This window comes from Clytia hemisphaerica, unplaced genomic scaffold (genome assembly GCF_902728285.1).
Source record: "Clytia hemisphaerica strain Z4C2 unplaced genomic scaffold, Clytia hemisphaerica genome assembly, whole genome shotgun sequence".
Taxonomy (NCBI): domain Eukaryota; kingdom Metazoa; phylum Cnidaria; class Hydrozoa; order Leptothecata; family Clytiidae; genus Clytia; species Clytia hemisphaerica.
Genome location: NW_027103888.1, coordinates 369,855 through 441,943, shown reverse-complemented (window position 1 = coordinate 441,943; position 72,089 = coordinate 369,855). Strand labels below are relative to the sequence as shown.

Genomic DNA, 72,089 nt, shown 5'->3' with positions numbered 1-72,089 from the left:
TATAACCAGAAATTTCGGGTGGATAGATTTTAGCGATCTGTCGGTACGGCTTGTTTTAGCGAGATTTGTTTCAGCGAAAATAGGAAAAACTCGCTAAAACGCTAACATTAGTCTCGCTAAAAGTTCTACGATTAAAGTGAGTACGAACAAAAAAAAGTATGAAAAAGTGAGTACGAACAAAAAAAAAGTAATGAATCAAGACATAAAAAGAGAGCAATCGCTTCTTTCTATTCAAAACATATATAAGTCAAGAACACCTTCAAATTAGCCTATCATAGGCTGATTAGCCTATAGGCTGATTAGCCCATCATAGGCTATTTAGACTATTTTATATAGGCTATTTGGCCGAAAATCGATAAAAACCTCGATTTCTGACGAAATATAAATAGTCGCGTCTATTTTTCACCATTATTTCATTGCCCAAAGCCAAAAGAATCTTTTTAACATTCAATTTTGGAAACAGAATGAAACACAGTGCCGTGTACAAAAACACATGTTTGTTAGAAAAATTTTTTTTTTCAAAAAGCCCGATTTTCTTACCCTGCGCATGCGCACGCATGCGCAGTACCAAAGTGGAATATTTTCCTAAACCAAAATTAACACAGAGTCAAAATTTGTCATGAACATTTCTCTAACAATGAGAAACCATGTATTCCTTAGAGAAGACGCGACTATTTATATTTCGTCAGAAATCGAGGTTTTTATCGATTTTCGGCTAAATAGCCTATATAAAATAGTCTAAATAGCCTATGATAGGCGTGATGGTGGGGCCTCCTTAGATACTAAACATATAGGGCCCCCCCTAAAATATAATTTGTGTCTACGGCACTGCCTACGAGGGACTGATTTTTCTATTTTGGTGTTTTTGCGACCCTACGTGGGACTGGTGGAGGTGAAAAAAGGTACCCTTACCAGCGGTGCATCCCTGTAACGCATTTTGCACTAGTACCCCCTCCCGGGATAGAAAGGAGGATTCCCCCAGTGTATTCTTAAAGTCTGATATAACTTTTTAAGCGGCACGGAAAGAAATTTAGTAATTATTTTTTTGTTTGAAAGATAATGCCGAGTGGAACATTTAGAGTTAGAAAAATATCACGAAAATGAAAAGGAAAAGGTTGAAAAATGAAGATGAAAATGTTTAACTTTTTATCTACGTAGTTTAGGAACAAAGATTTTATATCATGAAAAAGCCCAATCTTAGCCAAATCCAAAAAAATATATTTTGCGTTTTTAAAAATAAATATGTTTTGAAATATTAGCATTCTTATGGACCAGATTGGAAAAAACTCAAATTTTCACTTTTCTCGTGAAACCGGGGGTGATGTATAAATAATATATCATTAATAATGTATCATTGTAATATATTTTTACGATTCATTGATTACACATTATGATAACAAAGAGTCATCTCTAGCTGTAACTGATTGTTAAAAACTTTACAATCATTTTATTTCATTTTTTCCGCGTGCAGTACCGGCGGGTGACCCAAGAAAAAGTATAAGAGTTTGGAGGGTAACTGTGTCCGAAAAAGAATTGAATTTTAACTGAATTCTTTTTTCATGATAAAGAGGAAAGGCAAACTTAAATTTTGATGTGTCATTTTTTAATTTTGGAAAAGTAGTTATCGAGATATGGAGGTATAAAGTCAAAAGTCATTATAAAAAACAGTTGAAAAACGTCATAAAAGACAGTATCAAATTTGAATCAGAACAAACATCTTTCCTTTGATCATTTGCTATTTCTTTGTCTTAAAAGTTTCATTAAGAAAAAAATAAGCGGTTTTTTTCTGTGGGGCCATTTAAAACACACCATTTGGAATGTTCCTGTCAATCAGCAACCCCAAACCATCAATCAGTTGAAAGCAGCAATCGTCAGAGCTTGTAACAACTTAGATCAGCAAATGATCAGAGACGCTTTCGATGGAATTATTTCTAGGTCTCGTCGCTGTATTAATGCTAGGGGTCGTACTTTTCCTTTTTATACCATACAACAAGTAGTTATTAAGCGCTCTTCATAAGGTAAAAATATTACTATACTCAAAGTATTCGAACAGTTATGTTACTAAACGTGTACATTAGTAAAATCACATGTGAAGAGCAGTATCTTCAGATATATACGCTTTTTATTGGAAAAACCAGTAAGTCATATGATTCAGGCTGGGCTGCTTTTTCAGCCTTAAATGTCAATATTAATTAAAATGGAAACATGTATTTCTCAGTAATTTCTGAAATCAGAGGTTCAGATTCTTCTTAATTTGTTCTTAGGTTTTGGCCAAATTGCAGCCTTGTATTCTTATGAAATTGTTCTTATAAAAAACGTGTAAGACAAGGCACGGATGTCACTCTAAGTAGACTGTAAATCACTCCCTTGACAGATTTGTTAGCATTTGAAAGAATTTTGTCTCAGATGAGAGGTCACTCTTAACAAAAATTACTGTAGGGCTAAGATCATTCCTTTTGAACGCAAATTCAACTCTGTGTGTTCGCTTTGCTGCGGTGGCACCTTTAATGAAAGTTATGGCTAGTATAATGAATTTTTTCGTGGGTCACCTGGTAGAATTCCTTTAAAGAGGGATACAGTAAAGTGAAAATTGGTGTGCCATTATTAATTTTTTCACCCAAAAAAGATATCTTTTTTTGGGGGGAAAAATTAATTATGGCCAGTGATCTACACTCCAATAGGCTTCTTTCGATGTATGAAGTGATATGCTATGACAAGTGGAAACGGTGATAAAAAATTAAAAGAAAAATTTGGACGTGCCTTAATTTGCCTGAGCAGACGATTATTCATGTCATCAATATTTCTTGATAAACAACCATATATCTTTCGTTAATTAGCTCTTACAAAGTAAACAAGGGACAGTACACAGTATGAGCATGTTAATTGTTCTTATAAGCATCTAGTTTATAAGAATCAGATCAATAACTCTTATAGACAGCCATATACCTTTCGGTAATTAGTTCCTACGAAGTAAGCAAGTGATATCAAGATGTTTTCTGTGTGTGCTAAGCTGTACACCTCGTTTCTTTTTGTCAGCTAATAAGAGCTGATAATAAGGGCAGAATTTTAATCGCAATTGTGAAACAAAAACAAAGAATTTTAAAACTAAAAGACTCACTTTTGTATTCTATATTCAAATCACCATTACCAGGAAGGGAAGCATTCCAAAAACCTACTTGAATTGTAGGATTGGCCTTATCGGTGTTGGCATGTGCGTCAATTCCAATTATTTGGCCTTGTTTCGCACCAGCATTCTTCAATTCTTTAATGATGTCATTTGCGACACTCGACCAATTACTTGACCTAGATTCTTTCCATCTGATATTTTGTCGTGGGTTCGCCTCAGGACCGTCGTAATAAAAGACAATGCAGACGCTTTTATTTTTTATATTGCCACTACCAGTAATCGAAATAAGGTTTTGTGGTTGTATCTTCGAGGCAAAATCCACAGCATTTTCGTACTCGCTTGCCCAACTTTCGTCATAATTTTGCAAATAAAAGCGAATGTCAAGTGGATCTTCGCTTGCAATGTGGTCATCCCAGTATGCACTAATAATTGCTTGATCATGAATATGTGCGCAATGGGCATCAATCCATACTATCTGACCCTTCTTCACACCAAGATTTTTGAGTTTATCAATGATAGCAGAAGGAGCATCAGACCAATGATCGCTTCTTACCTCAACGTAACGTATTGTCATATTTCCTAATTGTTATTCCGACCCACTGTTTTGTTCTCTTCTAGGTGAGTTGTATAAAACGAATATATATTTTTACGGTATTTATAGCCAGTCAACTATCTAAAGGAGGCTTTTGATGAACGTCTGTTTCTTTTGTTATGGCAACACGTATAATCATCTCTATGTTGAAATGAAATCGCTTTTAAAGTCAATTACTTCAAAAAGTCTTTCTTTTGATAAATCATAGTATAATAAAGCCGCGGCTGGAATATGTACCACATTGTCTTCTCAGTTAATTGCTGTTCTATCTTTGTCTCCGAGCTTTATAAGAACATCAAGATGCTCAGTTTATTATTGGTAGATAGTTTTTGAAACTTTTCTCTTATTTTCATTCACGGAAAGTTTTTAATTTATTGCTAGATATCTTTGAATCTGTACCCAATAGAACACAAATAGTTTTTGAGGAAAAAATAGTTTTTCGCCAAAATTGAAATTATAAGAACTATATTACACCCCTGTGTCACAGACCCACTGGGACCCCACACCCACTAGAAAATATGGCCAAAATTTCGTCCCCGGTAGGAAAAATACCCTACAATTTTAGCCCCACTGGGAAATTGAACTTGGTTTTATCCCCATTCAAAATTCAATCTAAAAAAGTGCATTCCAGAACCATCCCCATTGGATTTTTAAGTTTGGAACAAGAAAACTTCTATCCCCATTGGGATTTCGATATAATTTGTTATTCTCACTGTGGGAAAATGTTCCACCGGGGCTGTAAGACAGGGGTGTTATATTCAAGATGACAACTTTCTTGCCAGTTTGAATGATAAATTTTGAAGGTGCTGGCTTCGGCTGGCTTGAAACTTTCACAGTATTATCTAGATGTACTCTTTCATTGATTTCTAAAAAGATTTCACTGAAATATTGCGAAGGCATTCGAGGCACTTTGTTTATTTTTGAGTTCTTTCAGTCCAGCCATTTTGTGCTTGTTTAAATTTTTTATTGTTGATCTTTCCTATACAATAATTTTATAATGCAAGTGTATTATCAAGGGTATATCATTAATATCTAAAACACACTGAGAAGTAAGTATTAACGACAAACCAATAAAATTTATCATTAAAGATGCTACATTACTGATCTCTTGATCAAAAAATAGTCATCAAATACGACAGAGATAGAACAACAGAAGTTCAGATGTTATCATTCCAGCCGCGGCTTTCTTATACTATGGATAAATTGATAAAAATACAGAGGATGCGGGCGTTCAGTGGGACAAAAGGTCGATTTGCGTACATGTCACTTGGTAACTATGCTTGACAATCGCTCAGCGTGAAACAGACAGTAGTGTATATTTTTTTACGATTACAAATAGAATTATGAAATTAAATGAATACTATAATAGCTATTGTATGCGAATAAGTCACGACAGCAAAAAAAACATCTTGGGGTCGTGACAAAATTACCTTGCAACCAACTGTGACCTTCAAAAGAGTTTCTTAGTTATTATTTTCCTCGAGTTCATAAAAGATCTAATCACCCATTATTCAATCAACGGACGAATTTTGCATGCTAGCATTGCCTCGATAGTATATATAGTATATTTTGAAATTGCTTTGATACTGAAAAACTTTGCAGCCAGCCGAGTAAAATCATATGATTAGTCTAATAAAAACATACCACAGTCCAAAGCTCTAAAAAAAATTTTAAACAATAAATTTCCTCTGTCAAAGCAGATGTTTGTAAAAATGAGCTTGAATGCTAAGCAACCCCAGCCTTGACCTGAAAGTTGGAGTTGCTTATAAAAAAATGAGTAGTTTCAGTTCATGCAAAATCTACGCAGACTTCAGCATTAGCATGCTTAAGCTGCTGCTTTATAAGAAATTTTAAGCCTTTTCATACAAGATAATTCTACTTCTCCATATCTTTGCAACAAGCAAAATATTGCAATCTATCCAAAGTCTTTCACTGTACAATCATAGTCGAAATATTTGAGACAAAAGGGAAATTCCCAGCAAAATTTGAAAACCACAATAATTTTGAAGCGCTCTAATGTTGGAAGGGTAAAGTTTTAACATGAGATTTAAAGGGACATAAAAGTACTGACGAAATTAGTAAACAAACCGTATGCAGCGGGATACAAAATCAAAACAAATGTCACATGTCAAAATCAAATATGGCTGATTTGGATTGTTTCAATTATTTTACAAGTTTGTTTTGAACACGTGATTGTAATTGTTCTCTTTAATGACACGTGGTTGGCGCAATGTCTACATTTTACTACTTTTATGTCCCTTTTAAGACTTAGGAGCTTATGATCTGAGGATCCGAATGCTCAAATATACTCCAGCAAGGCTCCAAATATAGCAAAGAAGCCAATATATAAACCCCTGCCAAATCGAAATGCTCGATTAGATAAAGTGGAAAGCCTGAAATTGCCATTCTCGCCCGAACTTGAAATTCTGAAAAACGTTAAAATACCTAGAAATCACAGATTAAATAGATTATCGGAACAGAAGTTGAAAGAGAATTAAGGTAAGGGGAGCCTAAAACTTTGAGATAATTTCCATTAGGGTAGAGATAATTTAACTCGTCTTAAAAGACGACAACGTTCCACTTTTCTGCGTGAGAAAAGGTTGAAGTTGTTTAAGATACAGTCTTTAAAGAACAGGGTTATTCTAAGGTTTTGTATTTCAATAAGCCCTATGGAAGGTTAATTCCATCCTTTTATATTTTGTGAAAATCAGACTTGAATGGATTAAGGAAATAGGATCAAGCCAGTTTCTAGGTTATATTCTTTTAAGGCTGGATATATCTTAATTGCAAGTAATCCTTTTAAATGTTCAATTAAAATAGAATTTTCTTGATTAACTCATGGATATTCCATGCGAATGCCAATAGATTTATGCACTTTTTCCTCAATTAGATGACGAATTTTTTAATAAGAACAAGAAAGCCTAAGCGGCGTAAAGACCCAGCAGTGTTGGCACTGTCAACATATTTTTCCGTTGCAGAATCGCCGAATTTTTTCCATGTAAAGACTCGAGTCGGGCGAGCAATCTATATATTGATACGCTAAAACGTGTGTGTTTACAACGTTCTTTAAAAAGTTTTCGAAAATCTAACAAACCTCTACAAAGCCTACTCTTCACGGCGTTGAACCATCGTCTTTTCGCACATCATGCAGATTTACTACCACTAGACTAACTTTGAGACGCCAAGACACTACTTTCTATACAGGAACATTGGGGCTGGATGGGTTAGAATTAACCTTCTTCCCAAATATAATTTTTGCTTTCGAAGAATTCTGACTCAGATGCTCTTTAAAACTTTCTGTTTACAATAGCGGCTCCCTATATCTTTCAAAACTTTTTAAAACATCTTTATATTAAATACAAATAGAATATAATAGAATATTACCCAGGAATCGGCCATTCAATTGAGATTCAATTGCGTTTGACAATCAAATAGCAATTATTTGATCGCATTTGCTTACATTCAATTTATATAGCTTGATTGCAACTTTCGTTCGAGTTGTTTGATTGACACCGTCTGGATATCCTGCTGATTTCCGAGCAAAAAGTATTAGGCCTACATCCAGCTACAGCCAATTAGCCAAACTAGGAAAACAAAGGTTTCAGAAATAACAACATCAGTCATCTACAACAGAATCAGTGCTATAGCAATAATTTTTTCAAAAATGGTTATTTTTGCAAAATGCAAAGTTTATCTTGTTTTTTCTTTAAAGCATTTTGTTTTGAGTGCGTTTTCAAGCAATCTATTATCATTATACAGAATACGGTTTCAGACCCGTTCAGGTCCTCTCTAAACCGTTCTTGTTTTACAAAATATCTCTTTTAAATATAGTCCTCCTTGAGGACTTCCTCGCACTCTCCATTTGTAATCGCTCTGCGGCATTACTCGATTTCTCTCGTTTGCTTTACTTCTTCATTCTTTTACTTGGTCTCTTTCCATTATTGTTAAATTGTCTGTGATGCTCAAACTGGCGTACTTATCGTACTGCTTCAATTTACTTAAGTTTCTCATAAATTTGTATTTTACATGCCCGTCATTAAATACAACTTTGATTGGTCGTGTACGATTTGATTCTTCACCAATACGGGAAATGTATACCGTGAATAGCACAGGTCAAAATCATATATTGACGCTGTGCCAACGAATCGAGATTCTATTCAGCGCGCAATCAACGAAGACAAAAGTAACCATGACGACGATCCAAGATTTTGGATGAAGTTCAAAGTTGGTATTTTCATTCCCGTCATTGAAAGCACAACTTAAAAAAGTCATCAATGCTTTGTAAAAAGAGTCAGCGATAGAGAATCATAACATAAAGTCTGTCTATTATTTCGATTCAATTAAAGTGACATTTCCACAATTAAAACTTTAGTAATTACTGTTATACATTTGGGCAGGGCCCACGCCATGAATTTGAAAGTTGAGGGGCTAATAAATATAGAGTCTAAGGAGGCGCAACGATTTTTTTTTACTTTGCAAGAAAGTGGGTGCCTCTTCGATTTTAGTTGTCAGTTCAGTTTCCAGCGCTCTAATCTAGAACTTAAATTTTCAAAATTTCCCCCCTCGGACCAAACCATGGTTGGCCCTCGCGGTGTCACTAAACTTCAGCCCCCCCCCTCAATAAGAAAATGCTTCCTACGGCACTGAAAGGTATTATATGAATTATAAATGAACAATATTGCATAAGTACGGCAATTTTTCTAGGCTTCCTAAATTCCAACTTCAGCATGGAGTCTTTAAGAGTAATCCTCTTAAAAAATAAAAGCTGATCGATGCTCTATGCCAAGTTCAACCTTAATTGTCAACATTCAAATTAGATTCAGTTTAGGACGGTAGTTATTTCTTCTCATTGAAAAACAATATTGCATAAGTACGTTCATTCTTTTCACTTCCTAAATTCCAACTTCAGCATGGAGTCTTTAAGAGTAATCCTCTTAAAAATAATAAAACCTGATCGATGCTCTATGCTAAGTTCAACCTTAAATCGTCAACATTCAAATTAGGTTCAGTTTAGAACGAAATTAAGACTAATCTAAATACATAGGTAAGACATTTCATCCTGTGAAGATCTTTAATGTAACTGCACACAAAAGGCATGGTCTGCCCTCGCGGTGTCACTAAACTTTACCCCCCCCCCCCCAAATAAGAAAATGCTTCCTACGGCACTGAGAATGTATTTGAAACAACAAGGGTGAGAGTTACCTGAATCAAGTTGAAGATCCCAAGACAATTAAGAAAAAAATCGAAAGCTTGAAACAAAACATAATGACCAATTACTAACGTGCAGCATCCAGCTTACAAACCAACCAAAATTTGTTTTTTAATTACCAAAATAGAGCCTTGATTGTAAGGCCTTGATTACACACTAAATTAAAAATAATTCCGCATATGTAAATGGGTCGGTGTATAAGCTCTGGCAAAATTATTTATATTTATTAATTTCGCCTAGCGTGAGTGTGATTTTTTTTGTGCCTTGCGTACTTTCGTGCCCTTCGTGTCTTTCGAAAAAAAGTTCGTGCCTTTTGAAAAAAAGTTCTTGCCTTTGAAAAAAAAGTTCGTGCCTTTCGGAAAAAAGTTTGTGCCCTTCGTCGAAAAAAAGTTCGTGCCTTTTGAAAAAACAGAAGCAGTCACCGACCCCGGGGGGGGGGGGGGGTACTAGGGCAAGATGGGGTACGGGGATGCTCCGCTGGTCAGCGAGGGTATCTTTTTTAACCTCCACGAGTCCCAGGTAGGGTCGCAAAAACACCAAAATAGAAAAAATCAGTCCCTCGTAGGGTGCCTATTTTTGGAAAATTTGGGGAAAAAGTAGAAAATTTGAGAAAATTTTGGAATTTCAGTCCCATTCCATTCAGGATCACTTTTTTCGCAAATTTCGAGTCCCACGTAGGGTCCATTTTTCGAACTTCGGCGGAGCACCCCCGTCGGTCGACAAGGGTAGTACCCCCCCTGGGTCACCGACCTAAAATTTGCATTCTGTTCTAATTTGCCAGCTGGAAGGATTTCCCCGAAGTTAAGAACAGTTCCTCGTTTTCCATTTTTACTTCAGACACTTCAGAACAGTTATATTTTTCCAGCTAGGAGGTAAAAAATCTTTCGGAACAGGTACGAAATTACCAGGTGATTGATTTTATGCGAGTTCACTGTTCTTATCTGCCAGGGCTGACAAAATCTTATAAGAACAGATCTCTAAATTCCAGCTCGACTGAAGGACTTTTAAGAACAGAAACTTAATTTCCAGCTAACAGTTTAAATATCTGTGCGAACAGATCGACAATTTTCAGATGTTCTACACAGATGGAGAATTTTCAGCTGCCACTCCAGGCAACCACATTCAGAAGAAAAAGAACAGATCTCAAAGACTTTTTGACTTTTTTGAAATTCCCTCAGAACAGATAGGAAATTCTTAGACACCTTATTTTTTTGATATCAAACTTTTTTTTCATTAGAACAGATCATATTTTTCCAGCTGGTCCCAGTTTTCAGTAGAACAAAGCATATTTTTTCAACTGGTCCCAATCTTCAGTAGAACAGGCCCCTTTTTATAGCACTTTTTAACCACAAAACGCCCATAACTTTTGATCTGGAAAATTTGAGACTTTGATATAATACATTTTTTTGCTCAGTTTGAAGAGCTCTATCACAAGGTATAGGTCCTTTTTGATTTTGAAGACCCCCCAAAAGTCACGAATTTTCAGGGCTCACAATTTTGCCTAAAAACGCAAAAAATCGCAAATTACGCAAAAACTGCGGGTTTTCAAGCTTGGTAACAATTAAATTTGGAATCAGTACCCTCAAATTGAGTAAGAAACATATCAAAAAGTTGGTCACAGACATTTTGAATTTTTTCTTTATTTTTGTTTACTTTGTAAGGACTAATTACCGAAAGGCATATTGCCTTCAATCAAGAGTTATTGATTTGATTCTTATAAAGTAGGTGCTTATAATAAAAATAAATATGCTCATCTTTTTCGCCATCCTTTGTTTACTTGTAAGAACTAATTACCGAAAGGCATATTGCCTTCAATCAAGAGATATTGATTTGATTCTTATAAAGTAGACTTTCTTTAGGCGCTAAAACGGGCGTCAGTCAGGGCGTACGGAAGGCGTTTTGACATCTGAGAATGGAGAAGAAAGCCCGTTTTAACAAATATTTCCCTTTTGGAAAACGGGAAATATCTAATAAAGCAAATCATTTGGTAATACTTTAGTAACTCTTCTTTTTTTATATTATGTTACGTCTTATGTTCAAACCCTACAATAATGATAATGTGTACATCCTGTCGTAACCAGTGGTAGATGTAAAAAGGGCTAGCTGTGAAGTATCTAGTGTTTGGAAGCGGTCTTTTACAGAAAGGATTTGTTGGCATGGTTTGGGTTTTTTTAAACCTAGTTCATAGGTTGGTGTTAAGATTTGATGCATCTTCCCCTCATCCAAGACACTAAAAATTGAGGATTTTCCACAGAAACCTTTCCAAGGTGAATAGGCAATGGCGATGTTTGCTGTCACACTTTTCGAAATAAATCAAAATTATTGCAGGCCTCGTTTTCATATTGGATACTCACTTCAAACGATATTTACAAATGTAGTATGTTTCCCCAAAAGACCGTTATCAATTCTGATAAAAACACGCAAACGCGTAAAAACAAACCCTGGAAACACTAACCATGTCTAGTTATGCCTCCTGACAACAAAACTTCAATACTTAAGCGTATTGATTTTCACTGCTAAGCCCTTTCTCCATATCCACTTGTAGTGTTATAAATATCTACAGCGCATGCGCTTAAAATGAAAATAATACAGAAAATACTGTCAAAATAATGAAAAAAGCTAAAATATGTCCTTGAAAATTAACAAAACTATAAAAATAACCAAAAAGAATCCTAATTCTACTGTTCTTATTCTGATGAAACTTTGCTTCGGACAAAGTAAGACCCGTCCCAAAAAATACACTTTTTCGACCATAGTCACGCGGTCAGGCACGTGCCACTCGATCCAATCCTTTTTTACACTTTTTTCTAGTGTCTTTAGGTGCGAAAAAAAAGACTGCGACGGTTTTAGGCGCGGTAATTGGCGGCTACGGTCGAAAAGGTGTATTATACATACAGTATATTTGTAGAGAAATCTTTTAAACTTGGAGAATTTCATAGTGTAATCTTATCTTTCGGGCACCAGGAGAGCAATCAAGATTATTTTATCTACGCATGTAAAAATGAAAACAAAATAACGTCAAAATATATCTAAATAAAAAACACAAAAAATTGTGATAAAATAATTTGGATTAAATAATAAATCTAGTAAAAACTTAACATTAAAGTTGTTGATAAAGTAAAATTTGTTTTTATATCTTCTACTCTGTAATTTACAAACATAAATTCTTAAAAAAAAACTACTAAGTTAAAACCCCGGGGGGGGTACTTAGGCAAATGGAGGGTACGGTATGTGCCGCCCTTAAGGGTACCTTTTTTGGACTTCCAAAGTCCCGCTAAGGGTCGGAAAAATCAGAAAATCAAATTTCAGTCCCACTAAGGGTCGAAAAATTGGAAAATTTCAACTTTTTACCCCCTGAAAGATCGAAATTTGGTCAAAATTGGTCAAATTTGTCCCGCTAAGGGTCGCAAAATTCCCAAAATTTTCCTTTGTTTTCTCCTTTTTAGTCCCGGTAAGGGTCCAAAGTTCGAAAGTCGGGCGGCACCCCCCCGTCAGCTCGCAACCCTAGTACCCCCCCCGGGGTTAAAACCTCAAGTTCTTGCGAGTTTGGGTCTATAGGTTCGGCAGCCCCTGAAGTGATAGAATAAACTGTATAACTCTCGCTATTCGTCTGCGAGAGCACGCACTACGAGGATATAAAAACTGAGAAAAAAGAAGCATTTTGGGAGAAAGTTGACAAAATCTGAACATATCTGACAAAAAAATTTGAGAAACGACTTTTTACTTCAGCCAAATCTGCTCAAATTTGGTTATATTTTCTCTGACCGTAAGGTTCCAATTTTGTGATCCTAATGTTTGTCCGCGCATACGGTAGTTAGTATTTTAATTTTCTAACGTTATGTTTTTGTTTTGGACGTTAAGCAAACATCGTTTTGACGTTTTATACCGGTTATAATGATTTTATACATCACCGGCAATGCACTTCTTACCAGCAAACGCGTGTCTATTTTGATAAACACCAATAAAAAATACACGAGCAGTATTTCCATCATGGATTTCTTATAGTTTACATCAGGTTTTAAGTTGAAATCCGATGATTTGTGTTAAAAAGTCGCCAAAAGTTGCTCTTTATTTTACACCGTCTTTATACCTTCGATATTAGCATTAAGCGTGTAAGTTCTATAATCATGAACATATCAGCAACCACGTAACTAATCCTTTCTCCCGTTAACCAATCTACCTGATTTATGAGTATATCATAGACCAACGTTGTAATTCAAATTTGAACCTCCCGTCACATTTTTCTGTGCTTGTACTTCGAATGCCGGTCGTTTAGCAAGGAGTTGCACCTCGGACGGACATGCACGCAATAATGCGATGACTTCTTTAGCTTGAAGGTGAGACACTGGTTTTCCATTGACCTGAGAAAAACAAATAGGCCAAAATACTCACTAAATGTTGAAAATAAACTAATATTCACAGAACTAGCATGATTAATCTAACCCAGATTCACAAGGACAAGATGCATTACAGTAGTATTCTTGAGTTATCCGCGTTTTAAAGGCGTTTTTAATAGATCTTAACGGAGTTTAAGATTATTCTAAAAAAAGCGATGCATTGAGGGATTCCCGCGAGGAATTCCTAAGAGATTTCTATTGTAATACTTCCGAAACATTCCCACAATGCATCGCTTTTTTAGAAAAATAAAAAAACTCCGATAAGATCTATTCAGCTCCAACGTTCCAACCAACTATTTATCTACAATCTTACTCGAGATCTCTAGACTAGGAAGGAACTATCATAAAAATGAAGATTAGGTGGTGATAAAAAATACCTCTAGTAGAATATCACCGACGCGAAGTTGTCCAGATTCGTCAGCAGCAGTTCCTACCGCTATCTTCTTTATCACCACAGGGTCTGCAGAAGAAAGAAGCAAAAGTAGAACATACCTTATTACATGAATATTAGTATGGACCGTCAACTGCTCTAACTTGGGACTATCTGACAAAACATGGGACGGCAATTCGGCCACCATTTCACCGAACCTCCAAAGTCATTTGATTTGAGTTAATAAACGGCGTATTAAAAAATACACGATTTCTCTTTCGCACCGAGTAGGCTTTTAAATCGAAATTTGAAAAAAATCCGTAGTGGGACACACGCAAGTGTTTGTGCACTCTAAGAGGAACGAAGAAGTATGATTGATAAACTTGGTGGAGTTATCAAAACAAATTTGTTGTTAAAGAGATTTAACAGTAAGTGAAAACACAGACCAGATATCAACCAGTCCCATGTTTCGACCATTCGTCCCAAGTTAGAGCAGTTGACGGGAAGTAATTAATGTCAAATCAACACGAACGAGAAGGTTTGAAATTTAAAGCGAGCCTTCAAGAATTAGCGGGCAGTAATGTAGACAATAAGGGGGGGGCAAAGTTTGTGAAGGAAAGCAGATTTTTTATGGCACAGTAATTATACAAAAATCATTTTCCATTCGTGTTAATTACATGTCTCATAATATTTATTTAATAGGGTAATAACGTATTTCGGCGCTGAAGTAGAATTTTTGACCCATTGTTGAAAAACTAATGTTTTCATTGATATAGACCCATGTCATGTCTTATTCAAGCTTAACTGGAGGCCCAAAAACCTCATTTCAACTTATGATATTCCTTTGCACACCCCAGATACTGTCCTACTGATTTCCAATGGAATTGTGTCCAGTGATAAAGGCGCCTAATTGTTTTCTAAGTACGTTAGATTTTCGAACGCTTCAATTTCAAAACATTCGTAGCGACCAGGGTATATAACCAATATATTAGTCAGTAGCTTTATCACTAGACACGCTCCCTATTTATAGAAAGCCCGATCCAGTCGAACAGTTGGAGATCAGTGGTAACAACTTACTGTCGTCAGAGCCTCCACCAGCTAGGTTCATACCCAGACCATATGTTCCTTTAAAGAGCGTCACCTCAAATATGTAATCACCGCCTATAAAATAAGTCAATATATTTATTTTGGAAGCGTATCGATTGTAAGCAATGTTCGTTTACATAGAAAGTATACATTTTTTAACCAACCTGGTGGCTAAAGCTCGAGGGTGCAAACTTGCCAATTATATTGTATAATATCAGGGGGGCTCAAAGCAAATTTTTCAGAAGATGAGCTAGAATGCTAAGCAACCCCAAGCTGCTTAAAAATCGTGTATTGGGATTTGTAAAACAGTTTTGATTTTGAGCAGGAAAACAATAGAAGAACCGTTAGAGGGAAGGAAACTATTGATCAATGCAACCCTTTCAAATGCAACAAAAAAATTATATTTAAAAATCTTTTGGTCAAAGTTGCAGGAGTTGAATATCTTTTAGATATTGCAGCATATGAAGGAGACCCTAAAATATTCAAATCTCAATACTGGAAATATTTAGGCAAAGATTTTATTAGTTTTTCTGAAAATAATAGATCTGATTATCCATTTAACACCGGAAGCTGATCACTTACCGTCCAAAGGACTTTTATGGGGATTCTGGTTAAACCTTGATGCCAACGGAACTGGAATTACCGAGCTCGCCGGTTTGGTTTTCGGTAAACTGTGCGATGGTTGGCGAGTTGCGTTACTCGCTGAATAAGATGAATGACTCGCCAACGAGTTGTTTTGTTGTTGTTGTTGTTGTTGTTGTTGTTGTTGCAGCTGCGGTTGTCGGTGTGTTGATCTCGGATCGACCTGTCTTGAGTCTTGAGTAATGTTAATCAAGCCTGAAGTACCACCCCGACTATATAACGGTGTGTTAAAGTTCGTTTGTGAGCTACTCACCGTCGATGTAGGAATCGAGGCAGTCGAATAAATCGGATTCGAAAAAGATTGTGGCTGCTGTTTTGGATTTTCCCGTTGTTGTTTAGGACTTTCCCCTCTATGTTTGATTGAGTTACGCGGTGAAACTACAGGACTACAACTGCTATCGTCATTTAAGCTCATCCATTTTAAACCACCACCGCCCCCTCCAACTCCAGCTGAGGGCGTCTTTTTCTGATTTTGATCTGCCATTCCTGAACGTTGGGCGGGCCCTCGTACAGGAGGGCGTTTATCAAGGTCTATTACTTCAGGTTGAGCGTTAGGTGAGACGGATTTCTTATTGACTGGGGCGTATATTGATGGTCGTAAGTCTTCCGTGTAAACCATGTTACCGGGTGTAGCTGAGAGACTTGAAGGATGCGAACCAGGCGAACGGTTCGTGTTCAATGAAGTACCGCCCGTGGTGGGCGTCAAAACTTGAGTATTCAATTTCCCGTTTTGTAACCGAACAACTGTATCTTGATTGAATTTGTCCGTTTTGTTAGAGTCTATACTTCGCGGTGGAGGTAATATCGGCCCGATCCCTATAAACGAGCCGGCTGGTTTAGACGTTTCTGCCGGTTTATACATAGTGTCACGTAATATTCTCAAGTCACGGATGTCCTCTTGAACCTTTTGAACATCTTCGGGTAAAGCATCCTCACTTATGTCTGTGATCTCATGAACACCTCTCGCGTTCGTATTATTACCAAATATGACTGACGCTATGGGGCCGAGGGGGAGACGAGAAGAAGATGGAGCCGCACCGGGCGTATTGACTGACTTTGAGAATTGCTTTAAAAATTTTTGTGGAGAGTCTTCAGCCAGTTCGTTGTTTGCGACTAAATGGCGTCGCATGGGCTGTTCAATTATGTTCAGTGGACCTATTTCGAGGTCCATGCCACCAGTTTGAGGGTCAGGGCCAGAGTTCTGAGCAATCTGTGTTTGATGCGATCCATGTACGTTTTGCTGTTGTGAAGCTCCTTGGTGTTGGTGTATGGGCTGTGATGGACGGAATTGGCTTTGAGAATGTTGTCCATGATTGAGCTGAGCTTGAGAATTTTCACTTCCACGGTCTAGTGATTGCTGACGTTGAATGAGCGAGGGAATACGGCTTGATATAGAGTTTCCCTGATGAGTGTTATGTTGCATCTGAGGTAGCTGTTCTACTTGCAAGTCTCGCGATTGTTGATGCGTGCCCATAGGAAGTGATTGTGGTTGGCCCGCTCCAAGACTGTAAAATGAACAAAAACGTCAGGTTAAGAGTATGCATAATGTATCGCTAAAATATGGGTTTGACATGAGGGAAAAGAATCAAGCTCTCAAACCGCGACTGCTTATAGCCACTACTTTAAGGGGAAACATTAGTCGGTTCTGTCAGTCACGTTATACAAAGAGTGGTATAGGGAATGGGGAAGAACGTACCTTTGCTGTTGCAACTGCTGCTGTTGTCTTAATAACAATTGTTGCTGTTGTTGTAAGTGTTGTTGATGAAAATTCTGTGGTGGTTGTCCAACGCTTTGTTTTTGTTGATTCAACAGATTAGTTTGTTGTTGATTAGAAGGATTCATCAATTGATTCTGTTGCTGCTGAAGTTGATGTTGTTGAAGCTGTAGTTGTTTAAAAGCACTTTCACGAGATGGGATATTTTGTTGGCTTTGTAGTGGATTCTGCTGATTCAGCATATTATTTTGTTGATTCAGCATATTGTTTTGTTGGTTTTGTAGCATGTTGTTTTGTTGAATGTGATGGTGATTTTGTTGAATAGTTTGTTGTTGGTTTTGATGTCTTGGTGGAACCGAGGGTGCAGCACCATTGTATAAGGGAAATGAGAAAGGTTGATCAGAGGTGTTCTCTTCAACCAGTGTTTGTAACTGCCCATTTGATGTGGCCGCATTGATACGGTTACGCCGCTGTAATGAACGTTAAAGGAATATAAATACACGCTTTTTTATAAGAACCATTAAATTATGGCTCATGCTGGGCTGTTCTTAATTATTTGAAATTTTCAGGCATATGTTCTTACGAGGTTCTCCATACGCTTAGTTTCTTTGATTATAAATTTAAAATAGGTTTAATAAAACCAGTACTATCTTCGTAATTCCTGAGATGTGAGGTTCAGACTGTTCTTAATTTAAGGCTTGTTCTTAATTGTCTCTAGAATTTTGGCGAATTTTCAGCCTCGTGTTCTTATAAAATTGATCTTATCAAAAAAAGCCCTTTCTGAAAAATCAAGCCTCGAAAAGCTCCCTTGTCTAAGTAATATTCAAGTGCTACTCTCATTTTTCCCTCACAAGGATGTGATGGAAACATTCATTTTGCTTTTTTTATAAATAAACGATTAATAATTTGAGATACGTTCTGAGTATAAAAAGCGGTTGTTGACTTCATTTTTAATGATGGCGTCACAGCAAGCACACAACGTTGTCTCAACGTTCATCTAACGTTATATGGACGTTGTGAACGTTAGATAAACGTTGAAACAACGTTGCATGTCAGCTGGGGTAAACGTTAGATATATTCGAGGATAAACCTATTTATTAAATTTGCTTGCAGAATTCATATAGAACAAAAACAATTGAGATCTTTGAAACACTAACTGGGACGACAAAATTAAAGGCTTTAAAAGTATGTTTAAAAATGATGGGTTAAAAGTATTTAGTGATGCGGGTTTTGTTATGAAGTAATTAAGAGAAGTTATTTTTAAGGAATTTACTTACAATAATTTATAAAAAATCTACATTTTAAAACTTTAATTTCTACAAAATTTTTATATTACATTGATAATTGATACAGTCGACCTCTCTAATTCAATCTTCAAGGGACTACAAATTTTATTCGAATTATTTAAAGATGCGAATTACAGAGATTAATTTAAAACCATTCCAGCTGGGGGATCAATATTTTAGTTCGAATTACAGGAAGATTCGAATAATAGAGGTTCGAACTAGAGAGATTTGACTGTACATGTGTTTTATAAAAGGCCCGAGGAAGAAATTACAAACGCATTTTTCCGTTCTTTATTATCGCATGTGACATGAGATATTTTGCCTGAAAAAGCCTTTTGACCCTAACCCTACATACTTTTATTAATGAGTAAAGTTAGTTTAAGCAGGGATATGTTATAGCGAAGCTGGATAACGCACATTTAAAAAAGACTTGTTCTATCTCTGTCCCTGACATTAAAATTTGATATGAAATTTAACTTTTTTAATTACAAACTCGTGAAATTTGGATTTCCTCTTAGCCAATGATTCTGCTGCTGCATTTATCGTTCACGATTAAAAACTTTTAATTATCAAGAGGGTCTGTAAAACATTGGTGAAATGACAATTTAAAAAAATGAAAAACATTGTTTTCATTAGTAAAGTTATAAGAAATTTCTTCTGTAAGATTATAAATAGTACTTTTTCATTTGAAATACCGCGGTACACCGCGGGGTGCCTCACTTTCTAACTGATATTTTCAGATAGCAAGTCGGTATTGTCTGATTATGGAAAAAAATTCAAGTCAATTGAAACAATATTTGTCAAAATATTTACATCCAAAATTTTTAAAAAGAAATCATGAAAGCTTCTCAAATTCATAACACACGCTGATAAAAATAGATTTCATTTACAAGGAAGCTTTTGGGGTATCTTGTTTTTTATTGACGTCAATTAGATAAGACGCTTTTGCAACGCTCTTCGGAAAAATGGCTGAAAACAAACAAAAACATCAAAATTCATGAAAATAACATCAAAATGGATAAAGATCAGCCTTTCGAAGCAGCCTCACCACCTCAAGCTTGCACGCCTTCAAGATGTACCAATGACGAAGACCTGGATCGCTTGGAATGCAAAAAATGTAAAAGATCAGTTCATTATGAGTGCACACAGCTACCTTTGTATCAAAGGGTCCGAATAACGAAGAACCTAAGAAATAAAGTGGGGAAAAACACTCAACATATTATGCAAAATTAACTTAAAAAGAAAGACGACGTCATACAAAAACTGAACAACGAGGTCAACACCAACACCAAAACCCGTGATTCCATCAAAAATGATCTCAAAATTTTTCTGGCAGGAAACCTACAAGAAATGGAAGAAAAGACAAGAACCATGATAAAGGAAGAAATCAAGCACACAACAGAAATAATGACGGAGACATCAAAGAAAACATACGCCGAAATTACTAAGAAGCACAAAGAAGACTTAAGATCTGCCGAACAACAAAAACGGAAGGAAGAAAGTGAAAAGAAAGACATAGACTCTAGAAAACTGAATATCATCGTTCACGGGTTTCTCGAATATTCAGGCCCAGATAAGGAAAAAGAAGAAAATGGGAAAAATATGACATATTTCGGTTCCGAGAACTCCTGGAGGACATCAATGTTCCAGAAATAAATGTTACTCACCACAGATTAGGAAACAGAAAAACAAAAAACGGCCGTCCTCTTAAAGTCACCCTACAAAGTCAGCATGACAAATATCTTATCATGAAGAATTTACACATGCTGAAAGAAACTTGTTTCTTTCAGGTAAGTATCACGGAAGATTTCACAATCAACGAACGGAAAAAGATAAAGGAGATGCACGAACAAGCAAAGAAACTTAACAAAGACTTTAACAATAAAGACTTCAACTGGCGCGTTAGAGGAAGCCCAAGAACAAAACTACGAATCGTTAAAAAATTACAAAACCAAACAAAAAATATCTTCAAATTATAAACCAAAATACTCTACAGAAGAAATCGTCAGCGATTGGGCATCAACAGATGGTGATGAATGATTCATTTTGTAAAATAGGCAGTCGAACTCTATTAGCTTTAAAGCTAGTACATTTTTGTACACTTTTTTTCGACTTTAAAGAATATACACATTAACATTAACATTAACATATCTTCTACAAATATTATTTTGATGAAAAGTGGGAACATCGTAGCAAAATATGTGCAAACGTACTGCATGGATACTTTGTCTACTTCATTTTTCTTACAAAAACAGAACACTCAAGCAGACAGAGATGGATTTCTATTATCAACAGTTTACAATAGAAAAGACAAAGAAGCAATCCGCTAAGGAGTTCTCGTCCTTCATCCAGCTCCGCTATAACATATCCCTGGTTTAAGCAACGATGTAAAAATAATAGATAACCAACTTGCCTTGATTCTCAAAAAACATCCGTGTTACGGATGTAAAAATATTAATGACATTTTGCATCGTAAAAAAGGCAATTAAATAAAAACTTGCTTCATTTGCAACCTTCTATTGGACAAAATCGATCACGTGATGTATATTTTTCCAAAATTTGGGTTAGAAAAAGTGTATTTTCCTGTAGGCAGCCTCACAGAGAAAATTTTTTAATTAGATATTATTGTTCTATAAACATTCATCTGTTTATTTTGTATCATGCAACCTTCATGCACTTTTCATACGTGAGATATCGCATTTCAAATCACACATATATTTTTCAGATAACAGCATTTTATGAGCGTTTATTTATCCAGATGAAGATTAAGTGGTATCAGGCCGATCCGTAGTCAATTTGTCTAAAGATTGGTACCTTTATCTTTTGAAAAAAATTCCAAAATTTGCAGTAAATAACAATTCAATTTTCTCTCAATTCAGTGGATGTCAAAAAGTGTGTCAAAATCTAGCTAAAAGCATAACACGCACTGCACACAGAGCTTTTTAATAGAGTGCTCATTTCAATAGGAAAACAATGGTTGTTCTCTTGGGAGAAGTGCCTTCTAGAGGTAGTTGGTTATCTATTATTTTTACATCGTTGGTTTAAGTTATTTTTTTTTTTACTTATTTATCTTTATATGTTTGAATATGTTAACAATAATAAGACATTATAAGTTATATTTTAAGTTTTAAAAGTATCATTTAAGTCATTAACTTTAATTGGTTATCGGTTCTTCATCCTAAAAATAACAATAGAACATTTCAAATCAATTAAAACAAAGACATTCATTGCGGCTGGTTGTGGAAAACCGCAGAATAAAATAGAAAGCTACTAAGGAAACATAATTCGTCAGGTTTGGGAGAGTAGGTGACGAATAGGTACACGTTTTTTATAAGAACATACTATATAAGAACATAAAACTTTGATGGCCAAAATGTTAAGAACAAGTTAAAAATGCTCACAAAATGGTGAAAATAAGAACATGTTAAGAACATATCGTAGGCTTAAAATTCAAAAGCTAAAGAACATCTTAAGGTTTCAAAATTTCAAATGTTCTTATAAATGGAGTCTACAATGGAGTCTCGATAACTCGAACATGTAAGGGGAACACAAATTTGTACGATTTATGAAAATTTCGAGTTATGGAGTAAAGCTTATAAGGCATTGTCAAATAACTGAAGGGACCAGAAAATTTGTCCGAGTTAAGGAGAAATTCGAGTTACAGAGGTCTTGACTTAAAAGTCTCCCCTGTTTAGAGAGTACATAACAAAAACGGACGAGAGGAGTTTTCTTTCTGCAAAAACTCAGCTCCCTAAATTCTAAATTGAATGAACCTTACCAGATTAGCTCGATTCTGTTTATATCGCTCCAAGATGAAGGTTGCTTTGGGTGGGCTGTTTTTCAACAGTTCAGTAGCTTGTTGTCGCGTGTATCCATCAAGGGATGAACTGTTCATTTCAACGACACGATCACCTAAAAGAACGAAATTTGAGATTGAAATAGTATCAAAGGTTTTGTTTTTAAATAAGAGTGATATCGTTTGCTTACTCGTCAATTTTAAATCAAAAGCTTTTTCACATTGGATTGACAAGTATGTGGAGCAACATTGATGAGAAAGATGAAGAGAAAATATTTTTTTGCTTATATCAGCATAATATAACAATACGAATACACTGTCCTGATATGAAACAGAAACACTCTTGTAAAAATAAAACCTTCAAGTGACTCATTACTTGACATCCTTGAGCATGTGTAACGTATATAGGTATCTGTTTTTTCAGGATTCAGGATTCATAAATTCGATCGCCTTGTTTTGAAATAATTACCAAGGTGATTAAATCCCTCGTGTCTTCAAATGTTACTTTTATGAATAGAGTCAACTTCTAATAAACTCCTCTGGTAATCAATCACCATAGCAATACTTTGAAGGAGAGGTAAGCGTTGTTTTTGACATAATCTATGTAAAGGTTTATTTACATTGACAGCTTACCAATATTAACACGTCCATCTTTCTCAGCTACTCCTTCAGGCATTAATGCTTTAACAAAGATGCCACCAATTTCAGGTCCACCCTTTAAAACAAATGTTTGGATGATTGTTAAATGGAGGAAATAAATGGTGTTGTGTAGATTATAAGAGATGTGAGATTTGAGATTTCAATCCCGTGGTTTTTAAAGTCGAATCGCAAAAAAATATGCAATAGACAAAGTCCATTAAAGTCCGTTAATGAATGATTTTTTTTGATATTTTTAGTAGCAAATACTCGACAGAGATTTTACGGGTAGATTCTACAAAATTAGGCGAGGCGGGAAATTAGCCTTTTGATTAAGAGCTTACCGTTAAACTCATTCCAAAACCAGTTCCATCCTTCATCAACTCTACCACTGTCAGCACCTGTAAGAAGTGGAAGTAAACGTTAACACACCTATTAACCCTTAACGGAGATTGGTAACGAAAATGCAAGGAAAATTCTTCTCGATGACGTTGTCGAAATCACAAGTGTAGGAGTGCTCTTGTGAAAAGGTAAGATACCCTTGTCTTGGAGCGACAAAACAAGTGTTAAAGTTACAACATCTAACATCTATCTATCTTTGTCTTTTTTGACAATCTTATATAAAGCCAGATATTCCGATGTTCTAACTCCTCTGAGGGAGAACTAATTTGTAAAGAATTTACATACAGTATCTAGAGGAGGTAGGTCATCACCAACGACACACCGTTCCAAATGAAGTACAACAATATCTTGAGATAACTTCAACATACTGGTACACTGCAAAAAAAAACAAAAAAAATTTCCATATCAGAAACCAACCCTTTTTTACCCCCGGTGGCCCGGTCCTGGGCCGGTCCAGGCTTTCCAGCGGGCGAAAATGGCGATTTTTGAGTACAAGCAAAAGTTCTGTTTCATAGAGGTCAATAGATCTGCAAAATATGTGGATAGCTCAGTAATCTAAGATTTGTAGACATTCTTTTTGATATTTTTCATGGGGTCCTTTAGGGCAGGGATAGCCGGCTGGGTTGTTCATTAACAGAACAGAACAGTAGTGGGGTTCGAATCACGAAACCCTGGTTTGTGATGCTATCGCCTTTGATCACTTAGCCATCGCTAAAACACGCAAAAAGTTTCATTTTGAAGAAAAAGTTGCTATATGCCCCACCTCAAAAGATGAAAAGAAATTATAAACAAATCGATTTCTGAAAAAAAAAATGTCTCGAAAAATTCATCAACAGTTCCTGTCTAGATAGAAACTGTTACAGCCCCTTATTAGATAACCTAACAAGATAAGATAACAGTGCCCAGGTACCTGTTGTCGTGTGGAATTTTCTACGTTACGTCCATTAATAGTTATCAAGCGATCCCCTGAAAAAGTAAAACAGAGAATAAAAACATTAACTTCGCGACAATTATTAAAACAAATATGAGCTACAAAGTCCCGGCCTATCAAACTTTAAACACACCCAAAGGTTTGACCATTATTGCTGGAAAAGTATTTTATTATTTTGCAGATATTGAAGTCTAATTTGGTTCGAATACGTGCTAGATTTCTTCTCAGAAGGTTTTAACCATAGACAGTTTAAAATGCAAGCCACCCAGCACAATGTAAACAGGTGAAAGCTATAATTTATTATATTAATGGCGCAATGTTTTATACGGAAACTCACCTCTCTCAAAAAAAAAGGGATTGCATCTAGCGATTCCTTTGTTTTCAAGTGTTATTTTTTTCGAAACTTACCGGTAAATTTTAATTTCAATCTGGTATTTGTGTAGGTAGGCCGCGCTAGACCGCGCAACTTTGGTAGGATTTGTTGGCTTCAAATCCTAACAAGGAGATTCTCTTCTAGCTCGTCAGGCTTATACTTCATTGGTTTTGCCACTGGCATTTGAATTTAAATCAAACGCCAGGGGTATTAAGCTAAGGCTACACTGATAGTTTTTTAACCTTTTCAGCCCGGCGGACGAGTATAGTCGTCGAGCATACGTTCCGGCAGACGTGTATAGTCGTTTTTTTGACATAGTGATCTTCTAAGCTATATTTCTCCCATTGGCTTCTTTGCTAGCCGTATAAGTAAAGAGAAACGGAAAGTAGAGGTTCTAAGCTTTCTTTTGATATATGGTGATGTAATGTTTTGATCACGTGGTGAGGCAGCAGATTTCGGAGAAAAGGTAGAGAAAAACACTGAATCAAGATGGCGACCAAGAAATGGGTTTTTCAAACTTACTGCTAAAGTTCTTGGATTTTTTGACTGGTTTAGGCCACTTTTCTTCATGGAAACATTGTTTTTATAATGGCAAAACATCCAGTAAGTATATCTTATATTTTGTGTTTTGTTTTTAGCATAAAAATTCCATTTATTTGTCATTATGACCACTTTTCTCGACAAACCATCGGAGTCGACCTAAACTTACAGTAGTTTTTACTTTTTATTCAGGTTGGAGCATGGAAAGTGGACAAATTCAATGCAAAAGTGTTTTCTACACCTCATTACAGCTTATATGGATCAAAATGATAGCAGGAGCCACATAGCAGCCACATGGAATTATTATGATGACATTTAGCATTCCTTACGGGCAAAAGAGACCAGATTTGATAGCAATGAGTTTGCCTCAAAAGGCTTACGGTTTTTGGAAACTTTGCAACTGTCGCCGACTATGCCATCTAGTTTCACGGTAGCCGATACCCTTCAAAAGCTTCAGGAGCTAAGAATACTGACTGAAAGTGTTGTTTAGATAGTTGGGGAATACTTTTACACCATTTTTGATGTTGTAACTGCTTCTGGGAACACATTATCATCAAAATACTTCAAAATTGTATATATTGGATTTCTTTAGCCGAAAATCGTGATTTTTGGCAAAAGTGACCGATATTTGGGAGGCTGGTGTGACACATACAGATTTTTCTGGATGCTGATTTTTGGTATATTACTTCAAAATGATGTATAGATTGATAAATAGCCGAAGACAGATTTTTTAATTAACTTCCCCCCACTTTTTTTTGCTCTAGAAGTGAAAAATGCAAAAAAAGTGATATTACCGCAAAACGTGAAAAAAAACTGTGGTTTACGTGATGCTACCATTTTTGTTGGAATATTTTATTTGGATTGGTACTTGGTCTAAAAGTTGTAGAATTTAAGTAGCTTTTCAGGGATACCTTACTTTTTTTCTAAAGATTCCTAGTTCTTGAGTTATGATCAAATAACTGAACATGTCTATTTTCTGAAAAAATGTTGCGCGCTGACAGCGTGAAAATTTAAAAAGTTGCGCGCTGGAAAGGTTAATTGCATTGCAGCCGCCAGAAAAAACTATCAGTGTAGCCTTAGCTTTATGGGTGATTCCATATAAAACACTACGTCATGAATATCATAAAAACCACCAGACCCGTCTAGATAAGTAATCAAAAACAGTTTTTAAACCTTTTTTGATCCTTCCGTCATGCTCAGCAGCGCTATCTCTTTGCACCTGTTTCACGTATACTCCATCAATCTCGGGTCCACCCTAAAAAACAACAGCAGATGAGTACAGTTATATAATTTGAACGATGGTTCTTAGCCTTTACTGGACGTCAAGACTTTTTTCATAAGAATGACAATGCAAATGTATATTAGAATTAAAGTTGATGAGTAATATTGTTTAAATGATTCTAAAAATAAACCATAAAAATCCCCTTGGAATTTCAAACTGAATGAAAAACCAACTTAAAGTGTCGTGGGTAGTGTGTTTTTTCTTTTGACTCTGCACTTCGCCATTATAAAAGATTTTGTTATAGTTCTAAATTCAAAGCTAAACAGCTAGGTATATTCTTACAGTCAAACTCAAGCCATATCCATTTTGTTTCTTTTGGATTTCTACTGTGAAGAATTCCTTAAATTCAAAAGATGAAAAAATAAATGTATACAGTCTACTAAAAATTCTCTATGAAGTCTGTTCCAAAAGATTTGCCTGTCCGCACATTTACAGCCCTCCGATTTTTGGTCGTTTTTGGCCACTTACAGCCAACTTTTTAGAGCTGTTTTTTTATCCAAGAAAGACATATGACAGGTCTGAAAATATATTTGAAATCAGCTCAAGTTCAAATTTCTGAAAATAAAAAATAAAGTCTTTGGCCCAGTAGAAAAAAAATCAGTTTTTTCATCTTCATTCTTTATATTCATTTGCAAAATTTATGAAAGATTTTGGAAACTTAAAATAATCTTAAGATTATCTTCCAACACAGGGGGGGGGTCAGTGTACTAGAAGACGGCATGTATGTGTACTACAAGGTATTTTTCAAAACTTGACACCCACCCACCCCTGAAGTACACCATACTACATGGAAAAATCCTAAAACCACCCCATACCCCCTATTTTCTACCCAGGTAGTACCTGGTAAAAAACCAAAACCACCCCATACTCCCCATTTACTACCGGGTACTACCTTGAAAAATCCGGAAAATAGAGAAACTTTTTTCCGAAAATCGGAAAATCGGGTAAACATTTTTCCAAAAATCGGGAAATCGGGAAATCGGGAAATTGAGAAAACTTTTTTCCAAAAATCGGAAAAACAGGAAAATTTTTCTTAAAAATCCAAAATGGGTGAGAAATCAAACTTTTCAAAAATTACGTGAGACCATGTAGAAATGCATGAGTCTCACACTCAATGCGTGAGAGTTGGCACCTCTAATGTACGAATGTTGAATGTTTGAATTCAAATGTTCGAATGTTTACATTGACTCGATAAACCTTCATTTCAGTGGGATCTGGTAGGATTTCAATTCATTCCAAGAAGTTTGGAAGAATGATCTTGCTTGGACAAACTTGGCTTGATCAATTTATAATAGAACAACTTTACATTTCTATTTTAGCAGATAATTTCTTAACCTTTTTGTTTCCACACTGTTAACATCGATTTTGGACCCAACACCCCTATTTTGGTACACAGGTAGTAAAAATCAAAATCGATTTTGGACCCAACACCCCTATTTTGGTACACAGGTAGTAAAAATCAAAATCGATTTTGGACCCAACACCCCTATTTTGGTACACATGTAGTAAAAATCAAAATCGATTTTGGACCTAACACCCCTATTTTGGTACACAGGTAGTAAAAATCAAAATCGATTTTGGACCCAACACCCCGCTTATAGTACACAGGTAGTACATGACAAATTTTTTTCTCAAACACCCACCCACCCCAGGATACATGCCACCTTCTGGTACACCGACCCCCCCCCTGTCCAACAAGGTATTTTTTGGAACAGACTTTAGCATGAAATTGACTTCAATTCAAACAATAACGTTAAACATTATGTAATGGTTAACCCGTTAGAGGCCACTGGCTTCTTATGAAATCGCTCAATTTCAACCGGTAGGTCTGGACCCTTATCGTCCTGTTTTTTTTAGCCCACACGAATAAAGAATTAAGTATAAATATATTTGAAAAGTTGAAGTTACAGAGTAAGGCCATTTAGTGGGTTATAAAAAGAAATTATTGTTATAATAAAATAGCCAGAAAGTTAAAATTATGATTCAAAAAACATTTCGACAAATACTTTTCTGCATAAGCGTTTCGTTTTATTAAAAAAACATCATCAATTAATTAATAAAAATTTATGAAACGAAAAGCTTATACTGAAAAATATTTGCCGAAATGTTTTTTGAATCATAAAAAAAGAAATTAACAAAATAGCTTACCGATTCTGGCAATATGAGATTATCGTAAACAGTGTTATGTTCCAAAATGAAGTTAGACACTTGAGTAGCTTTTCGTAGTTGATCGTTGGCTTGTTTCTTTGAAAGAGCTTCCACACTGATTCCATTGACTTCTAACAAACGATCACCTATGGAAGATGTTCAGAAAGAAAATGTGGATTTCAAAATAGAGATAATTTGAAATCAGCCTTCTACAAGGGTTTATGTCGGCCATCTTTTGGTGATGTAGCGCCTAGACGTTAATTTATAACACTACCAAAAACCCCAATCAAAGATGACGACTTGGTTTATAAAGATCAGTGTTGAATCAACTAAAATTTCGTAAAAAAAACATTAAATAAAACTTGGTCTGTGAAGTTTTCGTGCAGAAGATTTCACCAGTCAGTTACGTTTAGAATAATTTCCTCTCAAACAGTATAATAATTTGCGATTGTTACCTACCTTTCACAATTTTGCGACTGTTATCAGCTGACCCACCAGGTAAAAGCCCTTTCACGTAAATACCACCCAACTCAACGCCACCCTGAAATAAAAGAAACAATAAAAATGTAAAATTGAACCCAATATTATTATACAAACATCAAGTATTACCTTGTTTTGATGACCTCGTTACCAAACCCTTTCTCAAAATTTCTCACCATTCCTCTCAAAAACTTTGCCAATTTCTTCTTTTTTTGGCTAAAAAACCGAATTGGAAGTTAAAAAATTTCTTGACTGTATAATGAACCCAACATTATGCATTTGGTGCGTTTTCTTTTTTAATTCTTCCATTTTTACACATAATTGTAATTTTATAATGCCATATTGTCACATAAAATTTATTTGTAATATAAAACTACCAAGGCAAGTATTCATCCAAGGGTGCACAACAAATTTGGCTAATCCTTACCCCATAATTATGATAGAATGCTGAAGGTGAAGGTAAAGGGTGTTTTGGTAATAAACACACCCTCTCCTCGGTCACACGACCATGGTCAAAATAATCCACAATAGTATTAAAGCCCTTCATAGTAAATATGTCCACGGTCACAATTCATCCGAACAAAAACTCGTCGCCGTGGCCGACCGTTCTGTTGATTTTTCAGCTTTTTTAAGCTTCTCAGACGTGCCAAGGCTAATTTGAAGTGGACACCCAAGTAGCGTATAAAAAATAGTACTGTTTCTTTTTTCATCAGGGCGGAATATTAATTTTTTTTCCTCTGAAGATATCTTTCTTTGAAAGTGAGATTAATTAGAAATGTTACAAAAAATGATGAGCATTTGTCGAGAGGTTCTCCTTTGATATCTCATTCCCTGGGGACAAATAATTTCGATACTAATTCTATATTGATACACGTTTTTTTATAAGAACATCCATAGTTTTTGAAGCCTTCGGATGTTCTTTAACTTTTTGAATTTTAGAACAAAAATGTTCTTAAAATTTTTACCATTTTTTTAGTATTTCTTTCCAATTTCCCAACAAATCGAGAGTCCACAAAGCCAAATTTAAATACTTCTATTGTTACATGTTTTTTAAAACAAAAAACTTTATAAGAACATAAGGCTTTGATGGCCAAAATATTAAGAACAAGTTAAGAACATTTTAAGGTTTTCCATACTCTGTATATAATAGGAAAATTGACAAAAACACTCACAAAATGTTGGAAATAGGAACATGTTAAGAACATTTTTAGCCTTAAAGCTCGAAAAATTGGAAACAGCCGAAGGCATCAAAATTTTGGATTTTCTTACAAAAAACGTGTATTTGTCTAAATATTTTTTTCTTATAATCAAAATTCATTTAAGTCCTTCGACACTATTACTTAGGAAAATTGACAAAAACACTCACAAAATGTTGAAAATAGGAACATGCTAAGAACATATTTAGCCTTAAAACTCAAAAAATTAAGAACATCCGAAGTCTTCCAAAATTTTGGATTTTCTTACAAAAAAACGTATATTTGTCAAAATATATTTCCTTATAATCAAAATTCATTCAAGTCCTTCAAGTAGACACTAGTCTTCATAAGTCTTATTTTACTATAAACTTTCATTTGTATATCAGTCTGTTTTTCCGATACATATCACCACCACTAGGAAAAAAATCAAATTATTTTCAGGAAATATATAATATTCAACTTTGCTCTTTTTTTTCTCTTTTCTGGTTTCTCTGCTTTTGTCTACTTTTAGGTTTTTCTCAATTCAACTTATATAGAGAAGAAATCTGTCTAAGAAACCAAGAAAGGGTTCATGGTTCAGAAAAATAAAAACTTTTCTTTAGAAAAAACTGTTCTTTCACATTTTCTCTTCGATTCATCATCATCATCTATATTTTTCTAGTTCTAATCTCTGCATCAAACGAAAATTCGACAAAAAAATGGTTCAATTCTCTCCCTTCCTATCGAAAGAGAGAATAATATTTCTCTAATTCAGTTTTTGTTTCTTGAAAAATTATCTTTTTCACTCAGAGAGATAAATAAATAAGAAGAAGCTCCAAAAAAGCAAGAAACTTTTATTCTCCATAATTCCTCTCTCTCTACAATTCAGTTTTAGTCCCTCACTGCTGACGCATTTGGCAAAAAATAACATAGAGAAGAACCCCCGCATTTTGCGGTCTTCAACTTCTTTCTAGATTTCTTCACTTTTTTTCAACAAAATTTTCTTTTTTTAACATGAAAAAAAGTTTCATCAATTATTTTAGAGCCTATTATTAACCAACATAATACAAAAGAATAATTAAGGAAAATTAAAAGATATGAAAAAATTCGGCGAAAAGTGAAAAAATTATTTTTATTGTTTAGTCTATTAATATATAACTCTCCCTTTTTCTTTGTTTTTAAAATTTTTTTAAATTTTAACAGTTATTCATCATCAACCCACAAACTTCCGATGGTATTAATTTGTACGCGTTTTTATAAGAGCAAGTAAAGTTTTTGGGTGAGGCTAGAATTATCTTTTCTTTATTCGTGATTTTTAATTTAAATGTTTCAAACTTGTTCGAGTTAAGGAAATTTCGAGTTATGGAATAAGGTTCATAAGGCATTAAAAACTGAAGCGACTATAAAACTTATTCGAGTTAGGAAGAAGTTACAGAGGTTCGAGTTAAAGAGTCTTCACTGTACTTAGGCTGTGATATTGTTCTTGAATTATTCTTAAGTTTCGGGCAAAATTGAGACTCATCTCATGTTAGTATCACAACTTTTTGCAAAAGCGAATTCGTGATATTTATGACGTAATGTTTTATACGGAAGCACCCAAAATATGGCCGAGTTTTGCCACCACTTTTGAATTCAAACAATAAAATTAGTGGCAAACAACCGGGTTATTTTGAGTGCCTCCGTATAGAAAATTACGTCATCCATAACTAACTGTTGGTCAAACATGCAAAAACTAACTAGAATTATGATTGATTGATACTTAAATGGGATAAAATTTCGCGAGATTTGTGTTTTCGTGATTTTTTTACTTTTGTACGCGAAATTGCTGCGCAAAAAATAAAACCACGCAAACAAAATGAAGGACTAGCCAGCTCAAGAACTGGGCACGCTTCCCTTTATATGAGAAGCCCGATTCAGCCAAGTAGTTAGAGATCAGTGCCCTGTACCAAAGTCTTATTAACAGGAAAGAAGAACTGCGAAATACAGTTTGTTTCAGTTAGGTACAATTTAGCTTCTTCCATCAACAACATAGAAACATTAATCTCACATTAACAAACACAATTTTAGACAGAAATGTCTCTTTTTTAAAACCGAAGAACCACTGTCTAGATGCGTGCCCGCGCGTTAACTTCATATTCTAGGTCCGTGTTTCGGCTTTCGATAACTTTTTTTACCGCTCACTTCTAGAGCAAAAAACTGTTAAAAAACCTATCACAAAGTTAACTTCAATAGCCATGACGAGAATGAAGACTGGTCGGAATTTGCAAACCTTGATTGTCTAAATTGAGTAAAGGTTTCCGAGAAAAGACCCCCTACCAAAGTCTACAAAGTGAAATAATCACCTATCTTATCAATTTATTCAAATAATTCTTTATATAGTTTTAGTTGTTATGAGAAGGAACGAGTGATAGAAGAGGAGTCGCTTATCTGATGGTTATCTACATTTCAGTTTAAAGTTAAGCCTCAATTACTAAATAAATTAGAAAATAGAATCTTCCGACTTGTTCTAACACAATGCGGTCAAACGATAGAAAGAAAAACATTTAGTATAATAATCACTCAGTAAATATTTTTTAAAGGTATACTATAAATCCGCCCTTTTAATGGTATCAATGGCGAGAGTCGAACTACCTTTATGAGGTAAGAATTTCATCTGCTTGTAGTGAAGGAGTCTACCGAGCCAGACCTGGGAAGTGGAATGCTGAGGTAGAGCGCCACACCTACTCTCAGCTCCCAGTAACTTACCGCCTAGATCAAATTACCTAATCTAAGCTACCTTATCGATGTTGGCGGTGATCGGGACTCGAACCGCAACAACCCTTGGATTGTAATGCGAATGCTCTTACAACTAAGCTACCCACCACTACCATTGATAATGATAACCAACTTACTGTCAAACTGAGACCGAACCCAGCGTCACCACTCTTCTTCAGCTCGACACTGTAAATATCCTGTTAAAAAAAAGATGAACATTACGATCTGATTGGTTGATAATGACGAAGCACAATCTCAACACCTTCCAAATGAGAGAAATGCATATTATGGTAAAAAACTCGTTTCAAAATAACTGGTTTATGTATCTGTGCTTTTATTAGCCTGGATATCTAAGCTCAAAATTTTAGAAAAAACAAAATTTACCTCAACATACAAAATTCTAAAATTATAGAGCTTGGTCTCCCTAGAGAATGAAAGTGCAAACCCATGTTTCCAAAACTCTCCTAGCCAACCCAGGGCAGCAAAACAGAACTTAATAAAAGCAGCCTTACAAGATCTAAAACCATTTAAAACATCCAAAGATTACACACACCAGAGTCCATGAACAAATTTGCATGCATTATCATGACCAACCATCAGACCATGTTTTCTTGGAAAATGAACTTGCCTCTGTTTTTTTTTCTTTCATGTTTTCATGTAACAGAAAGCTTTATCTTCACTAGCAAGTGGAGGACTATCCTATTTTTGCTTCAGAATTGCTCCACGCCGTGTAGATTGGTCCTTACGGCTTTAGCGAAGTGAGCGCAAGCAAGCGGACTGCATTCTCAAATGGAGAATGCAAATCGCTCTAGGGAGACCAGGCTGTAAACCAGAACATAAAATATAAAAAACTAGACTGTGAAATAGTTTACAGCCTGGATATCCAGGCTATGCTTTTATCCACAATCTGTGACTAAAATCATGGCCAATTCCCTGGAATTGGAATTTCATGGAAAACCCCTCCCTCCCCTATTATGAGTATTGATGTGAGGATTTTGTGGGTTCGGCCTTCCACCCGTCAAAATTGAAATTGGGGCGAAAATAATTTCTGCCACAATATAGAGTCACAAATTGTAGATTCTGATCGACTGAAAATGAGCACTGTAAATAAACACTTTTGAAAATGAGCACTGTAAATAAACACTTTTGACCGTCCTCCATTTGTAAAAACTAAGCAAGTACGGTACGGTAAAAGTAATCGACGGTGTGTTAAGAAGTGTAACATACTAGATCTAATGGAGGTACTTCTTGAGGGCTGTGAAGACGTTCCATGATCAGGGTTACATTGTCTGGTGATTGTTTTAACACTTCTATCGCCTGGAAGAAAAAGAAAGTCAAATTTAAGAATTAAGCGTTCTTTTACCCAGAGAATTCTATAAATTACGGCGGTTAAATCGAAGAAAGCCGGGAATTGTGATTTGTTATTTTCCGTTACAGGCAGGGGTTAAATAACGGCTTTTCGGCTGTCTCTGATAAGAAAAAGACATTATTTTATACTCTGACATGTTAATATAAAGAATAGCTTCTTTAATAAATATTGCCTATTATATCAGCTAGTCTATCAACTGAGGTTCGTTTTTAGACGTTTTGGGTAATTGCTCGAACATGCACGGGGAACACAGTTTTGTTCGAGTCAAGGAGACGTTTGAATTATAAGAGTTTCGGACTCCACTGTATAGCATTCATTGAGTAAATGTCTCTTCGTTCATAAATTCTCAAACCCAAATCCCCTTAAATGAGGTAACATTATTACCTTCACAGCCGTTGTTAAGCTATCGAGACTGACACCATTGATATCATGAACTCGATCACCTGGTACAATTCGGGAACTCTGTAATGCTGGACCGTCTGGCATTAAACTTTTGACAAAGATACCATGCTGCTCTGGGCCACCCTGTATTGATGAGAAAATGAGTGTTTACTAAATAAAGTAGATTAAAATATTATGAAATTTTTTTCTAAAATCATTTTGATTTTGCGCTAATTTCAAAGTTTGGTGCTCCCCTAGCGCCTGCACCACCCCTTTTTGGTGCCAAGATATACCCCGATCGTATTTTTCTAAAACAGATATCACCATCTCGTCGGATGAAAATTCAAATTTAACACAGTATAAAAAGAGTTGAAAAAAGTAAGCGGAAAATTAATAAAGTTAAAAGTACCTTGAATATGAAAACATATCTCTAACCCTTTTCGTGCCGAAGTCGACATATGCCGTAATGAGCACTTTCCATTTATTTGCTAATGGCGACATTTGCCGACATGAGCACTTTCCATTTATTTACCGCAGTTTTCTTTTTGTAGGTATCTCATTGAAATTTCGATTTTGAACTACATTTCATTTAATGGTAAAGTTGAATAATTTTAAAATATATTTGAAAGATGTTTTTCATAATCATTATACATTTTTCAACTCAACTCAAAGTAAACACATTTATATTTCTGATATTTTTCAGAAAATAAAGCTAGATGTGATGGTAAACTCTGTGGTCACTCATGTCGGCATATCCCGACATCTGGCAAATAGGTCGAACCTTCATTTTTCCCATGGCAAATGGAAAAGGTTACAATTAAGAGATTATATAATTTAACATACAAATAGGCACAGTCCGAACGTCTTCCCTTTCCGTTGCAACTCTACCGTGTAGCAATCCTGAAAAAAAAAGAAATTTAATTTTTTATCAAAGTAATATTTTCAAAGGACAAATAAAATGTATTTTCACGGAAGTTTAGGTCCAAGTGGAATCTATGACTAAATAGTCTTAGGCATTAATTTATAGGATTACCGGCCGTGTCTACAAGAGAACTTTCATATAAAGGCGAGCTGGCGACAATAGAACTTTGAGGCCACGTGATCTATTTCGTGACTATTTGATTTGCCGATACAGTTTCAAAGATCTTTAGGTGAAAAAAATATACAAAGCAAGACTACATCATGATCTTCCCACTCTCAACCCTTTCACGACATACACATTTCCAGGTCGACAAAATTGCGAGTCCGTGCGTGTTGTTGAAAGAAAACTCGGCTATCCCTTAACCACAAGCTTTGAACATTCTCAAAGTAACAGAAAGGTCACTTACTTCATTACATGCCTTAATAGCTTCAATTATTCTAATCGTTCTATAATTCGAACTTATTCTCAGTTCCCACCAGGAAGAAACCCTCTTGAAATACTCTCTATAATTCGAAATTTCTCTGTTATTCGAACAAATAAAATTCCCCGTTCGAGTTCAAAAGAGATTTTACCAACCTGGAAAAGTAAAAAACTTACCCCTTCAAAGCTTGACAACTGTGATTGTGATCCTGGCTGCAACATTTTGTGTTGATTTGATGACGACGAAACCTCAACAATTCTTTCTACTACTAGGGCTGCACGGTCACATGATTTAAACCAATCAATAGCATCCGAACGTGAAAGACCATCCATACGTCGTGCATTGATCTCAAGGACACGATCACCTAAAGAGGAGGGAGCATTGATGGTGTTTCGTTTTTATTTTATTTGATGTTTTAAAAGCAGTCTGGCGGCTATCATTGATTAAGCCTTTGAATAATTCTCCTATCTTTGATTAGCCTATATCATAGGCGGTTTTAGACCATGTCGAACTTGTCAGAGGAAGAGATTTGTAATTGTAATTTCATTGTCTTTAAACGAGCGTTGCACTCTTTCGCATTTTACCGACGTAATTGCTCTATTGTCTTAAATCCGTAACTGTATATATGCTTATTTCTATTCAATTTAGAGGGAAAAACACAATCATGTGCAGATTTCCTGTCAAGAAAGACATTGAAAAAATTTGATCGTTCGTCATCATTCAATTGAATTGGGAATTCAAAAACTCATTCTATAGTTGATGTCTTTGTAAAACTTATAATCTTGATTCCCAAAAGAGCGCTCAATCATAAAAAGTTGATTGTATGCAGTGACATATAAAAAAATCGTGTACTAAATACATGAATCCAATGAGATAATACAAAAATACAGAGGAGTCACCATAACTGAAACAACGATAAAACAAGTTAAGGTGACATTCGAGTTATAGAGGTTCGAGCTAAAGAGACTCAACCATATAGTCAGATCGCATTCAATTTTCATTTATGAAGGGTGCACTTTTAAACCAGTGGAGTACAATGTTGACGTGATGAACGCCAACAATAGAGAAATACGTTGTATTAGAACTGTGAGGTCGAATGCTGATGTGGGGCATCGCACCTACTCTCAGCTCCCAGAAACTTTTCGCCTAAATCACATCACCCAATCTAAGTTACTCATACGCTGAGTTGGCGGTGACCGGGGGTCGAACCAAATACCCTGGGATTCTAAGGCGAATGCTCTATCCACAGAGCTACCCGCCTACGGTAGGTAAAGAGACATACATGACAATTAAACCTAAACAGTTTAACCTACCTTTTCGTATGCGTCGATCAAGATCAGCAGCACCGCCCGGTAATACAGCTTTGACGTAAATACCACCCACCTCTACTCCGCCCTATAGAAAGAAAAGATCATGGCTTGGAACTCAAAAAGTTAAATCATTGAAAAGAGGCTTCGAAAATTTTGGACGTGTAAAAACAACGTGTTGTGTTATGAGCTCCCGATATCCTCAAGAGTTAATCTAAAGTCAATCTGAAAACATGTAAATGTCTCTTACTGTTAGACTGATGCCAAAGCTTCCGTTAATCTTTGTCAAATCAACCACAAAAACATCTTGGATGGAGCGACGGTTCCCACCATCAGGTGGTGGAGGCGCCCCACCAGGTAGTTGTGGCTGATAAGGGTCACCACCAGGAGGGAGCAGGCTACCACCATGTGGGTTGTTGGTCCCTTCTATGATCCCATGATGTTCTGTATTGGGAATATGCTGCATTGAAAGATTGATACCGTGCATAGCTGATCTGAAATTAGAATATTCGGGAAAATGTTGAATATCCAATTGTACTATAAATCCGAAGGCAGTGCCGTAAGAAGCATTCTCATATTGGGGGGGGCTGAAGTTTAGTGACAGGGAGTGGGGATTTTGAAAATTTGAGCTCTAGATTGCTTGAAAATTCACTCAAAACAATGACAAATTAAAAAAGAAAAACCATTTTTGAAAAAATTATTGGGGAGGGGCATAGCCCCCCTTACCCCCCTAGTTGCTACGGCAGGGTGTTGTCATGTTTAGATAAACCAAATAATTAGAAGTGAAGTATTTGATGTTTTATTTATTTTAGACCCATCAAAATGCTTAAAGGGTTAAAGGATTTCCAAAATCGAAACCTTTTTCAGATCAAGTGAACATTTGTAACATCTTCTTTTTTACGTTTCAAATTTTTAGTGGAACCGTTTTGTTCCGATCCGTAAAGCTTATTTACAATTTTGCCATGTCCAGAAATTCAAATTGTTAACTGCCTTTCCCTGCACTTTTTAATATCCCTTGAAATCTCAAATAGACAATAAAGAAATATAATAGCATACTTTTGTCGGCTTGTAGGTAAAGACTTTATGGAATCAGATCTCATGATGGAATGTCCTGGGTCACCATTAGCCATGACGTTGGGTGCAAGATACTTTTCAGCCATCAAAATAACAGGTGAGGTCGATCGACGTATGATGTCCAATGCCTACATGGTCAATGTAATATGATATAGTAATATGAAGAGTGTGAAAACTTATTCGGGTAAAAGGGAGAACTTCGTTACTTTTGTAAAAAATTGAGAAATTGAGGTTTTCCACCGGTGAAAAACTTCGTCACTTGCCTACAAGTTTTTTCACTTTTCCCAGACAAATTTTTCTCCAACTACCTGACTGTGTTAGGTGTTGAAAGAAAGTGTTTTTGGGTATTGAAAACTCGAAAAAAAAAAAATTACCATTCTGACGAGAAAGATTAGTAAATTGGAGAATCAAAAAATATAACTATTTCCAACCATGTGTTTGACTTATTATAACTATCAAGCAATAAAAAATAATGCAATATAATAACCGAGCCAGCCTTAACGTAGTGTCGGTTGGTCGAAAAATAACTTCATTATATTATTTTATCAACTTTCCATCCTATCGTAAGGTTAGCAGGTGACAGTTTTACCGCTCTATAACTTTTGAGCAGGTACAGGTGAAAACCTTACAAGAAAACTCCTTTAATTCGAACCCATGTAATTTGAAAAATCATGTAAATCGAACAGATTTTCCGGTCCCATCAAGAAATTTTAATCATGTAATTCGAATTTTCGACTTTTTTGATTGACGAAGCTATCGAAACTCTCAAAAAGATGACTCTTTTCGAATCATGAACGTCATCCCATTGATTCAGAAGACCTCCGAGGAGATTTCCAAGAAACGAGAACAGAAAATGAAACAATCGACATTCAAAGACTTTTTTTGAAAAATTATGAATTGACTTAAATTTCAAAGCATGTCTGTGTCTGGATTATTTATACTAGTTTTTTCACTATTCTACTCTAGCTCGAAAATACAAAAATAGTTCAAAAATAAACCTGGGAAAGTCTTTTTCCATCAAATCAGGTCAAAAATATGAAAACTCATTTAGTTCGAAACTCATGTAATTCGAACAAAATTCTCGGTCCCTTGAGAATCTGAATTACATGAGTTCAACTGTAGTACCAAGCAACGGCAAACCGACATGTTATTAAAGGCCACCAAAGCTGGAAGAAATAACAATACAAACGTTTTGTCTTGTTGTTGTCTCCAAACTGATATCGTTAACCGCCACAATTCGATCACCTGAAAAAGAAAGAGCGGATTAATCTTCAGAATTAGCCTTATTACGTCAGCGACGAAAAAATAATAAGCCAATAAGGGCCGGCATAAAAATGTCTGATAAGGTAATTATGATATACTGTTTCGGAACCATTGATGCAATGCTCAAAAAGAGGTTATAGTCGAGACCTTCAGAAAAATATGGGTCGGTCGGTCAGTATAATGAAAATAATATTATTAAAATCTAGGGTCGGAAGTCAAAATCTAGAAAATTTGTGACGTTTTGAAGCAGTAGACCTTTTCTTATTTATCGATGAGCAACTTTTGAAGGGAAAGTGGAGAAATCTAAGGGGGAGAGAGGCGCCATACCCTACCATCGCGTCTGACTGTGTTCGCAGAGTCACAACTACTACTTTAATTATATACTTACCAACTTCAAGCCTTCCATCCATTGCAGCCGGACCATTAGGATTGATGTATTTGACGAATATTCCTCCCAAATCCAAACCACCCTATAACGAAATGCGTATATTCTCGCCGTATATACTTGAAAGACAACTAAATTCCAAAAGTTGCAGTATCCACTAAAGGAGAAAAAAAATTATTAGGAACTGCTCAGGACCAGATTCGGGCTCATTTTTTCCAAAATGGATTTGGTCCAGGTTACAAGAGTGAAATGACGTCAAAATATCTTCCAATATCCTCCGTCATTCGTACTTAGTGAATTGAAACCCGAACCCCGACCATCGATTTTTTGGCGTAAGGGTTATTTATTCGGAGTCTTACTGTAATGCTGAATCCAAGACTGTCATTCTTCTTGTTTAACGTGATCGAGATGAAATTCTGAAAAAAAGAAAAGCAAATTATATTTTTGTGACGTAATTTTCGAAAAGGGACATCGCAGTATTCTAGGCTTCTTGCCTATAATCGATAGAAAAGTTTCCAACTAATATAACGGAAGTGTACGAGAGGTCTGCGAACCAGACTTCAGCATGCCAGAAGGCCAAAGCGTTCCTAATACCCCCCCCCTGTAATAGAGGTTTTCTCGAGACAGAAAAGTGGGGCGGCACCCAAAACGAAAAGCTTTATTTCCACAAGATTTAATGCTATTTCAAAAGTAATAACGAAATAAAACCAGTCGTAAAAATTATTCTAGATTTTATGAGTAATACTTAACGGCTCAAGTTTATATCTATCATGTGATTTCAAAATTGTTGTCTTGTCAACAGTACCGTAAGTTAGTCTAATGTCGAGACCCCTCTTCTAATTTCGACATCCTTCCTTAGGGATAGGAATAATAGGAAGGTTGAAATCACTGATAGAAGAAAGATTTTTTCCTCTCTGAACGTTAAGCAAAGACAATTTGTTTCGATAAGCGATTCCGACTTTCCTATTATTCCAATCTCCAAAGAAGGGTGTCGAAATTAGAAGAGGGATGTCGACATTAGATCAACAGGTATTGACAAGTATTCATTATACCTGATTAGATCGTAGGACTTTTTCGCGATCGATGTATATGGTACCTCCACCGGCAGCAGGGATTTGTTTGAACCTTTCCAACACTAACGTACAATTTCCAGTTGTCTGCTTCAGCAACTCTAAGATCTAAAAGTGAGAAAAGAGGAATATTTAGGTCAATGATAAAGATTGACAACCATAAAAAATTAATTTAATTAACGGCATTTAAAGATCTTTCAAGAAAAAGACGAGGGCTTCCAATATTTTGTTTGGAACTTTTTCAGAAAAAAAATCTTCTCCCAGGTGGATAGCACCGACTTAGTAGCATCCAAAAATGGTATAGTTTGTTAAGTTTAGTCTATGTCTAGATCTCGAGATATTTCGATCAAAAAATTATCTATAATTTTTGCTGAGTCAGAAAAATTCGATCAAATTTTTGCTGAGTCAGCAGTATTTCAGCATCGAGATTAAGACATCGAAATTCAACAAACAATACCATTTTACCACTAAATAACATTATATGAATGTTGAAACAACGCTGTTTCCTCTGAATTTGTCCACTTATCCTTGATCTTTTCGTTAATTACTGAGCGCTAAATAGTTAGGTTTCAAGCACCCAGTATGACCTATGTAGACATGATACTTAATTCAAGTTTAAAAAAAAATACCTTTTTCCGTGAGAAAGTTTCTACATTTGTTTGATTGACTTCAATAATTCGATCACCTGAATGAGACGAAATAGTTTAAATACGAGCATAAGAATACTATGGCGCACTAGTGCACTTGTCGTATTATTCATCGGTTTGATTCCCGCAAGATTTAAAATATTTCACGTGGATTTAATACCGCCGATCATTCCAAACTCTGTTTAAAGTAGCCCTGTAAACGCCAAAAAAGCATTCTTATAGTTTTTACGTTGAAATTTAATTTTAATTTCGCGCGGTTTCGCGTGTTATATTTCCGCAAAAACGCGAAATCAGAATCTCGCGAAAATTAATTTGATTTGATTACGCAGTTCTTTCAAACCAGAAAAAAAGCGATAGAAATGAATTGAAAACTCGGAAAAGGTTTGGTACACGCATACTAAAACATACATCTATCTATAAAAAGGAAACATGGCTTTTTGCAGTGTTTTGAAATTTCATCTGTCGTGAGCTTTTAAACCACATTATTACATAACGACAACCATCAAACGTCAAACATAACCAAGCATTGATTTAACTGAACAAAGTTCGCAGCTTCAAAATAGAACGTTTATTAGTTTAGCTTTGCTCGTTTTAATTGTAATTGTGTATAAATGAACCGAGGAAGAGAAAGAGAATGCAGACATTAGATTTTCACTTTCAAAGAAAGGTTGCTGATTTTTAAAGATGCATCTGTGTGCGTATTTTCAAATAACCGTAGCTATTTTGATAAATATCCATCAGTCGATAGCCGGATGTCTGAATAACCACAACTATCAATTCACAAATGAATGGAAGACCAAAGATGGCTGGTCAACAACAGCTCACATTCAGGCTAACTTTGATTATCAGTTACAAGAGGGTTGGGAACTAATGATGGAATTCCAAGAACCGTTAACAGAAGATATTCAAACTTGGGTGACCTCTGGTTTGAAAGGAACATCGGGAAAACGGAAAATTATACTGGGAGCGGTCTCGTGGAATAAGATTTTGAATCCAGGAAGTTTTAGAATGTCTTATATCGTCAGTTTTAAGAATCGTCAACATCAAAACCATCTGAAGTGTGTTGAGTTCTGTGGTGTGAAAGTAGGTAAGCAATATGGCAAATTGAAGCTTCCCATTTGACATACAAGGTTCTTCAACATTCATACATTACAACAATAAAAAAATTAACGTCCAAAATTGTTGAAGCCTTTAGATGTTCTTAGAACTTTTTGAGTTTTAAGCCCAAAAATGCTCTAAAATATTCTTTATCTCACCATTTTGTAAGTGTTTTTGTGCAATATCTTATTCTTAATAGTTGATCAGTGAAGTCTTATGTTCATGTATAGTTTAGTCTTATAAAAAAACGTTCAATTGTGGATATTTTTCGCTTTTTGACGCGAGAAACAAGTTGGTGTGATTGAGCTAATTCCCAGTTTTCAACAATGTTTTTTATACAAACTGTTTTTGTTTTTTCAACAGGAGGGAATTCGAACATTTGTGATCAGAAGCCTGGTGGAGGATCCACCACCACAACAACAACACCAGCTACCACAACTGGAAGATCAACAACATCTCCACCAATAGTAACAAAAGCAAGAACCCAATCGCCGAAATCATGTAGACCAAAATACAACTATGAGGAAGTCCTCAAGAAGTCTTTATTATTTTATGAAGCTCAGCGTTCGGGCATTCTACCCAAAGACCAACGAGTAAAATGGAGGCATGATTCAACATCTAAAGATGGCATTGATGTAGGTCTAGATCTTACAGGTGAGTGAGCATGCGCATATAAAGCAAAATTGAGCGGTTCTAAGTGTAAAAATAATTTCCTCTATAGAATAGAACTTAGTGTCTATGATGAATGATCTGACCGATTTTTTAATAATAAAGTTCCGCTATCCGGGTGAAATTTTTTTTACTCAAATTTTCTTTTCTAATTTGTTTGGTTTTCCTTTTGACCTTTACTGTAACGTTTCTCGTCTTTTCACTAACGTTTTACATCTGGCGATTGCTAGAACATGAAGGATTGAACTCGTAAATTTTGCTTAAAAACGTCTACATGGAAAATATGAAAATATGAGTGTAAAAACGTAGCAAAACAAAATATAATTAAAAAAATAAAATACAATTTTTCAACATTTGATCTTTCTACTCTAACAGGTGGCTACTTTGATGCAGGAGATTACGTTAAATTTGGTTTCCCAATGGCTGCCACCATCACAAACCTTGCATGGGGAATGTTGGAATTCAAAAGCGGTTACACATCATCAGGACAATACAAGCATGGATTGGCGGCTATCAAATGGGGTACGGATTATTTCATCAAATGTCATCCGGAAGCTTATCGTTTCATTGGTCAAATCGGTAACGGTGATTTAGATCATAAGTACTGGGGACGACCAGAGGATATGAGGATCAAGCGGCCGTCTTATGAAATCAATAAGATGAAACCTGGTTCTGAGCTTGCAGCTGAGACTGCATCAGCACTAGCCGCTACTTCAATGGTCTTTCGTGATTACGGGGATTCAGGCTATGCCGATGTCTGTTTATCTCATGCTAAACAACTGTACGATTTTGCTATGAGGTATAGAGGGAACTACCACAAAGCCATCCTAGATGCAGCCAAGTTTTATAAAAGCTACAGTGGGTTTAAGGACGAATTAGCTTTAGCTTCCTTATGGTTATATCGAGCTACGGGCCAGGAAAAGTACCGCAAGAACTTCTTGAAAGAATTTGAGAGGGAAACTTTGTCGCAGAGCCCTGGCGAATATTCCTGGGATAATAAATGGTATGCTGTTCAAATCTTGGCTAAACAAATGAAAATTGCCAACAAAGATTACACAGCTAACTTCAAATCCCTACTTCAACAACCAAAAAAGACTGTTAAAGGGTTATTTTTCGTACAGAAATGGGGAACTTTGAGACATGCAGCCAACTTAGCCTTCCTGGCTCTACTCGCATCGAAAACTGAAAAGAATAACAAATCTTTCTACGTTGATTTTGCTCGAGGTCAAATCCACTACATGCTTGGAGATGCAAGCAGATCCTATGTTGTAGGTTTTGGTAAAAACCCTCCAAAGCGACCACATCATGCTAGCAGCTCGTGCCTCACAACTGGCACTTGTGACTGGACCCAATTCAAATCGCCGCGGCCGAATCCTCAGATTCTGTACGGAGCCCTTGTTGGAGGTCCAGGTGCTGATGACAGATACAAGGATAAAAGAGAGGATTTTGTTAAAAATGAAGTGACTTGTGATTACAATGCTGGCTTTCAATCAGCTATTGCTGCGCTAGTGGAATTTTCTCAAGAAGGACAGTGTTAGGATGCTAATTAGCCGGGGAGCACTACTAAGCTGATAGGGATGTGTCACTAAAAGTATTTAGATAGCAATTTTTAGCAAAATCTAAACAAGAAAAACTCAATCCAAACCCTATGATAGATGAAATTTGAATCCTTTTTTAACTTTTTTCTTTCTATTATTACCCTTAAAAGTGGGACTAAAAGTCATCCTTTCATTTTTCCAAACTATGGCTATTTTACGACCATGTTAAATATTTTCAAAGCCTCAAAAATGGGTACTAGCCAGCGGTACCCTATTTTGCTAGGGTCGCCCTATGAAATATGAAATTCGTTCTTTAAAAATTTGTCGTTCTTTTTGTCGCTTCTTAATAGTTATTTGTCGTTCTTTTTAGATGATCTGGAAACGTTAGATGAACAGTCTCTATAAAAACATTTATTAGGCGAGACCAATTTGATTAGTTGTTTTAAGGGCCCGACCGACCCTGAAATTCCAAAAATCGAAATCAAATAAAATTGATATCGGTAGTACATTTTTATCTTCATTGCTTTACAGACTGTTTTTGTACCTTTTTATTTTCTATTTCGCATTTTTTTAAGATGTAGCAGTCTTTGGTGCCTTTTTAGGAGGTTTTAACGGTGAAATTCTACTTTGATTTTTATTTTTTCGCCGACCGACCGACCGATCTTTTTTGGGTATCTTGGCCCTGAAATAACAAATTAAATTGACCTCGCCTTAGAGAAAAAAAACGTTTAGAAATTAAAATAACAAAAAAATGACAACCAGGACTTTATATTTTTGTTTTGACTTTAGTAAAAATTCACATTATTTTTAAAACACTGTGCAAAGATAAAGGTGTATGTTGATAAAAAGGGGGAAAAAATTTGAATTTGTTCTCATCACATTCTCAATTATGATTATTCTTATTTTTTTATGGTTTTGCCAAAATTCAGCCTCGTCTTTTTATACAATTGTTCGAAAAACAGAAGTTACGAAATTTCCGCCATTATGGAAGCGAGCGTTCGATCCGCGGAAGAAAAATCAATTTTTAATTTTCCCGTTTCTAAATATAATTCCACTGAATCAAACGGGCTAAATTATTAATCATAAACTTCTATTGAGCATGATGAAATTCGATTGAATGTGAGAACATTTGTTTATATTTCACTAAGGGGAAAAATATTCAAACTTTAGTAGTATAGTTACTAAAGGAGTACGAATCTATTAGTGGATGTCAGTGCAGTCTACAGAAAATCAGAGCCTAATCCACGAGTGGTTCAATCTTCAAATAACAGTTATTGATTTGGTAGATTCATTTTAATTGATTATATACAACATTTCTGTATTACTGGACAACCATATTGCCAGGGCTTTAACCGCATTATAACCTTATTTTCACCAGCTTATTACCTTATTACGTTATTATCAACATTATATAACAATCATATTACAACAAAGCAAGGATGGTTAAAACCAAAGCAAGTATGGCCTTACTACTGCAGTTATTGCCACTACTGGTATTATACATTACGTTTTCAACGGGACAGTTATTAACACAACAATATCAATCTACTTGCTCGCCAGATGACTTTTATCTGAAAAGGTATCCTAAACTTGGCTTTCATGCATTTGAACCTGTTACAAAGTACGGAAACAACATCACCCGTGAACAAGATTGCTTCAAGTATTGCCGTAAGCATAACTGTACTATCATATTTGTATGGTCACGAGCGACAGGCTTAAAATGCATACTTTACCATACTTTAAACGTTGATATTTTCACTGCAAGCGGGCGAATCACGGCTCACCAAAATCATATAGCTTTTTATGCCAGAACATCGTGTTCTCCTGTCCACCCAAACAAACAGTTAGTACCGGTGATATACGAAAAAGCGGCATCTTGTTCTGATATCATTGAAGCCGGTGGTTCATACAGATCCGGTATTTACCAAGTCGGCAATGCATACAGGCCCATTAATGACAGATATAAATTCATATTGTGCGATATGGAGGAATCTGGCGGTGGTTGGACAGTCATACAAAACAACGAACCAATGGATGGACGAAGTTTATGGACGAGCTTTCTGAGATATGGTAATGGGTTCGGGAATTTGCGAAATGTGTTTTGGGCGGGCAATAAGTACATACACGATTGGACGAAAAATAATGATACTGAACTATTAATTAAATTATTTGCAGATAATGGAGATACATACAAAGCATTTTTTCGTACGTTTTATATTGGGAATGAAACAGAGGGCTACCCATTGACCATCGGTGAATATTCAGTCGCAGATTCAACACTGGCCGGTGATTCTGATCTTATCCAAAGTTCGTTTGCTTTTCACAATGGTCAAAGATTTTCCACCCCCATAGAAGATGTAGAAGATGATGAGAGATGTGCCAGAGAATCACAAGGCGGTTGGTGGTTTGGAACCTATCCAAACTGTACCAGAGTATTTCTTAATGCGAAACATGAAACTGACATTTGCTTAGATCCTTTGAACGCATACAAAGCGATTTATTGGACACATACGACACCGACGTGTTATACTAAATCAACCATGATGATTCGAAGGCGACTCAAAGCTATCGATATTTGAAAACTGTATTTTGGTAACTTAAGGTTTTGTTTTTAAATAAGAGTGATATCGTTTGCTCACCCATCAATTTAAATTCACAAACTTTTTCACATTGGATCGACACGGATGTGGAGCAAGATTGGTCAGAAAGAGTAAAAGAAAAACATTATTTTACTTATATCAACATAATATAACAATAGGCAGACACGTCTGTCCTGATATGAAATATGTGTCTGATATGAAACGGGAACACTTGAATACATATTATAAATCATTTATAAACCCTTTCAGACGAGTTGGTCACTGGATGGCACATACTCTAATGACCATACTTTAAACAAGGATATTTTGAGAACTATGCCTTTCCAAGAACTTGTTCAGTGCGAAATATTCTAAAAGTGAATTTCTCTCGAGCTTTCCCTTTTACTATAAAGTCTGTAAATACATAATCATTGTACAGTATATGGCCCCCAAAACGGAGACGGCCCCCAAAACGGAGGTTTTCATTAAAATGAAGATTCTGACTTGTAGATTTATCAGAATTAAACTATTTTTGTTTATTTTGAAAGAATGATGGTTATGCTTAAAAATGAGCATTTTTTTGCTGGTTTGAGACAGATTCAAAATAACATATTTGCGTCTAAAGGATATATTTTAACACCAAAATTAAATTCCGTTCGATCCGCGGAAAGCAAAAATCAATTTTTAATTTTCCCGTTTCTAAATATAATCCCACTGAATCAAACGGGCTAAATTATTAATCATAAACTTCTATTGAACATGATGAAATTCGATTGAATGTCAGAAATTTAATTTGAATTTCACTAAGGGGAACAATATTCAAACTTTAGTATCGAAAGAAATTAAATATTGTAAGGGAAACAAGAAAAGGTAGTCAAGAAGATAAAAACAGAAATAATTTCAATGAAAAGATTTACTACATTCTAGACAGGAACAATCATTTGACGAAGGCGAACGCTCTCGAAAGGACTAATATTAGATTCGAGCTACATAAAACTCATCAGGAAACCTAGTCTGAATCACAGACCTCAACAATACCGCAGATAGTATAGTTACTGAAGAAGTACGTTTCCATTATTGGATGTCAGTACAGTCTACAGAAAATCAGAGCCTAATTCATCATTAGTGGTTCAATCTTTAAATAACAGTTATTGATTTGGTAGATTCATTTTAAATCAATTATATACATTACAACATTGCTGTAATAGTGGACAAACCATATTGTCAAAGTTTTAAACCACATTATAAGCTTATTTTCACCAGCTTGTTACGTTATTATCAACATATTATAACAATCATATTACAACATAGCAAGGATGGTTGAAACCAAAGCAAGTATGGCCTTAATACTGCAGTTATTGCCACTACTGGTATTATACATTACGTTTTCAACGGGACAGTTATTAACACAACAATATCAATCTACTTGCTCGCCAGATGACTTTTATCTGAGAAGGTATCCTAATCTCGGCTTTCATGCATTTGAATATGTTACAAGGTACGATAATAACATCACCCGTGAACAAGATTGTTTCAAGTATTGCCGTAAGCATAACTGTACTATCATATATGTATCACGAGAGACAGGTTTAAAATGCACCCTTTACCATACTTTCAACGTTGATATTTTCACTGCAAACGGGCGAATCTGGGCTCACCAAAATCATATAATAGCTTTTTATGCCAGAACATCGTGTTTTCCTGTCCACCCAAACAAACAGTTAGTACCGGTGATATACGAAAAAGCGGCATCTTGTTCTGATATCATTGAAGCCGGTGGTTCATACAGATCCGGTATTTACCAAGTCGGCAATGCATACAGGCTAAGCCCCAATCAAGACAGATATAAATTCATATTGTGCGATATGGAGGAATCTGGCGGTGGTTGGACAGTCATACAAAATAACGAACCAATGGATGGACGAAGATTATGGATGAGCTTTCTGAGATATGCTAATGGGTTTGGTAATTTGCGAAATGTGTTTTGGGCGGGTAATACGTACATACACGATTGGACGAAAAATAATGATAATGAACTATTAATTAAATTAGTTGCAGATGATGGAGATACAAAGCATTTTTTCGTACGTTTTATATTGGGAATGAAACAGAAGGCTACCCATTGACCATCGGTGAATATTCAGTCGCAGATTCAACACTGGCCGGTGATTCTGATCTTATCCAAAGTTCGTTTACTTTTCACAATGGTCAAAAATTTTCCACCCCTATAGAAGATGTAGATGATGATGAGAGATGTGCCATAGAATCACAAGGCGGTTGGTGGTTTGGGACCTATCCAAACTGTACCAGAGTATTTCTTAATGCGAAACATGAAACTGACATTTGCTTAGATCCTTTGAACGCATACAAAGCGATTTATTGGACACATACGACACCAACGTGTTATACTAAATCAACCATGATGATTCGAAGGCGACTCAAACCTATCGATATTTGAAAACTGTATTTTGGTAACTTAACGTTTTGTTTTTAAATAAGAGTGATATCGTTTGCTCACTCATCAATTAAAATTCACAAACTTTTTAACATTGGATCGACACGGATATGGAGCAAGATTGGTCGAAAAGAGGAAAAGAAAAACATTGTTTTGCTTATATCAACATAATATAACAATAGGCAGACACGTCTGTCCTGATATGAAATATGTGTCTGATATGAAACGGGAACACTTGTGTAAAAATAAAACCTTTAACTTAAGTAAACATACTAATACATATTTTAAATCATTTATAAACCCTTTCAGACGGTCACTGGTTGGCACGTATACTCTAATGACCATTCTTAAACGAGGATATTTTGAAATTATATAATCTAAAAGTGTATTTCTCTCGAGCTTGTCCTTTAACTAACGTAATTATTGTAGTAAAAAAAACCTAAATAAATTGTTAAAATATCATATCAAATAGTCTATATATGTTACATATTCAAAGTACCAAGGGTGATTGATAGATACTTCTTTAAAGGTCACGAGGTAGCTTAAGCAAGAACGAGGAGATTTATTGAAATTTGAAAAAAATAGGATTTTTAGGGCGAAAATGTTCTTGGATATTACGTTTACTTCTTTTTGGCAAAAAATGCTGTTATTAATTGATTGAAACGAATAATAAAGGCGCTTAGTGAATTAGTGATCTGGGGAACATTTTGATAATTTTCTTTTTAGGCGGCGATTCTCCTGAGATGGACCGCTATAGGAGACACTAACTAATTTATCTATTCATCTTTTTGAGAATTGATATATGACTGAAACGATTTGGAAAAACCCACAGTTTTGACCCTTAATAAAATCGAGGAAGGTAAAGATGCTGATTTAACATCTCCAGTGCAGAAAAACACGGTATACATATAAACTTGCGACTGCTACAACGCTACCTATAACATTTAGCGGAAAGACTTTAATAAATTTACTTGAGTTCATTTTATAACAAAAAGAAGGAAATTTCAAAGGATAAAAAATGGTTCATCCATTGAATACAAAAATTTCAAGCATTTGGAAAAAAGCAAAAAAATTCTTCAAAATTTGAGGTTCGAATTTACGCATTGTAGAGTTCCACAAACTCTTTATCATATTCAACTTAAAATTGTCTCTAAGAAATTCAGTGACTTCAGGACGATTTTCTTGGCTACCCGAAGATACGTTCACATGTAAATAACCATTGAAAGTATTTAAGCCAACCATAAAGCCGATACGCGTTTGAACAGTAAAGTAATGATTCTTTAACACAACTTTCGTATCTTTGTTATCATCTTTGATGATGTCATCAAGGTTTCCAAGGTTACTAAATGTGCACGAAATCGGGAAACAATCCACTAGGCTAGGTGTTAGTTCACCTTTTGCCAATAAAACAAACATGGGTTCCGCGTTAGTAATTTTGGGATTTGGCCTATTGTAATCCTTAGACTCTAACATAACTTCATCCGCCATTTTAAATAAATCTTCTTCGTCGTCAAGGGTTACGTAACGCATAAAATGCTGACCGTTGTGTTGATAATTGCCGAAAGGCATTGTGGGACCGTTTACTCGATCATCAAATTTCCGTAAATCAACAGGGTAGAACATTAAATTCTCTACTGGTATCCTATACCTCGATTGAGTCTTCATTAGAGCATTATACAAGAGAACCATTAACACGCTATGTACTGTTTTACCACGTGACTTACAAGCACCAATCAAAGCTCGAGTTGTTTTTTTGTCCAATAGGTATGAACAATAGTTATGATAGATGTTATCAGCTGGTTCAGGTTCACCCCATATCCAGCGTGAGAAATACTGTTTCCAAGCTATGATGTTTCCTAACAAACGAACTTGAAACGGCATTGGACGATTTGATAATGACATTTGTTCGTTAGTAAAAACGTCGAAAATTTCTTCCTGTGATCTAGTGAAATAGATCGTCTTCTGGGTAGGAACTTTTCCATTTAAGCATGGAATGACTTGGTTACATATCAAATTAAATCCAGCTTTTCCATCACAGATTGCATGTGAAGCAGCAAATATCAGGGTGTATGAGTACGTATCTTCTTCATTCGAAGATGTTCTCAGCCATACAACCCTCCATAAAGGTCCGTTCTTATAATCCAATTTCCTCTCCAGAATTTTCGATATCACTTGTTCCCAACTTTCTCCATCAGCCAATCGTGAAATCTCGTCAATCAACATCCAATCAGATTTCAAGATTTCTTCACTCATTGTTTGGAAGAAATAATTTCGACCATCATCGTTCGATTTAACGCATGCGTGCATCAGAAAGTTCAGTTTGCTTGCTTCTTCAAATGCATTTCGAACTTCCCTAATTCCAATTTCTCTTTTTGACTCGATTAAATTGATTGACGCATAAATTGAAGTCTCGATGTCCCTGTTTGACACCAATAGTAAATGTTCGGTGTGTCCAAGTAGCCTTCTAGTTGATGGACATACCACTGGAGTGGTCAAACTTGCCATAATTTTGAGCTTACGTATTCTTTATTTTTCTCACTGAAATGTAGAATATTACAGTAATAGTGCAAGATCGTCTAAAAGAGGAAGATTTTGTGATTGTGTAATTCTAAAATAAATGGAGAATTTATCTTTGATTAGTTTTCCCACATAAAGTCTTGACCTCCCTGTTTACGCTTTTTGTGTTATGTAATAGAAATTCTATCAAGATAACCACAACACAATTTTTAATAAAAACAGGCCAAGTTCAGAATGATTATTTGTGGCCGTTCAAATTATTCTTACTAAAACAGTAATCGATTGAATAAAATGATTGGCTGAGGGGCAATGAGCAGTTTTGACCACATCCATGAAGGCACTTTGATCGAGAAATAATTACCAGACCCCTTCGTTGAATGCGGTCTCGTATTTGTACGGTACAATAATATGAAATACAGCATTTATGTACGCGTTTTGAGCCAATCAGATCACTCATATTTTTCATGTTGACGATAAAAGAAATAATTTTGTAAATGCGCCGAAATTGAGGAATAAAGTCTTGCTTTGATTAAGTTACGATCAGTTTTATTGTGATCACTTTGGCCAGGCGCATTGAAGATATCTTATAAGGATAATTTGGAAATATTTGTTTAATTTGCTATAAAATGCTGTAGATGATATCTACTAAAAAGTGCTTAAATATTCTATGGAAACTTTATCTTTAAATTTAAACTTTCGATGCAATGTTTATTTATGAGCTACAAGTTGAGCTCTTTTGTCCTTCGTTCGGAAATCAGGCTAAGAAAACACCACCCAGTTTGCTTTTAAATAAAATTTCTATTGTGATGAATTAAACACTTTGTTTTGCCTGCAAATGATAAGGGTTTTACTATTTCTACTGATAGGGATTTTGCAACTGTAGTAGCTTTATTTACAAGAAGTGCTACAGTTTTGGACAGAAAAATAAAAACATAAGTGCACGTAAAGTTAGCAACAAAAGCAATGAAACAAATACGCCCTTTATACTTTATTGTTTCACTAAAGTTGAAAATCCGGTGAACAAAAATTTGTCCATCGTAAATGATTCTCGTCGAAAAAATTCTAGTGGACACAGTTCATCGCTGAAATTGTTTGTCCCTAGAATCGAAATTCTAACTCTAAATTATTGGTGATAGCTTTCAGTGGACACCCTGTTATAAAATTAAGCAAATTTTATCAGACTGGATGATCCAATCTTTTTCTTTTTCAAAATAGAAACTTACAAAGAAAATATTGAGCCCCAGAACATGGACATTGAATGCCACTCGACAAACAGATATTCACATAGAGAAACTGTATTTTATAATGAACAAAAATCTAGATGCACTTGTTTATACTGGTGTTAATATCATCGAGTGAAAGAAAGAAATTAGAATTGAAATAGTTCGAAATACTTTTGGAGAAGTGAGCAAAGTTAACGCATGCGTTAAATCGGACGATTGTGTTCGAAATTTTTTCTTCCAAACAAGTGAAATAATCTTGAAATCTGATTGGATGTTGATTGATGAGTTTTCATTGGCTGATGGAGAAAGTTGGGAACAAGATTATGAGAATGGACCTGTATGGACGGTGGTATGGCTGGGAACATCTTGGAATGAAAAAGATACGTACTCATAAACTTTGATTTTGGTTGATATGTATTCAAATCATTCCATGCTTGAATGGAAAAGTTACTTCCCAAAAACCCAGCTATTTCGCAAAAATCTAGATCAATGTTCAGACGTTACGGTTCCGAAACGAAACGAAACGGTTCCGAAACAAATGTGAACGTCAAAATTCGAAACGTCAAAAAAGAAGACGTTACAAAGCAAAAAAGATCGAAAAGGGTTTGCTCCACTTTTTTCATCGGAACGGAACAGCTCCGTTTTCTTGCTCCGAAACGTTCCGAAACCAATATGAACACACTCGATCCGTAACGAAAATCATACCGGAGCGAAACGAAACATTAACATGTGAACATGGCCTAAATCACAGGAAGAAATTTTGGACCGTTTCAACGAAGAGCAATTAATAACCTTGACCCATGCCCTTGACAGCTTGGTTGCCAGGAAACACTTAATCGAGTATTATTTCATAGTAGAGTTACTTATGACGCTTGATATGGGGACAACCAAGGCCGTTGAAAATTTATCATCATTATAATTCTTTTGTTATCGAAGTAAACACGTATCTGTCAACAGCGTGCTAGTCTTTACTCTACAAGACGATGAGTGACGTTAAAGTCAACTGCGAGGTAAGAGTGACAAATACTTATAACATGCCTGTAGATCTAAGGAAATTTGAGACCTTGATGTCAAACACAACCTTGACTCCAATGGGAAATTATCAAGTAGTGGGAACACTTTAAATGCGTTCAGCTGCTATTGACGACCAGCAAAAGTTTTTCAAAATGGTAGATGAAGTCATGACTACGACTAAAGGTTTAAATAAATCGAAAAATGTAGCACCCATAATTGTCAATGTTTTGCACATTTTGATGAATAATGGTATCGTTGCTCCGGAATTCGGAGTTCAGTAACTTAGGCAACAGTGATGTCAACAATAAATATGATAAAGATGGTAGCCGAGATGTGGTATTGAAATCTCACTTTTTTCCGATCAAAAAGAAACAGGGTTTCATAATGACGGTGGGTACTTTCAGAAAAGAGCTAAGTGTCACTGTTCAACTTGATGCTAAAGAGAATATGACAGAATTCAACAAATGCGTCAGTGATGAATTTAAAGAAAACATTTTGAAATTCGTTGAAATTTATGGTTGACATGAGGACGGAAGGATAGGTATGTTAGGAGTCAAATCACATGGATTTTCTTTGTATAGAAATTACTTCAATGTTCTTCATTTTATAAAGGAGCTGTATATAATACATGCGTGAAGCAAATATTTATTCCTCTTGAGGTTGAATAGATACGCCTGATTTAATGTTTATTAAAGTCAAAACAATTCTTTTTAAAGTTCCGAAGGACAAAACAAAAAAGATTCATCGAGAAACACACACACGCGTATTTTTGGTTTACTTCTTTACATAATATAAGAAAACTTTTCAGTATCAAAGTTATAGGAAAACAATATTCTCACATGTTCTCAGTTAGAAAACCTTCAAAATTCAAAGTATTTTTTAGGGGCTATGCATGAGGGCAAGGGTGCCAGGCTCGCTAAAGGAGCCCTCCTTGAGGAAGATTCTTGAGAACAAAATTCAACCCGCATACCCAGCTAATATGCAGTGGATTCTCTCACTAATCTTCTTTTTTTCGAATTTATTTATAACTCAAACAAGCTGTTAGTCACCCTCAAGGAGAAAAAGTATAAAATTCTTTGCCACGGAAAGTCATGTGACATCTTTTTCAACCAATAAGATTTACTAATTTCGAAGGTAAAACAAACACTATGGTTTAACTCACTAAAAGATTATGTTTACTGAAAACACATAATTAATCTTTAGTAAGTGTTCTGTTGTACCCCAGTTCTGACGTCATGCCGTGGCGAAGAATACATTCTTTGATTCAAATCTCTCCGTGATTCGAACATATGAGAGTTCTCGTTCGAGTTCGAATTAGCGAGAGTCAACAATACTCAGTTTGCATACCTAATGTTTAAGTCGGAGTTTTTTGCACTATGCCCCTATTGATGATAGCATATGATAAAGTCCCTCCTTAATGAAATTAACGTTGTACACACAAAGATATTGACTGCTTTTGGAAGCTTGTATATAGACAGTTGTTCGACCGCGGTTAAAGGTTAGGTCACAAGGTCCTTCCTCAAGCGACGATAAGCCGAAAGATTTTCAAAAAATGACGCCAGATATTCACCCAATTAACAAGTGTACCAAATTTCAGCCAATTTCGACCTTTTTTGAAGTCTCCAGGCTGCCCCAAAGTTTTTGACAGACACACAGACACACAGACATTCTCAAATTCTAGCTCAACTAAAGTTGAGAACAGTCAAGAAATATTCATTTCTTACCAATAGCGACCCTTCCATCGAGTTCTGCAGATCCATTTTGTAGAATTGATTTTACGTACACTCCACCAAACTCTGGTCCACCCTGTGTAGAAAAAATGATACTTTTACGGACCTATTCATGATATGCACCACTGGAGAGTCTTCTGAGAGCTCTTAAAATTTTCCACCCAATACGTCACTTAAAGAATAGAAAAAGTGACGTATTGGGTGAAAAAAAAACAAAGAAAAAAGATAGCTGCATAATTTCATAAAGACATTGCAGTGGTGCATATCATGAATTCATGAACTGTTTCTTTCGAAAATCGGGCCCGTAACATTTTGGGATTTGGAATTGGGAACTACCGTTTTGCATAACTGTGCAAAAAATCTGAAAAACCGAATAAGCTAATATCGAAAAATAGCTCATAACAGACAGACGGACGGACGGGTTACAAAGGTTACTTTATAGGGGGTCCTTGGTAGGTCTTGTTGTATGGAGCCACTCAATATATTTCAATCAGTTCTTAAAAACAAAATTGCATGCAAAGAATGAAATAAGTCAAAAATCATAAAAAAAACAGACGTGACTTATTCTTATTTACTGCTTATTTTAAGCGTTTCCAAGAGAAAAGTTTCTTCGTAAATCAAAGAGGGAATTAAATAATCGGAAAACTTACAGTGAAACCTATGCCATAACTGTTATCTTTCCTTGGAAGATCGACTCGAATGAACTCCTGAAGAAAAGAATATAGAATCATAAGGTCAACACCATAACGACGAAGTTCTAACATTACCGGGTTTATGTATCGGATGATGAAATCGATACAAAACAAAGTCGATAGTTGATGTACGGCTCTATATCGCCTTTGCTCACCTAAACAAACGACGGTATTTTTACCGCAAAGTGGACGGTGATTTTGGAGACATGTCAACTTTGTTTTATACCGTCCCCCTCAATTTATCTCGAATACATGAACTGTGGATTAAAAAAAGGACAGCAGCTGTAAGTTTCTTCTTCTTGTTTTACGTCACTTTTACTGGGGAATAGGAAAAAATGGAATTGTGTCAGCGCGGAATAATCAGCATGAACAACTCCTTGACTCTTGGAAATGGTAAAAAGAAGGTTTTATCTTCGTTATTATTGGAAAAGATCGCAGTGCTTGCAACATTGAACGAACAATAGAAAGCTTTTTTTTTTTAGATGGAGTGAGGGAGGCGTGCCCATATCCAATCGATATTTTTCCAAGAAAAGCTGTATCAAATTGTCCACGGGTGTTCAGGAGAGTAACCAAGTAAATTTTCGACATAAAACCCGGCTAGTGATCGAACCCACTAACTTGAGCACCGTATACCATTAGACAAAAACCGCTTATACTGAGTAAATAGATAAAGGAAAAGATGAGACTATAACAAATCGTCCACACACGGTTGGGGCTATAACAAATCGTCCACACACGGTTGGGGTGGTACAGGCTACTTGACATACCGATTCTCGATCAGTCTGTTGTACTGGGATTTGTGGTTGGTGGATGGCTAATGATTGCGCTGATACTGCGAGAGGTGTAAGTATGGACACGTCTGCTTCGAACACTAAGTTCTGCCCGAACGTTTCCATGATAAAACGAGATTTGTCAGGAGCTGCACGTAATGTGTTGATGGCCTAGAGTGAGATAAGTATTAATGCAATGGAGTCTCTAAAACTTGAACCATCACGGGGAACACAAATTTGTTTGAGTTAAGGGAATTTCGAGATATGGAGTAAGGCGTTGTTAACTGTAGGGACCATAAAAATTGTTTGAGTTAAAGAGATATTCGAGTTAAAGAGGTTAAAGTTTAAGAGACTCAACTGTAGTGATATTTAATATGAGGTTATCACTGGTTAAAGATAGATTAAAAGATTCAGCCCAATCCATCGGATCAAAATCTCCTTACTACTTTATAAAGAACTAACTTTTGACAGGACGTGACATTCAGCAAACTCATGACAAAGAGATTGATTGGCAACCATGTTATCGAATACAGTTGACCCTTTCTAATTCGATCTTTAAGAAACTAACATTTTTCCTCAAACTAGGGAAAGATTCGAATTATAGAGAGCATTTTACACTACTTTCAGCTGAGGGGATCAATGCTAACGCTATAACAGAAAGATTCGGATTATAGAGGTTCGATTTAGAGAGAGTTGACTGTCGCACCAACATGTTTAAATTGCAGCTCTTTTTAGACAGTAATGATAGTTTAGTCAATCACAAATTGATAAGAAAGCTTACCTCTCTCCTCGTTACATTTTCGAAACTATCTTTATTAATTTGTACGATTCGATCGCCAGCTTTGATGAGACCTGATTGGCTAGCAGGACCTCCCAATGTCACATCTTTGACGAAAATTCCACCGAGTTCGATACCACCCTGATTAATAGAAAGGTAATGGCAAAATTCAAATTCGGATTATCGCCATGGCATCGTGTAAGTACAAATCCCCTTGCAGGGTAATACCGTTGTCTATAGTTAGCATGATTCCTTTTTCTCTGAGAATATGTTAACTGCTACTTGCTCCGTATATTTGCGCAATTCAACTTCTTTCTTTTAATAATTTAAAAAACTGTTTCACAATTTTTGTTTTAAAGAGCTAAAAAGCTTGATAGCGTTAAAAGCCGTATCCAAATTAAAAGAAATTTTGTGACAAAACGCTTTTTTTGAAAAGTAATACTACTTCGTAGGTGCCGCTTGAGAATGAAGATTGACTTTTAAGACGTTTTCAACCACCCTGCTTATTCTGCCACTCCTCGATTTACAAAGTAATCTCAAATGTGCACAATATTGGGCTATTCCAGAAATAGACTGTACCCCCTATGTTGAGAAGTGTGACGTCCAGGGTGGTCTAGAAAATAAAAAATTCAGGGTGATCTGTTTTTTTGAATGATAAAATCCAGGGTGGTCAGTAAAATCGGCTTGAAAATCCAAGGTGGTCCAAAGAAATTGGAGAAAAATCCAGGGGAGTCACCTTTTAAAAAAAAGATCTCCTCAACATAGGGGCTATAAATTTTTTCTGGAATAGCCCAATGTTAACGAAAAAACTTACCACGATACTGAATCCGAAACTTCCTTCTTTTTTCACCAAGTCAAGTGTGTATTGTTTGGCCTAAAGAATAGGTAGTTTTAAATAGTTGGAATATTCCTTGCATCATTTGAATTACATTTCCATAGTAAATAGAATATCCCCCACATGCTGATCTGTCTGCCAACTTTTCTATTAAAATGCACAAAGACGTACAAAAAGGTATAGGAAACTGAAGAAAATACAACACTTTAAACCACCAAAGTCTGCAGAGACAATAATTCACCTCTGGTTTCGGTTTTGGTTTCGCTTTCGGTGTTTCCTTGACAACAGAACCATTTTGAGTCGATCCAGTCCCTGTTGTTCCATTTGTGATTGAGCCTTTCTTTCCGGCTTGGTCACCATTTACGCCCATTATTAAGGGTGAAGCAGAGTCTGTAGTATCGAGTTGGCGCGATCGGGCGGAATCAAGGCGTTGTGGGGCGACTTGAGAAGGCGTGGCTTGTTGCATTGTAGGGATGACGGGCGGGGCATATTGCTCCTCTAAAAATATGCATAGAAATAAAATCTTGAGAATTTGATAAAAAGAAAAACGTCGAAACGTCGTATTTCGCAACTGTGTTTTCACTGTTCAACTCTAAAAATGAAAAAAATTATGTTATTTAGGTACACGAACAATATTTTCTTTTGACATTATGTATTTCATTTGTATCGCAAAAATCTATATTAATTGATCAGAACTATCCCTACTAAATATACAGAGAAGAGACCCCTTGAAATTACCCTTCGAAAAATCTTTTACCTGTTGGTACCTCTTGGTAAAAAAAACATTGTCAAACGATTTCAAGGAATCCAAAAAGAGCCTCATTTTTTTTTCGAGTACTGAAAAATTTTTATACCAAATCTCAGGTTTGAAAACCGTCAAATCAATCTCTTGGTTTTAAAATTCACAACCAAACAAGTGATACTTTTATGGACCTACCTTGTTATGCATTTAACACATATATAATTGATATCTACTTGAGCGTGACCATTAAACAATCATTCAGAACACAAATAGTGGAGATCTATTAAAATTAGTCGTTTGTTTCTTATAAAAGAACGTTTAGAAACCAAAAACATGCCCTTGAAATATTCTTTCATATTCAAGACGTTTTTTGAGCCAACAAAATTTTTTTGCAAAAATCTGCTTGAGCCATCTTTTACCTATGATGGTACCCTACTTCCATGCAAAAATTCAGAAAAAATTAATGATCCAATTTTTCACAAAGTACAAAAAACCCGTTTTTTAGCCGTTTTTTGGCCCAAATTTGCCCCCAAAATTTTTTTTTCGAAAATCGGGCTCCATCACATTTTGGCCACTACCATTTCGCACCTTTATACCAAAAATCAAAAGATTCCTATGATTCAATCCTGAGAAAAGTTGGTAACAGACGAACGGACGGACGAACGGACGAACAGACGAACAAACATAGGTTAATTTATAGGACCTCCACCGGGGTAGGTCCAAAAAACAGCCGTTTTTATGCTTCAGACATTGGTATAGAGATATAAAGAAAACAAGTTTGAAATTTTGATTCGGTAAATTTATTCCAATTCATAAGGAGCATTACCGCATATTAATTAAAAATAAACATAAAGAGAAGTTAAACCCCTGTCCCGATTCGTTTTTTGATGTTTTGAAGAAGACAAAAAAAATCTAATCAAATCTTTGTCTAAAATTTAATGGAATACAAAATGAAGTAAGAGAAACAATGGAAGCATATAAAGAATTGAAAAAAAGCAGCATAGTATTATCTCGAAACTTTACAAAAGCATCCAAAAATTCCTTCATCAGCATTATTTATATCTTTCAAAATTATCGTTTTACAAACAATTTTTACATATAGAGTTAAGTTTGCAGTATGCAGATTTGAGAACATTTCGCAGTATTTAAAAAAGAGCATTTAGAAGTTTTTCATGTTTGGTAAGTTACATAATTTTTTGGAAATTTACCCCTCCCTGGACATCCTCCCTGGAATTTTGACCCCCGGACAACAGATTTCACCCCCCTGGATATGCATCAGTTGACCCCCCGAACAATCAAAATCATTGCGCTGCGCGGACCTGTCTGAATAATAGAAAGGTGCCCAGTGGTAAAACTTCAAATCAATTCGCTGAAAGAGAGAATCAAGTAAAGCAGAGCCAAATTTGGAGGCTCTTGGATCACTCGTTGACCAAAAATCGTCAAAAAACGGTCAAAATCTGAAAAAAGTGGATTTTTGTCAAATTTTTGCATTTTTTTGACTTTTTGGCTATAAAATCCCGCTGGATAGACACTTCTGATTGGTTTTTGCTTGGCCATGAAGCCCAATCCAATTCCTACGAGTTAGACCAAAAATGACGATTTCTATAACTCTAACTGGGCATTACAAGAGGGCTTCGCCCTCCTACATGGCCTATGTCTGATATATACGACATTGGCACTTAAAGGGCTAATTAATGGGGCATACCTTGTTGAAGGTGCTCAGGCAACATGGCAAGTCTCGAAGCCATCATCATTTGAAAATTGAAGAAGGAGGAGCTCATCCGTAACAAATATCTCGACCTGAAATTAACGGAAATAAAGATACAATAAACTCCCAAAACTGGAATACTATTTAAAGGGGGAGGGGGGATTATTCGAGAGTGGTATGTAGAGAGCAGAATGCGCTTTTCCAGAAAGAAATTGTCTCGGGGTGTTGAACATATCAAGTTATGGGCAATTTTCGATATGCGTAATTTAATAGTTTTAGCATTTAAGAATCTTGACGATGTTTTACATACTTAGGCTTGCTTTATTCTCAACAATAATACTTGTAGAGTATATTCAATATTTCGAATTTTTTATTTTTCAAACTTTTTTACCCTTTGGGGTAGCCACAACAGTGACCTGTTGTTTTCTACTAACCCTCTGGATATGTAGCTCTTCCGATGTGTATACACCCCCTGGATGTAACATATCCTTCCTTATGAGATTTGGTGCCTTTATTCTTCTAAACTTGTTCTAATATTTTAGTAAAAATTGATTCTGAAATTCTTTCAAAATTATTCTTATTAAGAAATATGTGTACCTTTTGTAATTTGTTGTGTAGAACATGAGCTTTGCGAACGCAGGGTTGGTACATTCCGATTCCACGATGAATTTACTTCTCTTGAAAGACATCTTTTTCACTTTAGCCCATGGATGTTTACATACTGGATTCCGGACTGGCCCAGTCTCCTAAAAATAAGGATATGAAAACATAGTTGTTTAGATATCGAGGAGGCTCATTTGAAACTGCTATTTAAAAAATGAAGAAATTATAATAGTAATGTAATAATGAAATTTTAGTAGTAACGTAAATCATCATAGTCCCAATGAATCACGGACAATCAGTACTGATTCCGCTCTGAAAGTAACTTCCTGTTGGTCGATAAAAAGATCTGTTAAGCTGAAAATGTTGAACCAAAAGGAAGCAGTTATCTTTGCAGATCCCTGATTACCAAAAAATCAGTACAGAGGGAGAAAAAGACCTCCCAAGATTTTAAAACGTCGAATATTGATTGTCAAATATGAGCATAGGCAAGGCAGTATTTTTGTCATTATACAGTGCAAGTCGGGAATTATTTTTAGTCTAAAAATAACGAAAGAAGGTCTAGTCAAAACCTAGGGTATAAATAAATATATAGTATGTAGTAGATAAAGAAAATGAAAAATCACCTACTTGTACGAGATGTCAAAGCAAATAAAACGTATCGTCAAATACAGTCATAAAAACAGTCATGTCAGTATCTAAGTCAAGTCCAGTCCAGTCCGGTCAACAATAATTCGGTCAAATAAAAATAAAATGGTTTATGATGTATAAGTTTGGTCTTTATTTACTAAAATTATCATCAAGTTTTGTCAACTTTCAGTAAAGATTGTCGAAGTAATATTTTATAGTACAATAAAGGTTATTTATTTACAAAATTAAAAAAAACATTTTTCCTGAACTTTAAGGGGGACTATAAAATTTCCGAAAGGTTTCACTCTTCAAAAAGGAGAGTTTTACTAATCCTCTAAAGAAGTTTGTATATCTAAAATGCAATCATGGACAAAAGGTATGTAGACTTCTGCAATATTTGCAAAATACTTCAATATCGATCAAAAACAGGTCAAGTCTTTCGAAGTCACCCACTGCAGTCTATCCACAAGGGCTAACCACAAGGGCTTGATTAACTGGCTTACACCAGTATCAAAACGTTGATTTTTTACTTGTGGTTTCCTCAAAAGCAATTCAAAAGCAATGCAACGACTTCAAAAGTGTTTTTCTTAACTTCCCTCCCCTTTCAGACACGTTGAAGAGTCATTTTGCTCTATTTCTCATCATTTTTCACTGAAATTTCATTTGTCTACAACCTTTTGTCCAGCATTGTGGGACAGTAATATATTCTTGACGGCCAAGATTTGTCGAGTCTCTTTGGAAAAATATTTGACTTCCTGGGGTAATCTATGTGCGAATTATCACGTAAGAATAGAATATCAACTTTTAAAAATAATAGATAATTAAGAAAATACATGTTATTATCAAGAAGTCTAACCTCGTAAATGACAAGTCCACGTACGCAAATACCCAAGTTGTATGGAACCTTCTTATTGTACTCTTTCTACAAAATAAAAACAAAAACACAAGCATTGAAACCATGTTCAGACGTTACGGTTCCGTTTTGCTCTAAAACGAAGTCGTTCCGAAAAAAAGCGTGAACATCAAAATTCAAAATGTCAAAAAAGAAGACGTTACACAGCGAAACAGATCAAAACGGTTTTGCTCCACTATTTTCATCGGAACGGAACTGCTCCATTTTCTTGCTCCAAACGTTCCGAAATTAATATGAACACTCTCGATCCGTAACGAAAATCACATCGGAGCGAAACGGAACCGTAACGTCTGAGCATGGTCTGAGTTACAGATTGAAGAGACGGGTCTCAGCTTCGGTTTTTAGAAAGCGATGCTACGTCTGGCGAAGCTTAACATTGAAGACTGGCTAAAGGGTGTTTGGACATGGCCCTTTTTCTGAATTTGAAATAAGAAAACTAGTTTCTAGTGATCAGTCACTAAATGAAACTGAATATAATCAAATTACCTTATACACCCGGTTAAACAATACGCCGTACTCACTGAGCTTCTGTGCTTCCTGAAATATGAATCAAATGTAGAAAAAACTATATACAGATCAAACAATTTTGTGGTTTATAAGAACTTTAAGGGTAATAGCTCTAGTTTGATACCGGTTCGTGTCCGTCTGGTACAGGCTTGATATAGCGAGCACCTCACCAAAAACCGGGATTTTAAATTCCATTTTTTGGTGATTTTGGAAAAATAGAAGCCTTTCAATTGCTTTGTCTCAAATTCGATTTTTCTCATTACTGCAAGAGCTTCGAAAGTTTAACACTATGTTCACATGTAACAGTTCCATTTCACTCAAAAACGAAATGAAGCCATTCTATTGGTTCGAAGTGACGTAAAACTTGAACTTAACCAATAAAATAGCTTCATTCTATTTCGGAGCAAAATGGAATCGTAGCGTGTGAACGTGATCTAAAGTGACGTTAAAAAATCAAATGTTTTACAGCCCGGCAAAAATCTGGGCTCAAAACATTCGAAAAAGTTACAAAGTGGAATAGACGTTATACTGCGCCTGCGTCTAGTATAGGTTATACACAAGTAGGGTCAAGTCCCGCGTTAGAAGCTAACGGAGAACGCAATGCAGGAGCAAACAAGAAAGATAAGCAAATGAATAAACGAAGAAAAAAATGGACCCTCTCACCTTCAGAAACTCAATTTCAGCTTGTGCTTCACTCAGACCACGATGCGACTGATGCATGGCGGGTAGTGCATTCTTTATGTAAGGTATGGTCAATTTGGCGATCGTCTGAAAGTAAAAAGGTTTGAAATTCAAAATTAAAATCAAATATCAAATGTTACAGAAAAATGTAAGAAAAGAAAAGAATCCTGTTTTTTCAATGATCAGAAAATACGAAAGGACGTAAATACAACGAATTCTGTAAAGAAATAACCGATCATACACTCATATTTCACATCTTAAGGCGTGTTATAGCTTTTTAGTGTTAATTCAGTCCCTTTGCTTTACCCTCGGTATATTTCAAGCTGGATTTATTTTAAGACTATAATTAGTCTGTACTTTCCATAAAGTCGACTCTATCTAATTCCATCTTCAAGGGACCAAAATTTTTATTTGACGTAGAGAAATATTCGAATTACAGAGAGTAATTTAAACCATTTTTGAGGCTGAGGAATCATTTTTTTAAATTACAAAAAGATTTCAAAATTTTTCAAATTACAGTAAGATTCGAATAATAGAGGTCCAGATTAGAGAGGGTTGAGTGTAGTTTTTATCCATGTCCTAGCCTATACTAGACATCACTAGCGGTTTTTTACGCAATGAAACGAGATGAAAAATCCCGGTTTTTAGAGAGGTGCTCCCTATCCATGTCCCTGCTCATACCAAATTTTCCTTCCTTACAAGACAGATATTACAAACCTTAGCAGGTAAATACAACTGTGGTACAAAGTAATCCAACCCATGTATATTACGATCATAATCTCCAAGTTCGGTTTGTAGGGCGTACGAAGCCAGTATCATGGATGTATCATCGTGTACCCGTATGCTGTTCTCTAACACATCTTTGCGCAGTTGCAGGTAATATTGATGACGCGTCTGCTGCTCTCTATGGTATAATCAACAGAGGTCAAAGGTGTGTTGCAGGAATCAAAAAGTATATACAGTTTACAACCCCTAATTCAATATTCAATGGGAATTCGATTTTCATCGAATAAGGGTGTGTATCGAATATTAGAGCGTCGTTTATGAGAAATTCTTGCTAACTTTCGCTATCGTTGGATAATGGAGCGTATCCAATAGTAGAACGTCGAATTAGAAAACATAAACTGTAATCTTAATTAAAGGAATAATGAATAAAATCCGTCCCCTAACTTCGGGTATCAAGCTATCGAAACGGGAGCCTTCAGGTCAACCTCGACCGTGGGCACAAGAATTACTACTAAAAACTTTTTGGGAAAAATCAAAATATAATAGCCGCATTCTTTTTCACCGTTCAACCTACTAAAAACTTTAAATATTCAAGCAATGTCATTCAAATACTAACCAATATAGAACCTAGGGTTCTGCGCCTCATCATCAGCATCCTTCGATCTAGATCCCGCCAGAGGGACCTAGGTCGGAAACCAAGGCCTAGGTATATACATACAAAGACATTTTCAAAGCACCTTTATAAACAAAAAGACTTACTGTAATAAGCATATGTTTTCAACGTAATATTTGACGCGAAAGAATATGGTGAAGACAAGGGAAGAGTTGCATGATTCCTATGCAAGAAGAAGAAAATAATAATATGAAGAATATTAAGCGCTGTACAATAGAGTGGCTAAACTTTCTCATTCCCGGGGAAACATTCTTGCTGCAATTCCGAGATCTTTCCACTGTTTTTTCCGGGCGTCCAAGTAAAAATAATTTTTCTGCCGTGTAAAAATGCGTAAACAAGACACAAAAGTCTTCTAAATTCCTGGCTAGTAAGTTCAAATTTTGTACCTACCCTGAGTGTTGGTTTTTTTCCGTTTTAAAGTAAAGTTTAGCCAGGAATGAGAAAGTTTAGCCATCCATCTGTACGATTTCGTACCCATATTAGGGATGGATTAGCCTGCTTACTAGAATGGAGACGTAGCCGTAGCTTCTCATGATGTTTCATCTACATCATTATGCCCCATGCAAATATTAGTCTGGAAATATTGGCATCGCAACTGCCGGAGAGCAGATTCTGATTACCCCACGCTGACACGTATCCTCTCTGAGTGTCTCCGTAAGAGGATCTGCTAAGGTTTGCGGTTATTCATATAGATTTTTCATTAAAATCTAGCAGCTAGCCCCATACCATTGGGCCTCTTTCATTTTTATGTGTCACCCAGATGTAGAAATTTTCATTCAACACGCTAAAGTTCTGAAGGTCGGGAAAGTTTTGAACGCGTCCGCGTCAATAATTTTGCAGCGGAGTCCTTGAACCCAGCCCTCGTTTTGGGGGATTGGCGGGTCCAACCGAAGTATTTGCATGCAAGGGCGACTATCACTCTCTGAAGAGAAATTGACCCACTCCTTTAGAACTTTAGCGTGGGCCAATCCGCCATCGGATAATCAGAAACTCTTATGTTTACAAAAAAATTGAGCGGTCTGGAATTAGCTAACTTACATCGTCCTTCCACAGATGAGGTGCATATTTCGCCAGTCTGTTCAATTTGTCATCCAAATCCAAGAACTGTTGCTCTCCCTCTGTGTGAAAAACAAAAAATCAAAATCGTTGATTAACAAGAGAAGAAGAGCTTTAAGAAAACTTAACTGTCTAAAGGGGGTCTAAAGTCAATCTGATGCCTAGTTTGGATGCCAGTAAAATATCTTCTTTCAGTTTATTTTTAAGTATAGATTTGAGCTACCGATTTTTAATGTCAACCCTCTTTCACCCTCACATTAAACGAATGCAAAGAAGATGTTACGCCAATTAGATTTAAAGTTTGAAACTAAGAATCTGACATGTGTTTGATTTTGCAAGATTCGAATTTTGGATGAGAGATTATTATTATTCAAGCAGAAAGTTTATAAAGAGTTTAACTGTATGGTAACATCACAAAGCCAAAACAAAACTTAAAGATATTGTAGAAAGTACTTCAAAATTAAAAAGATAACATTAAACATGCAAAGACATGAAAAAAGCCTTATCTTAATGATAGAGGTACAACTATCGAAAGCAAAAAAAATTCCACGAATTCAAAACGAGTGGGAAAGTACGTTCGTATAGTTTCAGTTTTGAATCACTCGTTGGGTAAAAACAGTCAGTCAAAGAGAATGTTGAAAAATAAGAAGAAAAATACGTTCTAATGATTGGTTTTTCCAATGTATGGGTATTGCTAGGAATGATCAAGGGTAGGTTATCAGATTAAAATTTAAAGATAAAATATGATTTCGTAATTTTTTTCGGGAATAATAATAGTTGATTTACTTCACTTTCTATCTCCAGTCGAACTCTATTAGCTTTAAAGCTAGTACATTTTTGTACACTTTTTTTTCGACTTTAAAGAATATACACATTAACATTAACATCTTCATCTTCATATTTTTTTGAATTTTTTTGAATTTTTTAATAAAATTCCACTTCGGAGTATCTGTTCAACAAGCACACGACACGACCGCTATATAATTTGAATTATATCAATAGTTATAGCCTTTTTAGCCCTCCCATGTTGATTATGTTGAGACAGACTTTAGTATGTTGTTGTCAGACAACATAGTAAAGTATGGAGCGTAACGAATAGTAGAGCATCGTTTATGAGAGTTGACGGTGACTTTCAATATTATGGAAAAATGGAGTGTATCGAATAGTAGAATGTCGAACTAGAGAGCGTCAACTGTAGAGTATACCTTTAATGATCATCAAGCCAAAGTAAGTGATTTCGTTGAGTCCAATGTGTTGCACAATCGCGTTGAAAACATTTTGTCCACACGCATGCGCCTAAAGAATGAGAAAAGAAATTGAAAAAAGTCGATTCAAAGTGCCCGATTGGAAAAAGCGAATTAATGTTACTATTGAACTTCTAGAAATCAGTCGAGGAGTTTGGGGAGGCTTCAATGTAGACGGAGGAGCGGAATCCGCCGAGAATTAGACAGACTTACGTGAACTCGGACGTGCAGTCGTTCACCGTTCAATAAAACGGTTGTGATCAACTTCTCACCTTCTCCGATCTAAAAATTGAATAATATTTACTATGAAACATTAATTTTCTTTTGCGAAGCACACTATAGAAGAAAAGGCATCCCCTATCTTCAATATTAAATTCAGAATATCAAGTATTCCTACCTAAATTCGAAACCAAACAAAACCTTATTTTTACCAACTAAGTTAGTTGGTGAAAAAAAATTGCGTATAATATACTGTATAGAAATTCAGCCTGCTAGTGGTTCGCTGAGTTAAGTTATAAATCATCTTTTTATTGGTGTAGTGTAGTTATTCATAAGGAGTAAATGATAGGTAAAAGTCTGTTCCAAATAAATTTGGTAGTCCAAGTCTTGAAAGAGAAAAGATATAATAAAAAGCGATACCTCGTTGAAAGGAAAATCTTAAGCGGATGATTCTAAGATTCCAAATCAAAATCTTTCAAAATTTCGAGAATGAGATAAAAAATGAAGATGAAAAATTAAGATCTTTTTAAGATTTTTTCTACTTGATCTAAATTTTTAGCCTTTACTTTTGTGAAACTTTGAGCTTTGCTGATTTCAGATATGTCTTCAGAATTTTTTTATTTTTCTGCTTTATCTTTTTGGAATTGAAAAGGGCACTCATAAAATGGCCCAATTTTAATATGGCATTTTTCATTTTGTGAATTTTCTTGAACATGCAGTCATTTCATACCAATGGATCTAGTCCATTTGGGTTTTTCTTGTAAATCGTTTTTGAAAACGAAAGTGATATGCCCTAGTTTACTTCACTGGACGGGGCAAATGGACAAATAATGTAAAAAAGCAAAGTTAAGCAAGAAGTAGACTCTAGTCTGAAATTATCTTGAGAAGAGGATATTGGGAAGACTAGCTAACTAAGAAAGAAATTATAGGATATGATGAAAGAACTTTACAGTTTTTCTCTGATCTTGTTAAAATGTTCACAATAAGATTGCTATTCATCATTATCACCGTGTTTTTTAAAGGTGAAGGAAAAAGCCCTTCTTAGACACTTCTGCCCTTTAAACTTGATCTCAATTCAAAAACTTCCAGGACTGACGAGGTTCTCATCAATCAACAATGACATGATGAGGGATTCAAAAAATTTAGAACAGATTCATAAAATACAACAACGAGAAACAAAGCAAGGCAATAACCCTTTACCAGTAGGGGAAAATTATTCTCGAAATCTCAAAAATCATATTTTATAATATATTTGAAAAGTCATTATCAGGAGGGTTAGAGCATTGAAATAAGTCATTTTGGAGGGGAAACTGAGTGGACACATCTTAAAGTTAAATGAAAAATAAATCGAGCCTTCAATGTCAGAAATAGCCTGGGAAGAGCTGATTTAAAGCCAATTTTTAGAGTGTTACCTTCTATCACTGAAACTTATCGATCACTTTCGATAATCGAGTTTTTGTTACCTATTTTCCGAAAAAAAAAGAGCAATGCAGATCTTGGGGTGACAAAATTTATCACCAGGAGTATTGATTACAACAAATAAAAGAGACTCTTACAATTGGTGTTGTCATCTGGGCGTTGAAACAATCCACTCATCAGGCACTGGTGGTCATTATTCTACACTCCTTTCATAGGATGGACAACAATTTAGTCTTTACCCAAGACCTTTTTTCCACTGAAAAAGATGTTCTCCTTGCTCAAGTTAATGAGTTTTATGATGTCTTATCCAGTTCAATCAACCAAAACCAAGTTTGATTTTATAAACAATTCACTTTTTTTGTATTTCTAACACCAACAATGATATTTGATTCCAAGTCCTATACTTCTGTCATTTAATATTTGGTGTATATTTTTCTATTGTATTTGTTTTTTTTGTTTTCGTTTTTATTTATATATCTAAAATAAAAAGAAAGATTAGTTGAACTAAGCCTTTTTTACTACAGAGTCTCTTGACAATTTGTAGTTGTGTTCGTTAGAAACAAAATGGTTATGCTCAATATCCAGTAGAAGCTGTTCCATATTAAGGAAAAGCTGCACCAGTTAACCTATACAGTAGCATGACGTTTGTATAAAGAATTTTTATTATTAAAAGGGTTATCAGATGATTTTTTCTCTAAATCTTTTGACCCAATTTTTTTCCAAAGCTGGGATATTTGACTTTGAAATCTCTAAAGATGAGTCTTTACACTGTCTTTACGTTGAATTTCTATTGTTTTCAAGTAAAAATTTGGAAATTCAAAGTTGAATATTTAGCTTTGGAAAATAATTGGGTCAAAAACTTTGGAGGTGTTTCTTAGGACCATAAAAGGTATCTCTAAGCCAAAAATCAAAAATCATCTGATAATCCCTTTAAACAGACAACATAAAAATACATCTGGAGCTCGAATTTAGTCGAGATAATCGAAAGTAATTTTCTTGAAAACCTATAAGCCACTAACAGTCCTTGATAGCACTAAGAGCCCTGAAGTAGTAGCAATCGATGAAGTTGCAATTTTGAAAGAAAACACAAAATTCTAAATAACAGTAAAAACTACTTGGAGTTGAAAACATAAAAAACACTGTTGAAATAATTACAGACAATAAAGTGTTTTGCAGGACCCGATTGTACTTTCAAATCAATGGTCTCAAAGTCTCAAAATATTTAAATACCACATGACTAAAAATGGCGATTTCAACAAGTGGGTCAGATCCTAACTTGAATAATATGATTTTT

At 35.5% G+C, this 72,089-nt stretch overlaps 4 protein-coding genes across 4 annotated transcripts in view; 1 reads left to right on the top strand and 3 right to left on the bottom strand.

Moving 5' to 3' along the window:
- The window catches only part of LOC136808536 (uncharacterized), a 5,383-nt gene extending 1,658 nt beyond the window's left edge, over positions 1 to 3,725 (bottom strand). The window contains exon 1 of the mRNA XM_067065064.1: positions 3,119 to 3,725. Coding sequence (XP_066921165.1) covers positions 3,119 to 3,701 — 583 coding nt within the window. The 5' untranslated portion in view covers positions 3,702 to 3,725. The remainder of the gene's footprint in view (positions 1 to 3,118) is intronic.
- Positions 3,726 to 12,502: 8,777 nt separating this feature from the next.
- On the bottom strand, positions 12,503 to 22,330 carry LOC136808533 (uncharacterized). Its single transcript, XM_067065063.1, has 6 exons — positions 22,202 to 22,330; positions 17,120 to 17,607; positions 15,364 to 16,928; positions 14,773 to 14,856; positions 13,703 to 13,785; positions 12,503 to 13,289 (listed from the first exon to the last, which is right to left on the bottom strand). The coding sequence occupies exons 1-6, from the start codon at positions 22,316 to 22,318 to the stop codon at positions 13,125 to 13,127; spliced, it is 2,502 nt and encodes an 833-aa protein (XP_066921164.1). The 5' UTR covers positions 22,319 to 22,330; the 3' UTR covers positions 12,503 to 13,124.
- A 505-nt stretch (positions 22,331 to 22,835) lies between these two features.
- LOC136808512 (tyrosine-protein phosphatase non-receptor type 13-like) lies at positions 22,836 to 71,268 on the bottom strand. Its single transcript, XM_067065038.1, has 38 exons — positions 70,933 to 71,268; positions 69,371 to 69,439; positions 69,119 to 69,209; positions 67,896 to 67,975; positions 66,944 to 67,020; positions 66,176 to 66,362; positions 65,441 to 65,545; positions 64,757 to 64,807; positions 64,214 to 64,279; positions 62,725 to 62,873; positions 62,125 to 62,219; positions 59,919 to 60,175; positions 59,657 to 59,716; positions 58,846 to 58,983; positions 58,062 to 58,235; positions 57,253 to 57,309; positions 56,597 to 56,678; positions 41,762 to 41,817; positions 41,115 to 41,240; positions 40,422 to 40,478; positions 40,066 to 40,147; positions 39,604 to 39,659; positions 38,397 to 38,542; positions 37,591 to 37,834; positions 37,347 to 37,428; positions 36,210 to 36,397; positions 35,534 to 35,590; positions 34,694 to 34,834; positions 34,168 to 34,257; positions 33,078 to 33,137; positions 28,991 to 29,072; positions 28,532 to 28,677; positions 26,666 to 26,722; positions 26,275 to 26,356; positions 24,168 to 24,223; positions 23,543 to 23,632; positions 23,200 to 23,256; positions 22,836 to 22,934 (listed from the first exon to the last, which is right to left on the bottom strand). The coding sequence occupies exons 1-38, from the start codon at positions 70,945 to 70,947 to the stop codon at positions 22,836 to 22,838; spliced, it is 3,807 nt and encodes a 1,268-aa protein (XP_066921139.1). The 5' UTR covers positions 70,948 to 71,268.
- LOC136808532 (uncharacterized) lies at positions 42,418 to 45,194 on the top strand. Its single transcript, XM_067065062.1, has 3 exons — positions 42,418 to 42,866; positions 43,241 to 43,531; positions 43,922 to 45,194. Exons 1-3 carry the CDS (start codon positions 42,464 to 42,466, stop codon positions 45,082 to 45,084), a joined length of 1,857 nt encoding a protein of 618 aa, XP_066921163.1. The 5' UTR covers positions 42,418 to 42,463; the 3' UTR covers positions 45,085 to 45,194.
- Positions 71,269 to 72,089: the final 821 nt, after the last annotated feature.

Coding starts and splice junctions, on each gene's coding strand:
- LOC136808512 (XM_067065038.1), bottom strand. Junction 41,818..56,596: donor CGATGGAAGGGTCGCTATTG/GTAAGAAATGAA, acceptor CGTCTCATTCAG/GTGATCGAATTATTGAAGTC. Junction 37,835..38,396: donor TTACCTACAAGCCGACAAAA/GTATGCTATTAT, acceptor TTCTAATTTCAG/ATCAGCTATGCACGGTATCA.
- LOC136808533 (XM_067065063.1), bottom strand. CDS start 22,318: ATGAACAGTTCATCCCTTGATGGATACACGCGACAACAAGCTACTGAA. Junction 13,786..14,772: donor TGGTGGAGGCTCTGACGACA/GTAAGTTGTTAC, acceptor TTTCTTCTGCAG/ACCCTGTGGTGATAAAGAAG. Junction 13,290..13,702: donor TCGGTGATATTCTACTAGAG/GTATTTTTTATC, acceptor TGTTTTTCTCAG/GTCAATGGAAAACCAGTGTC.
- LOC136808532 (XM_067065062.1), top strand. CDS start 42,464: ATGCATCTGTGTGCGTATTTTCAAATAACCGTAGCTATTTTGATAAAT. Junction 42,867..43,240: donor GTTCTGTGGTGTGAAAGTAG/GTAAGCAATATG, acceptor TTTTTTCAACAG/GAGGGAATTCGAACATTTGT. Junction 43,532..43,921: donor TGTAGGTCTAGATCTTACAG/GTGAGTGAGCAT, acceptor CTACTCTAACAG/GTGGCTACTTTGATGCAGGA.